At 36.1% G+C, this 72,089-nt stretch overlaps 2 protein-coding genes, 3 long non-coding RNA genes and 1 pseudogene across 8 annotated transcripts in view; 3 read left to right on the top strand and 3 right to left on the bottom strand.

The window, feature by feature from the left end:
- The window catches only part of LOC116288567 (uncharacterized), a 14,785-nt gene extending 2,381 nt beyond the window's left edge, over positions 1-12,404 (top strand). The window contains exons 2-3 of the long non-coding RNA XR_004196203.2: positions 3,721-3,801; positions 12,306-12,404. This is a non-coding gene — a long non-coding RNA (uncharacterized LOC116288567). The remainder of the gene's footprint in view (positions 1-3,720; positions 3,802-12,305) is intronic.
- On the bottom strand, positions 5,686-8,502 carry LOC116288565 (uncharacterized; annotated as a pseudogene).
- Positions 12,405-15,169: 2,765 nt separating the features above from the next.
- Positions 15,170-28,007, top strand: LOC116288568 (uncharacterized). 4 transcript variants are annotated; one of them, XR_016119169.1, is made up of 3 exons: positions 15,170-15,391; positions 19,879-19,935; positions 27,666-28,007. It is a non-coding gene; the product is annotated as an uncharacterized LOC116288568 (long non-coding RNA). The 4 variants fall into 4 exon arrangements; XR_016119168.1 differs by having other exon boundaries at positions 15,170-15,386; positions 27,666-28,006; XR_016119170.1 differs by lacking the exon at positions 27,666-28,007 and adding an exon at positions 24,668-26,503 and having other exon boundaries at positions 15,170-15,386.
- LOC116288569 (uncharacterized) lies at positions 23,081-26,996 on the bottom strand. The gene is made up of 2 exons (XR_004196205.2): positions 26,543-26,996; positions 23,081-25,593 (listed from the first exon to the last, which is right to left on the bottom strand). It is a non-coding gene; the product is annotated as an uncharacterized LOC116288569 (long non-coding RNA).
- Positions 28,008-28,588: 581 nt separating the features above from the next.
- LOC116292177 (uncharacterized) lies at positions 28,589-36,037 on the top strand. Its single transcript, XM_089026703.1, has 4 exons — positions 28,589-29,303; positions 29,414-29,550; positions 29,941-30,921; positions 31,057-36,037. The coding sequence occupies exons 1-4, from the start codon at positions 28,889-28,891 to the stop codon at positions 31,720-31,722; spliced, it is 2,199 nt and encodes a 732-aa protein (XP_088882829.1). The 5' UTR covers positions 28,589-28,888; the 3' UTR covers positions 31,723-36,037.
- Positions 36,038-38,640: 2,603 nt separating this feature from the next.
- On the bottom strand, positions 38,641-70,192 carry LOC116294792 (C2 domain-containing protein 5). Its single transcript, XM_031702451.2, has 33 exons — positions 69,997-70,192; positions 68,382-68,468; positions 68,213-68,253; positions 67,524-67,654; positions 67,239-67,334; positions 66,820-66,905; positions 66,064-66,133; positions 65,824-65,884; positions 65,238-65,399; positions 63,958-64,058; positions 63,352-63,488; positions 62,632-62,740; positions 58,768-58,882; positions 56,156-56,247; positions 55,684-55,786; positions 55,393-55,518; positions 53,878-53,967; positions 51,946-52,003; positions 51,279-51,332; positions 50,838-50,912; positions 49,657-49,719; positions 48,343-48,444; positions 47,109-47,228; positions 44,572-44,632; positions 44,252-44,313; positions 43,922-44,011; positions 43,526-43,615; positions 42,535-42,628; positions 41,853-41,939; positions 40,845-40,894; positions 40,635-40,760; positions 39,545-39,691; positions 38,641-39,210 (listed from the first exon to the last, which is right to left on the bottom strand). The coding sequence occupies exons 1-33, from the start codon at positions 70,084-70,086 to the stop codon at positions 39,007-39,009; spliced, it is 3,180 nt and encodes a 1,059-aa protein (XP_031558311.2). The 5' UTR covers positions 70,087-70,192; the 3' UTR covers positions 38,641-39,006.
- Between the last annotated feature and the right edge of the window lie 1,897 nt (positions 70,193-72,089).

Below are 72,089 nucleotides of genomic sequence, written 5' to 3'. Positions count from 1 at the left end.
TTGTGAGGGGGCATCAATAAATTTCAAAACGTCGTCACCATCAGTTTACTCATAAGAGCAGGATCTTAACAGTCCCAATAAAAGATGAATTCACACTGATTCTTGCTTTTCCAAAACTTAATTAATTTATAATTCCTTGTTCTGAAAGTTTGTAATTATTCCAATTTCAAGTAAAGGATCACAGAAAAATCTGAGAAAACTATTCAGAGCACAGGTATTTGGACTCAAGCAGTGATAGGGGAAGTAAGAAAGTGAAAGCATTTTAGTGTGCAAACAAAATTGTTATGGGATACATACTGATGAGTGTATGAAGTACGAAGGTTTGGAGGAAAGAGAGAAGCATATAATATATAAGGAGTTAAGGATAGTGGAGATTAAACTGTGCTCTTTATATATATATGGTGATGTCAACTAGATTTCCTAGTCAAAAAAATTTCCGTCTTCCAGGAACTTTTTTGAAAAAGAGCAGTAGGAAATTATAAAACTCGAACTCTTGAAAAACTGATAAGATTGTTCAAAAAATTATTCTCATGGTTGAAATCTGTGTTTATTTAACATTAAGAAAAGACAGTCAATGTCATTAACGTTGTCCACTGAATAAAGACATTTAGACATTTTACACATTTAGACATTTATAGACTAAAAGAAATATTACGTGTTTCATAATGTATTCTTTGCCTTGTGTGCATCAGCCTTAACTTTAAATGTAAAATTCAATATTGGTGAATCTGAAATCCAGAATGCCCTGAACATTTAGTGCAGATTTAAGATGGAGAATGGTATTTCACGTTTGTTTTATGCCAGAACGTCAGATGAAACACGCGGTATTTCTTTAAGTCCAAATGTGTAAATGTGTTTATGTCTTTTTTCGGAGGACAACGTTTAATAATGACATTGACTGTATATGCTTTCGTATCCATTAGAAGAATAGCTAGTGCGATATGACGTTTTTAGTGAACATCGGTTGTGAAGGTCTTCTGGTACCTTAAGTATAGTAACTATAGGCTTGTTGAAGAAACAATTTACTAAGGTTTAATTATATATATAAGGTGGCTCGGCATTTCCAAATGGCCGAATCACTGATGTCAATTTTGGACTCATAACTTTTGCGCCCTTTAAGCAATTGCCATGAAATTTCACCAACATCTAAAACAATCATTTAGTTATAATATGGTATATTCTGATTGTATTGTTAATAATCCGATGTAATTAAGCGTTTAAGCAGCACTGTTTTCACAAAAGCTCGTTTTATTTCAATGAAAAATTTGGGGTCCTTTTAGATAAACATAACACATAACCTGGCCAAGTTTAAAGAAATTCCATTCCTTGGCGCTGAAATACCGCTACAGAAAGCTCACCTAAATTCATCATTGTGATAATCTTTTAAAGTTGTGAACTAAAAAATAGTCTTTGACTAAACATGCTTGAAAGCCATAGTTTTTAAAAAGTAACCGCAATTTAACATATATATCCAAATGTCATACCGCAATATTGCCAATCTGTAGCGGTATTTCAGCGCCAAGGAATTTCTTTAAACCTGGCCAGGTTATGTAATAACCTAAGTATATATAATTGACAAAGAATCACAAGTTTTTTTGGGCACAAGTTTTGAAATAATGACAGACTCATAGTTCTAAAAAACCAAATCTTTTCAATAATAAAGCTTATTACCATTTCTCTAGATTTAATCCTATAAAACTTGAATAAAAACAAACAAGAAATACATATGAAATTGAAAATTTACCATTTATTAATATCTAGGTGTGTAATTATAGTTTTGAAAATCTTTTTTTGGTCGCTTAACACTTTATTCATCAAAGTCTTTTATTTTGGAGTTTTCAATCTAAAAAATGAACTTATTTTACCAAATATTTCAGAAATTCCTTTTTGCTGTTAAGTAAAAAGTTGATAATAACTTCACTTCAAACCGGCCCAATAGTCTTCCTGGAACTAGAAAGCTTTATAAAATGTCGAGTTTTTCTCTGTGTGTGCTTTTTTTTGTATCTCGTTAAATTCCTGGATTTTATATTCTCAATTGACTTGTGCCAACTATAATAATACATTAAACATGAGTCGGTAACTGTATTCTTAGTTGAGTGTCCTTATATAATTATATACACATGTGACTATTATGATGTAATCAAATAACTAATAAGTGAATTATTACAAAACAACATTCCTCCCTTTGTTTAGAAAGGTTTTACTAGCCTAATAACAATAACAATGTTATAGATATAAAATGTTTCTAATATTGAAAATGTTTAACTTTTCTGTTGCTAGTTGCTATGCATATAATCTTGTAAATATACTGGTTGTGATCTTGACCTTGTAAATCTTCAAGGGAAATTGATATTTCCTTGTGCAGGTTGTGAAGATAGTTGTTGATTGGTGCTGACTGGCTGATGTTGATGACGATTATTTTGACCTTGTGTGTTTGAAACAGTTATGTCATCTTCCTCATCATCGTTGTGCTGTGCTCTCCTGTCTGTCATGGTCCAATACTTCTTTACATGTGAGGCATTTCTTCTGTGTTTAATAATAATAATAATAATAGGCTTTATATCAAGAGAATAAACCCGTACGAAAATATGAGGCTGACAGTAGCGTGAATCTGGCGCAAGTCAGGCCATAATACATTTTAATTACCATGAATAGAGCGATACTGAGCCATACATCAAAAAATTCTCGTTCATCAGAAGTAGCGAAACATTTGTCTGGCTGTGTTAAGACTTTAATCAGGCCAGAATTCTTTTGTTATCGGGAATCTTTACCGGAAAGGCGATCGCATATTTTTGTAAGTATTTGTCGGACCGTTTTATCGCCCAGAATCAGGCCCGATTGGTACTTTAGCTTGGAATCCCGCGGGTGTATTACCCATAATGCACCTGATATAGTTATTGCTATATACTTGGTTGGATCAGAATTTCTGCATATCGCTGTATATATATATATATATATATATATGTATGTATGTATATACAGCTACATTTCACATTTTAATAAGCCTTGTTTACTTATTACTTAGTTACTTATTAAATGATGAGGTAGAAATGCATGGATCACTGGAAAAGTGAGGTATCATGATCAAACGTAAAAATTGACCAGAGTGACACATAAAAACATGCCTGCCATGCATTGCAATAAAGATACAAAAATCATTATATTTTTTATGCAATGTAATTCATTTATTAAATTGTTGCAATGTTTTTTAATTTGGTGGCCTAAAAATCCATAATTTAAGGAGGAAAATTGACATCTCAGGTTGGCAAGTTTTCTTGATTTATTAGCTGATTGGCTAACATTTACCCCTTCAGATAAGCTGGATATTCTGTTTCAAGGGACCATATTTTCTGACTACTCTTAACTCAATGACTTATTCAATTACTTGTTCAGTAAAATTATATGTATACATAAATATTCGTACAATCCATGATTATACGTGTGTTTTTCTTTGTACCAAAAGCACAAAGAGTTTTTTAGTTATGATATTTTGATATTTAATCGTCGTCGTTTTGCTAGTCTTAATCACTATAGATGTAAACAGATGATTTTTTTAAATAGAAAAAGACATGTATTTGATACATGTATAAGCAAGTGTACATTGCTTTTAGATATATGAAATGTTTTGAGACACATCAAACCCATGATTCTTTAGTGGGTTGCTTATAGGGTTGGTTTATAGTTGATTATATATGAATTGTCTTTTTATTATTACCGTAGGTGCAATATGCTTGGATGTAAACACAAGGGAGTTGAATGTATAAGATGAATCAAGATGAAGATGATTCTGGATTGGCTGAAGTATGTAGGTCCCCTCACAATCATATGTATGAAAGCAAAGGTTTTACATTGTCATCATGATTGACTTCTTTCATCAGTATTTAATCCATCAATGTGTTTACATTGAGCAATTAATTATTGGATGAGGTTGAGCATGATAATTAGGCTGCATGCAACATCATCATCATCATCATCATTATCTTTGAGGGTCTTCACACTTCTGGCTGAGAACATGTGAAAATCCTGTGAAAAACCTGTGAAAATCATGAGCTAATTTTTTGCATTTCACATGATTTTCACACAATTTAACAGGTTTTACAAAGAATTAGACCAGCTGTAAAAAGGAACACTTTCACAGGTTCCAATCCTGTGAAAAACCTATGAATAAATTTCACAGGTTTTGGTTCCAAATCCAGTGAAAAACCTGTTAAACATTAGCCTGTGAAAAATATTTTGTGGAAAATTTCACAGGCTTGGAAAAGAATGAAAACCTTCCAATTGGAATTCAGCTGATGAATAGCCACTCTGTGGAAAACACTACTGTTATCCTTAAGTAGGATTGTAAGAAGGATCGTGGATCCTATGCGATATCTTTTTAGAATTTTTTATTAAGAAACTTTTATAATGTCAAGTTAAATTTACTGTAGCTGTTGATTTAAGTGTCATAAGTATGATCATATGCCTTCAAAATACTTTGAGGAAAATTAGAATTATATAAAGGCACTTTCAGCTGTTTTTACAGGTTTTTCACAGGTTTCTCCACAGAAAATAAAATTCACAGGTTTTTCCCACACAGGTTTAAAATGTTCACAAGTTTCAAAAATTAAGATTTTTCCAAGAATGGACATGAAATCAGCTGTGTAAAATTCAAAAATTAAACGAGACTTACCTGTAAGTTGAAGTTTGATTGGAATTCTATCTGTCACCAGGCGCTGTGGGATTACGCGAGATAGCATTGCGCCTGCGCGAAGTCAGTTTTTAAAGGACTTACCATGTGTGCAGTGGAAAACTACTGTCAGTAATTATTATTACATGGGATGGGACATAAGGACGGGCACGTAATCCCTCAGCGCCTGGTGACAGATAGAATTCCAATCAAACTTCAACTTACAGGTAAGTCTCGTTTAATTTTTGAATTCTATTCTGTCACCGCACTGAGGGCTCACGTGAGACTTCAAAGCCCAATGCACACATGAACACAACATGTTAATAAACAACATGGATTATTGACTAACTGATGTCAAAATCTTATTAGCAAAACTGTTGTCTACATCTCCCTGAATTGGTTTATCATAAAACTTAGCAAATGTGTTTTCTGAACTCCACCCGGCTGTGGACAAATATCTGATCTAATGGCACAGAACATGCAGTAGCTTTAGAGGTAGCCGCTGATCTTGTACTATGTGGTTTAAATGTATCTGTATTAATTCCCGAACTGTTCATGACTACTTTAATCCATCGACTGATCGTGCTTCTGGATACTGGGTGGAATGGTTTCAAATAACTGATAAAAAGTTGCTTGTGGTCTCCACGCAATGACTCTGTGTGTGCTAGATAATTCCTCAAGGTAGTGACAACGCAAAGATTAGAGTCAAGTGGGTATGAATTAAACTTGACAGATAATGGCTTACTCCCTGGCTTAGTTTGCTTAATAGGGGTAGAAATTATGAAAGTAACTGATGTCTCTGTGGTTATCATATCTCCAATACTGAACATATGAATAGTTTGTCCTCTTTGAGCCGATACGAGAGCCATTAACATAACTGTTTTTAAAGTCAAATCCTTTAGTGTTGTCTTTTCTGAGTCACTGGGTATTGTCTTAAGGTAGCGCAGTACCTTTCCTACATCCCATGTTTCTGTGTATCTTGTTGCTGTTGGCCTGGATTCAAATACTCCTATAAGGAAACGTGTAACAGTAGGATGAGTACCAAAGGGAATACCATTAACAGGATTCAGAATACAAGAGAGAGCTGACTTTGCTGTATTTATACTGCTGTGACCAATGCCCTGTTCATATAACTCAACTAAAAAGTCTAATGCTTGGGCAATAGAGGGATTAACGAAGTCAATCTGTTTCCTATGACAATAGTTGTTCCACCTCTTGATATAGGAGTCATACTGTTTTTTGGTCCCTTTCCTCCAGGACTGCAGTATGATGTCTCCAGCTCTTTTAGAAATGCCCTGTGTTTCAAGGGATCTCCTGTTAGTCTGCAGGCCATCAGTATCATTTTCGTGATAAGTGGGTGTGTTATGTCCTTCTTTCCTAGCATTTGTAGAGTTTTTACTTGGTTTGGTAGAGTCCTTGGTACAGCTGTTAACATGTGTAACAGCTGAGAATACCATGGTTGGGTTGCCCACATGGGAACTATTAGAATGCCTTCGGACTCCTCCATCTGTATCTTCTGCAGGCAACGAGATATTTAACTAAATGGAGGGAAATCATAGAAAAATTGGTTATTCCAACTTATTGAGAAAGCATCCACAAAAGTTGCCTCTGGATCAGGTTTCCAAGACACAAAACAAGGAACTTGCTTGTTTAGTCTTGACGCAAATAAATCACTAGAAGGCTCTCCCCATATTTTGGTTATTTGTTGAAAAATGTTTGGGGACAGCATCCACTCCTTGTTATCATTAAATACTCTAGACTCTTTGTCTGCATGTATATTGTCTTTCCCTGGAATATGGGCACATGACAACCAAATTTGCCTTTCCATGCAAAACAGCCAAATGGCTTTTGTAACACCATTACAATCCATGGAGTGTGTCCCCCCCATTGCGTTTATATAGTTAACAGTAGTGGTATTATCAGAATAAATGAGAATATGCATGTGTTGAGTGTAGATTACTACAAAAAGATTTCAAACCATAGAGTACAGCTGTTAACTCGAGGCAATTAATGTGTTTGTTTGACTCACTCTCATTCCACCTGCCTCCTGTTCTGTTAGAACCCATTACTGCACCCCACCCTAAGTTGGATGCATCAGTGTACATGATGTTGTTACACTCAGAATTAGGTATACAAATGGGGTAATCCACATTTTTTATGTTGTCACACCACCACTGTAGTTCTAGCTTACTTTCATCTGATAACTTTAAATGACACAGGTAATTTCCATTGTTCTCCTTAAGGGCTTTAGTCTTATCAGATTCAAGGTTTCTATAAAAAAGAGGGCCATGCAAAACCCCAGGAAAACTAGATACCAACAGACAAATAACTACTGCTAGCTCTTGAATAGTGATGTTCTCACTTCTACGCAATCTGAGGCACTTATTCTCAATGTTGATTATCTTTTCAGGGGTTAAACTCACTGTCATTGTCACAGAGTTAAGGATAAATCCCAGAAATATCAAAACCTGTGTTGGTTCAAGTATTAACAGATTGAGGACCATCAATCTTTATTTCGATTTGTCCTGTCTGAATCTCTTCTGGTTTTGGTTGTACAGCTGTCGCTCGCCGTTTCGCCAGCCTAAAAAAGACCTCCTATTTCGACCTCCATGTCCCCTCGAACCGTAGTTGTTGTAGTTTTTGGAGTCTCTGGAGTAATAACGTGGCCTCGTAGAGGTAGAGGAGCCTGCAGTAGTGGTTGTAACTTTCTTACCAACACGATTCACTTCGGTCAGGTCTTTGACCTCCTTCGCTAAATCATCTCCAAATAGCTGGTCGGTTATATTGAGAGCTAAATTTGCTGAACAGAGATGTTTATAATCATTGTGTAGGTCGGGCTTAATTTGTTCTCTTCGCCTCTGATTAAGCTCTATATTTGCATTGGCAACGAGAGCAAAGACATCAGTAGCTCCTTGGAGTAATTCGTTTCCCGAGGGAATTGAAGACAGCTTGGTGAGCAGTTTATCTATCATGGTTGTCAAGGTGCACATGAATTTGAATAGAGACGTTTGCACTTTCTGCAATTTTACGTCTTGAGAGTGACAGTTGGGCTCAAATTATCCCAGACTGCCTGATTTACTCTTACTTTGGCCAAGTGTTGACAGTTAGCTGGGCGATAGTACTTGTTCATTTTTTCCTGGAGTTTTTCCTCTGTCAGCCCGTCTTTAATCAGAGAGTTTATTATGCTCGCGAGTTCAGTGTCCACATCAGGACCTGTTTCCTCTTTCTGAAGTTCTTGTTTGAGGCTATTAAGCACTTCACTCTTTTCCTCATTAGAGGCTGGTTTGTTTTTGGTGGATCTACCGATTAAATTACCCAAAGACGTATCAACGTCCATACTAGTATCGTCGCTGACCTTTTCACAGCGCTTCTTCGCGGGGGGTTCCTCCTCATTATCATCGTAGACGACTTCTAGCTCTCCTCTCAGTGTCTGAAAAGCCTCCGAAATGGCATTAGCCATTTTCGTGGAAAGCTGAGCAAACCCTTCATGCATTACATCTGAGAGGAGCTGTTTTTCTGAGTTGTCAACAGGATTTGTATTGACACCAATTTTGGCGCCATTTTCCTTCTCCACTACCTGGACTTCGATATGCTCTTTAACCGGGGAGTCCTCTTCAATTCTCTGCTTCCTTTTCTTCGTAGAAACCTCTTTGCTCCGCTTTTGGTCATTAGGGTCGATTTTTGTACTGTTATCGGGCATTTGAGAGGCAAATTATTCCCCCTCAAAAAACTCCTAACTGATCGCTTGTGAAGGCGGCAATACACTGACTTCATGCAGGCGCAATGCTATCTCAGGTGAGCCCTCAGTGCGGTGACGGAATAGAATTCACAGGTTTTTTCACAGGTCATTTTGATGTTACCTGTGTTTTCACAAGTTCTTCACAGGATTTTCGCAGGTTCTCAGCCAGTAGTGAATAGTTACATTGATTTTTTTATACATGCAGTGTACACAGTGTACACACAAAATATTGTAAGTAAACTTAGGTTTTTTTGGTGGGCTTGTAATTATTATTGTGGGGTCGGACACAATATCAACAAAGATAACTGAGTGTAATTAAATAAAGAATGTTAATAGAATAGAAATACACCTATTTGCAAGAACGTTGACATACGAAAATAGAACATTAGTGATTTAGTGGGATAGGAATTATATTAAAAAACAAAAGAAGATCACTGAAGCTGAACTTTTTCTTTTGTCTTTTAATCTATTCCTTTCTCGCTAAATTATTAATGTTCTAATATCGTATGACAACGTTTTTGCAAGTAGGTGTAGATACAGATTAGAAAATTTCTCTACCTCCAGCTCTTCAGATCTTGATTTCCCATTAGTCGTTACTAATGGGAGATCTACTTCCCCCAGTTGTGGATTTGTATGGGCAGTCTTTAATACAAGGCTGAAGAAAAGATCTTAAAAACAATATTTAAAACAAATACTGTTGCGTCTGAAGATAAATAAATAAATACATAAACTGAGGTTTGCATAAACATTGACCCTTTTGTGCATATTAATTCAACTATATCAAAAGTATATCAAAAATTATGGGACATGATGGACTGATATTTTTTTTGAGTTGTCCATCACTAGGGCTTTCTGAAAAAAATATCAGAGATGGTATCCCATAATTTCTAATATACTTTTGATACACTTTTGTGTATATACAAAGGATCATAATTTATGCATATTGCTGTATATACATATTAGGAAGCATTCACAAAAACTCGTTTGGGGGGGGGGGGGGGGGGGAGATGAGAAATTATCCTTTGTGAAAACAATTTGCAGGACCCCCCTTGTTCCATTATAAAAATTTCAGGCACCCCCCTCCCCTATAGAAACTTAATAATTTGAGACACCCCCCTATCCCCCAAACCTGGCATTTCTACACAGGGGGGTACTACCATCCCAACTTGGGTAGGGGTGTGCCGCCAGGACCTCAAAACTCTGACCCTATCCCAGACCTAAAATTTTGATTTTACATACCCTACCCCAGACTAAAACTAAGAGTTGAACACCCCTCCCACACTATACCTGGTTAGTCAATAGATCGCAATCAATATTTACTAACGTTTTTATTGTTTTTGTGCCAGCAGAAAGCTTAGTCTATTCACAAAAATGACCAAATCCTTAACCATATCCCAGACAAAAATGCTACCCTATCCCAGACAAAATGTCAAAAAATAATACCCTACCCCAGACCCAAAAGCCGAAAAACCATAACCTATAGGGCAGCACATATCTGTATAGCAAATATCAAATATAGGGGAGTAGCCCCCACGGGCATTTCTAGACCTCAAATTCACTCTTTATCAATTAAAATAATTATTTAGTATATTATAGTAGAGTGCTTCTCATATGATTCGAAAGCGAAGTCCATAACTTAGCTGTCAGTGCATATATATATCTATAGAAAAATTTCAATTGAACACTAGTCATATGAAAAACATCCGTCCCTTATGAGGACATTTAATTTCTAATTTCTTACTTTACCACAATCAGTTGTTAGCCTGACTACAGGCTCTACACAATCATTAGTACAGCCAGCCAGTCTCGAATCTTCTCACAGTCCTTCTTCCCGATCTTGTAGCTGTTACACTATCTTCTTCAATGACTTCATCACCCTCTTCCTCTTCACTTCCATATCTTCACCAACATTACTTTAATTTTCACTGCCATCTGTAGTCCACTCTTCTTCACTAGCACTACTGCTAAGGGGATTAACACTTTCTTCTTCTTGTCTTCTTGTCTTCTTGTCTTCTTGTCTTCTTGTCTTCTTGTCTTCTTGTCTTCTTGTCTTCTTGTCTTCTTGTCTTCTTGTCTTCTTGTCTTCTTGTCTTCTTGTCTTCTTGCATAGTAATGATGCCTTATGCATTTTAATTTTCCATCTTTGGAGAGGTATTTGCATGAAAGTTGTATTTTTTGAGTTATTTGACTCTTAGCTTCCAAATCCCCTGATTTAATGTGATAAGGCCAGTCATAGTCATCGTACAGTTTAGCTTTCCGATCTTCCTTGTTTTGCTTTCTCTTACAAGCCCTCATCTACCTCAAAATTTGCTCCTCGTAGTGTTTCACGGAATCTTGTAATAAATGTACAGGGACACACAATTCTTTACTGAGGTCTGTAAATGTTTGTTTGTCAGAACTCTGTAAGTAACCTGAAGCAAAACATTTCTTGACTCTTGCTCTTGGTAAGAAGTCATCAATTTCTTGAGGTGATCCATCTTCAGTTGCGGTTGGCGTAATGAAAACATCTAAGTAATGACCTTCTTTTGCCTTATCTGGGAAATGACGTGGAATACACTCCTTTATAGGTGCTTGCAATTGTGTAATTTATTTGGCAATATTCACATTTTGTAGCTGGATCACATGAATCTTGAATATACTCCAAAATACAATTCACCTAACTGAACGTGCATGCCTCTGCATAAAGACCTCAAGTTTCTGCATATAGTGGTATAACCAGGAACAGAAGGCTTGTTGTTAGCTGTTGCATGTTGGTACTCCCTTATGTAAATCAGGTTGAAAAAATGAGAATTTTCAAATGATGGGGTCAACTTTGAATCAATAAACTCTCCCAAAAAAGGTGCACCATCAATTCTTTCAGCAATTTCCTCTGCCACTCCATGCATCCTTTTGCATTCTAATCTCTTTGTTTCTAGTGTGCACTTCTACTGAAAGTTTCTTAATTTCTTCATCTGTGAAGCCATCAATAGTTGGGTAATATTCCCAGGTCAATGTTCCACCATCAACAAGTTTTCATAATATTGTTGAAATATAATTGAACATGTTATTCCGTGGCCTGCAGGTTTATCTTTTTAATTTCAGCTACTCCCCTTCAGAGCTTTCTTTTTTTTCCAGTACCCCCCTTTTATATCTTCATTTTTTTGGGGGACCCCCCACTTTCTCATCAGTCCCCCCCCGCTAACATGTTTTTGTGAATGCTCCCTTATACATATGTATGCATACCCCCCTCACGGAGGAATTTTTTAAAGACACCTCTCTACCCCCCCCCCCCCCCCCCCAGAAATTTCAATTTTCTTCCATGCAAACTCTGGAATTTTTGTTCTTTCTCTGACCCCCCTACTCTTCGGAAATTCCAAATTCCTCTGTGGGGTGGGTATGGATGATTTCTGGAACTACACAACCAAGAAAAATTCAAATATTTTTTCTAATGAAACATGCATTACATAGTATAGCATGCCCTACTACTCTACTATTAATGTCAGCATGCACCATCGGTTTTTGGATTTCTGTTTGCGTAGGCTAATTATTAACTAATCAGAGTGCCCCTTATTATATCATGGCTATGTTATAAATCATATATACATATATCCATATTTTTAATTATGCATATATATATATATATAATATATAAATAGCATCATTATGTGCAATTAAATTTATATGTTGCTCACGCAACCCATGCGTTCAATGTCTGTTGAAGTTAGTACACACATTATATTTTTCAACCACTATAACAATGCTTGAGCATTATCCAAAGCCAACTTTTAGTTGGTTTACTTAGATAATTATCAAGTATTGAAAGATATGACTTGCATCAGGAGTAGAGTATTTTCCTAGAGATTTTAAAGATAACATACCCCTTGTCATCTTCTTTATTGTCATTCTTTATTGTCTCTTTAGGCAGGACAAGCTTCTCTTTATTTACAATTCTATCACCACAATGATATGGCCTTTTTTCTATATTTAAAATTTGAAAACTAATTAAAAAATTAAAGCATACATGTGTTAGTATTGTATTCTATTGTTGTTCTATCTAAACTATTGGGATTCATTGATTTTTATAAATACATCAGCTAAAGGAGCATTCATTGTCATGTAGACAGAAGATTGATTGGTTGCATGCAAAATGATGCTCCATACATTAACTGCTCGTTATGAAGGCTCTCCCTAGGCAGGTATAAAAGCTGGATCGGATTGGTTCTGGATCGGATTGGATCGGATCGGATCGGAATATTTTAATTTTATTTGAATTATTGAAATGTTTTCAAATATTTGATTTGATAGCCTACATACCTTTCTCAAGACAGGTTCGTGCCCTTTTTTTAAGAGTGAAGAAAAAAACGAAAGAAAAATACAATTATTATTTTTTGATTTTTTTCTATTGAAATTTTTGATTGCTGATATTATATTAGGTATTGAAATGATGTAATTCAGTTTTTGTAAAGTGATGTTTTTTCATATATTGGGAATTTCAATCGAAACCAATCAAAAAATCATATAAAATGACAACAAAGCTTGTGGTTAAAGTTGAACATCCAATGTCGTAAGCCTACCCTGGTGGGAACCCAGCTTTCAGTATATGTATTTTTTTCTTTCATCATTATTTTTTCTTCTTTACCCTGTATTCCCTTTACTTTAAACCTTTATTTCCCAATTACTTTACTTTAAAAAAAACATAATTTGGAAACCTTTTCTTTTCCGACTTTTTTCCCTTTTAATTCCTTTTTTCCTGATAAATTATTCGAAAATGTATGGTATGGGAAGACTGGGACTCAAAAATCAAAATGGATAAAAACAATTCTTTGGGATGATTTTTGAACTTTTCACTGTTTTTAGTTAATAATATGGATTTTATTCTTCCTATTTTTTCTTAATTGGTTGATTGTGGGATGGGCATAGGGATTTTACAGAGTTGGAAATTGTTACAATGTTCCTTCAAGGTTACCCAGTGTCCTATATATTGTGCAGACCAGCCTGCGGGTAAAATCTCAAATTAATTCAAATAGATTCTGTCTTTTACAAGTTGTGCATGCATGTACTAGATAATAAGACTAAGTAAGTAAGATAATGAACTTGCATTGAGTGTGTTATGGGATATAGCTAGAGTCCCTGACATTAGATAGAAAGCCACACGGGCTCCACCCTTGTGGTATAGCTCATAAAACACTCAAGTTCATAATATCTAACTATCTTAGAATATGATCACACTTGTCGTTTGTTCCTCTCCCAAAAAGTATGAATCTAATAAGCTTTGGAATAAAAGTAAAGAAATGATATAAAATGAGGATTAACATAGTCAGTTGTACCATGACTAAAGAGATGCAAGGGCTAATTAAGATTTCTGTCAAGTTTAAATAAAATTTCAGGACAGAATAAATTATTGTAAGTTATCACTTTTTAATAATATATAAGTCTGATAAAATTTTAATATGGCTGCAATATTTTAAGCTCCAAGGTCTTTCAATCAAAGCAAAAAGATAGCAAGTCAAAAATTCGAATATAGTAGCACTTTCCCATCCCTCTCCCATGCATCAAGAACTCAAGCATTTCTCCTCGCATATCTCCTTCTGCTCCTGCTGAGAATATTTAGCAGGAAAAACAACGCAAGCTAGTCACAAAATAAAATTCTTATTACTGGGTTGCCTGTACCAGTGCACGCTCCAAGAGCCTCTGGTTCTTTCAATTGTTTTGTTTTGCATGTTTTTAAATTTTTGGACTAGTTGCTCTTTGAATTGAAATGAAAACAAATTGCACTGTGCATGACAGTGCAAGTTTTAGGGGGGGCTAATTGAGTTTCATCTGTCAACTCAACGGAAAACAATGAAAAAAGCATCTAATTCTTCAGTTTTGTTTTGGTTTTTTTACCTGCTGAAGGGGCCTTCAGCCCCCCTTTGCCCCCCCCCCCCCCCCCCAGGATCCGTCCTTGAGCACCTACCATGCAGAGTCTGGTAATTAAGCAGTAACTGTCGAGAATTCTCCCAACCCCCCGAGTGTTGCAATCAGGCTATTTAAATACAGAGAATGTTTTCTATTGCTTTTATAAAATAAATACTAAAGGAAAACATCTCCACTTGCAATAACATCTTTATTTGAATTTGATTCTCATATCAAAATACATATTCTCCATAAATCACGAACTATGATCGTTAGCCAATCAAATTTCGTGTAATAAATGCCAAACAAGGCAAATGTGAAGCGTGAAAGAATTGCTAGCTGACATTTATCAGGGGTGGTGCAGACGGGGGGAAACCCCTCCCCCCCCCCCCCCCCCCACCTCCTCAGGTTTTTCAAAAAGTTAGGATGTTTTGGTTGATATATATTTTAAAATAGACCTACGAGTCTTATGAGCCCCCTCCGTTAATAAAAAGCTGCGCCTTCCCTGTTTATCATTCTAAAACTTTCAAACAAACACCAAGAAATGTTCAAAGATTGAATAGAAATCTTAAGAAAAAAGCACGTGTGTTGTAGCTCCTGAGGGAATTCTCTGAATTCTCGGTGACCAGAGATTATCATGATATGACCTGCTGGAGACCATAGAATTATGCCTGTGGCCCTGACACAAGTCAAAATTTGGAACTTTGTCTTCAAAACATATTTTTTGCGGCATTTTTTTCATCGAAAGAAATTGTAATTTTTAAAGTTTTACCGGGAAAATACGAAAGTTGTGACGTCACAACTGTGTTTACATACCCTCGTGCAAATATGTCTATCAACCAATCACAGCGTGCGCACTATTTAATTTATTTTATGAATAGGTATATAAGTCACGTACTTCCAACACAAAAATCCGACGAAGTAAATAACTAAAGAGAAGAGACGACATTTCTCTTTTTCTCTGGGATGCATTCTCGTACTTTGGCAACTATTCCACAAAGATAATGTCGACCGATTAACCTTCTTGGGATGGAGATTAAGGAACACGAAACTGGGACGAACTGGTGTACACGCCGAAGAAATATTAAAGAAAAACACTCCCCACGTGTAAGGTTTGTGATAAGCTAAGTTTTACCTAACAGACGCAAATAGCCTAATATTCACCAAAATTGTTTAACTTACGAAACCTAATTTGCCAGACATATGGCTTTTAATTCGTATTAAAGTTTCGAATTGTCTTCAACCGCATACTTCGAAACATGACGGTCGAGCAAGAAATGCAGTCAAAAGTTTCACGAGCGATTCCTCTAGGTCATGACTTAAATTCTGTTTTAAAGGCACGTATAAAAATAGTTCATAAAAAAATCCCCGTCGTATTTGATTTTATGATCATTTCTCTAAGACACCAATAATTTTATCTTTATTTTATTGTGTTTCGCATCGTCTTGACTTTGCTTTGCCATTGCTTTTATTACTATGCAAAGAGATAGCAAAAAGAAAGTAGGGGCAATTTTTATAAGGGCTTTCAAATCAAGAAGGCATCCTGGATTTTAAGGCTTATGCATGAGCACTTTAAAAATCTGGTATATTCAAACTTTGTATGGTCTCAATCTTCCATTTGACAAAAAAGGAATTGCAAACCAATAGAGTGCAAACAATATAAATATATCCGTGAAACACTAATTACTAAATAGTACAAAATAGTGCTAATTAAACAATAGAAAACAATGGAATTTGCATGAAATTGTGCTATTTACTATTACTAAAGTTTCACGGTTATATTGTTTGCACTCTAACATTAAAAATGTTTTACTAAATTGTAGGAAAGCTTTATGAAAGCATTTCAGGGCTGGTCATTTTTTACCAGGGAGAGGGGGCTGGATAAATTTTTTTCAAAATATCAGCTCCCACAAAAACAGGACTCTGTGAATTTGACCCCACTCCAAGACTCTATTCCCTGCCAAAGTGGCCTCCACCCCACCCCCATAGATTTTCTCCAGATGTGACGTAACAGTATTTCACTAAAAAGCCAATTTAAACAACACTGTAATACAAATTGTAAGCTTATATATTTATGCTGTGTTCTTGCTTGTATTATCCTTGTATTACTGAATTGAACTACTATGGGTATTGATAACTCATTATTTATATAGTATTTATACGAGACACTTACGGTAACAACAACAGAAAAACATTGAAATATAGCATTCATATAAACATATATTAACAAATATATCTATGAAAATTGAATATCACTGAGTGCTCAAAGAAGAGAAAATTGATTCAATTCTAAATTCCACTTGAAAATTGAAAGATTATTGAAAATGACCCCCCAATAAAAGATTTTAACTGATTTAGCAAAATTTTCAATGCACTGTACTGGAAGTGTTCAGTGGTGATCGAGACTCGAACTTTGTTTGATCGGTCATTTTTTAAAAAAAAATTTAAATATTATTTTATTTATTAAAAAACATAAATCATGATTACACATAACAAACAATACAAATAATTACAAATAGTGGTTACAGATGGTGCTACGGGCTTACTTGTCTTAATTCAGATAATAGTTCTTGAAGATTTTGATATTTATTTACATGAGTGTAACTTGCCTTTTTTTCTGGCAATTCTTCTTTCTATTTTTTCATATTCTAAAAGTTTCATTTGAAATACAATAATATTGGGCCTTGATCGGTCATATCTCATGTCATGAGTGCCCAAAAATGATTTAAAACTGCTTTACAAATGTTTTCATAAAGCTTTTACTACAAGAAAGTACCAAATATGCATGATTGGTAATGAAAGTAATGACAGCGAAAGCATTATGTACTAAGTAACGAAAGTAGTCCGGATACCTTATTACTGCCGTTTGTATTGCTACGCGGCCACCCCAGACAAAAATCGCAAGGTGCACTTTGCAATAGGCTGCCATCAATCAAACAGGTTGACGTCATTTACACGCGTTTAGATCGGCCTGGATAGGCTGGGTGAGTGTGGCTCATCATAAGCAATCGACAAGTTTTGGCACCTTTTGAATCACACCTGCGTGTAAATGATGTCTACGTGTTTAATTGACGGCATTCTATTGCAAAGTGCAAGTCGCGATTTTTGTCTGGGGTGGCCATGTAGCACTGCAAACGGCTGTCAGGACTAGCTAGCCCACAAAGAGCTATCTAATTTGGACACTAATGTATTAGAATATTGTAGATGAATTTGAGCAAAGTTTAAATTCAATGGAAAACTATCAAAAAGTTATTGGTCATATTTTTGGATGGGTTGAAAAGTTGTACGTGAATATTATTTGCAGCAATTAACACATACCATACTTCGCTTCTGACCTAAAGACTCATATGGCCAACATGCAGGGGCAGTAGAACCGGGGGACCAGGGGGGCATGTGCCCCCCCCCCCCCCCACCAAATTTTTTGGGGGGCCTGGCCTCCCCCAAAATTATTGGTTCTTAGTCATTGTTTTAACAAAACATTGTCATTATCACATAGCGTTAAATATAATCTTCAGTGCCCCCCCCCCCCACCAAAGATTTTTGCAGTGCCCCCCCCCCCACCAAAGATTTTTGCAGTGCCCCCCCCCCCCCCACCAAAGATTTTTGCAGTACCCCCCGAAAGATTTTCAGCTTCCGCCGCCCCTGACATGGTATAATTGTAATAGTTAATAGAATGACTCCGATCAGGTCTAGCTCAATTAGTTGCAAATAAATATTTTTACATGAATTGCATTGAGTATGATGCTTCTTGGAGAAATCAAGGTTTATCATCATATAAACCAGCATTTCATGATTGTCATCATTTGTAAATTGAATCACTGGTTGCAATCTACTAGAAAACAAATTTACAATAACATTTAATCTCTAAACCGTGATTAAGACAATGATATTTTATACAGTAATTTTTACTGCCCCTGAAAAGTTTTGTATATTTTTATAAAAATTGTCTGCCTATGATATATATCACACTCATTAACATTTTGGAAGTATAATAAACCTTGAGATCTCCAAGATGCAATGACTCAAATAAAATATTTAATCATTCAGCTATTCTCTTTATGTAGAATCGATCAATGCTGAACATATTGATTTATGTGTCATTAAGGCACTTTAAACACCCAAGCTAGAAGGTACATGTATTTATCAAAATGTATCATTTTTTCCTTGCAAGAATATACAAAGAAGTATTTGGTCTTGAATTTTTCCCACTCAAGCTAATTAGCATTTCAGGATAATAACATTGGTTATGATCATTGGAACAATGTTTGTGTGGCTGGGATAAAGTTCTTGAAAGATTTAACTAACTTTGAGAAGATATAGAAATATAGATAAGTTATAGTGCTTGGGACTAACTTTGAGAAGATTAATTATCATAGTCTGAGTATGTCTGCATTATACACATACTGTGGGAAATTCTTCCAAGGCATTTTTTCAATATGACCCGAATGCCTTGACTGGTAACAATTGTATGAAGGCAATAGAGGTTTTTCACCACCATGTGACAGCAACCATTATATGTTAGATGGCAAGAACAATACAGTTGCTTTGCATAAGAAAGGATTCAATTCAGAAGCCTAGGGGGTGTACTCGTTGGGTAACGTGATGGGGAGGTCAGACATATTTTTTCGGGTTGACAATTTTCATTCCCGGTATTTTTTTGGGTCAAGAGTCCAGCCACGTATTTTTTTAGGTCTCGAAATGAAACCCATATTTTTTTGGGTCGTCACATCTCCGAGTTCAATTTTTGTATCAGAAAAATATTTGAAGAGCCTGTTAAATTCAATAAATCAGTTTTGAAGTAATAATTTAATTCTTGCATTTTTTTGGTTCAGAAATTTGGATGCCATGTATTTTTTTGGGTGTAAAATTTCAGGTTTGAGTATTTTTTTGGGTTGCAATATATATGAAGCTCCGTCGGACACTCCTGTCATGTTACCCACCCGAGTACACCCCCTGGGTTCCCAAGAGCAGAGAGATTGTTCTGCCATGAGACCACAGGAAGCCCAAGAAGTATTATGTGATGGGCATGTGATGGTGCAAAACCTCTACAGAGTGTAATAGTTCTAATATCTGCTATTGAAGATTCTTGTCTTAATGCATCTTGAAAATATCTAGCTGGGTCTGAGGGTGTTTCATAAAGGTAAAAAAAATCATGCAAACACAAGTAAAAGTTATCCCTAATTTCAGGAATTGAAAATGTGATTACCAACTGCACTGCAGTGATATAAAGGACAAATTACAGCAGAGAATTCTGGCGGTCATAAATATATTAATTTCCTTTGATTATGTACCACGGCACATTCGGACCGTGTCAGTTTTGATAGTCTTTTTGATTGGAGGCAAGAGCAGACAATTAGATTATTTCAAGAATTTGCAAAAAATTAGACTTTTGAAGTTCGCTGTGTTTCCCAACCAGTCCCCTCTATTAACTATGTTCTGAGGTAAGGCTTTCTCTAGCTTGTAGTTTGTCTGGATTTTCTGACAGTTTTCATTGCCACACCAGTTTTGAAATACTCCATTAATTATGGATGTGTTTTGGGGGTATTTAAATTCTTTGCCAACTTGGTGATTGAAATAATTGTTTTCTTTGTCTTCCCAGTCTCAACAATCTAGACGCCATCTCGTTTTGAAAAAGAAGAAACTACGCCACAAATTTGTGAGTAATTTATCCTCTATGGTATTAGGCATGAAATTTCAGCTTTACATTTTGGGGATAACTTGTTGTCCTCTATATAGAATTACATGGTGAACATCGTCGAACATTCACCATGCGTTTCAGACATGCATTTCGGGTGAATTTTCACAAATGTATTTTTTGTTTGATTTTTCACTTTTTAATTGGTCCCTGTGATGACGCCATCATTTTGTAAATTCTATATTGATGACTACAACATGAATTATTCAGTATGTGGTCATCTATCGCTGTGCCAATTTTCATGCTTGTATCTGTAAACTGAACAATTTGTGCATTATACTCTTAAGGTGGCATCATGGCTCAACCCCATTTTTTAGAGTGCACAGGTACTTGGATTTAAATGGCTATAACTCCTGTTACAGACCTAATTAAGTTAAACACGATTTTTAGTACACTTAATACGCATGGACAAAAGTTTACACTGATGCTAGTTTGGTTGAAATCGAAGTTTTCTTAGCACCATCCATCATTAGGATGTCCTTGACTTTACATTTTGCGAATTATCTCGAAATCCAGACCTAGCTTTAAAAGCAGTTTGCATGCTTTTCCCATTGGTTTCTCATGCAGAAATTTGCAAATATTAAATAAAATTATGAGTCACACTGCAGGTAAGAGACAGGATAATCACTGAGTTAGCGGTTGAGTTGAGTTTGAGTTGAGTTTGAGTTGAGTTTCCTAAATGATCTTTTCACATGTTTTTTTTTGTATTTGTTTATTTATCCTTTTTGTCTTTATTTACTTTGATATTTTTTAAACAAATTTAGTCGTTTATTGCTTCCAGTTAATTTTTCTCTAGTTCGAATGAAGTGAAAACCACTTCCGGCAGCCCGAAATAACTCACCCATATGCATTATAATAAAGCAAAAGCAATACTTCGTGTTTATCAACAAACTCCATCTGACGATGATACACATTAAGAGGGTATGTTTTTTCAATAATAAGCAAAAATATGGCAAAAAGCCCTAAAAGCTAGACTTTCGTATGAGTTTTTATCCCAATTTTCGTTTTGGGTTAACACTCAAAACCTTTTTTAAGCACTTATTAGCTGATGTACTATGATAAAATGCCTGTTTGAAGCAATATTTTTAATTGTACAAAGATGTTTTGTTGCATTTGTGTTAGAATGTTGCTTTGTCAGGCTTTTTTTATAGGAAATATACGGGAAATAAGCAATTATGAAGGCCTATAAACCTCATTTTCGAATAAATATTTTGCTTTGGGTTAACACTTTCGATTCGACTTTCATCAGTCATCTCCATGTGTGGGATCCCTGTATTTTTAGCATTGGGCTATCTGTGCCAACCAAGATGGCGCATTGTTTAAGATGTCTTTCTGCAAATTATAACTGCAAGTTTTCATGATTTTAAGCTTTAAATTCTGTAAAAAACTCCGAAAACCACCTCACACTTACTTCAAAATAAGATGAGATTACCATAATAATAAAGATGTGGGGTGATGGCCAAACGAACCACAATTTTTGTAAGGTACGTAATTGCTTGATCAAGTGAAAGACTTAAGTGAAGTGGAATGGTAAACATTCGGCGATTTTGCAATTTGAAGCATATTTTCAAAGAAAAATGGAATTAGAAGTATTTTCTAGACCAGGTAAAAGCCTCCCATCGCGCAACTCAAACTCAACTCATACTCAACTCAACTGCTAACTCAATTCCCTGGTAAAAGAGTGATGTTTTCCAACATTGTTCTTTGTTCAACCATGGTTTTCACTTTGTACTGGTTAATAATAAAATAAATGCCTAGTATGCGGTCTTAAAAACTCTCAGTGTTGAACAAACAGCATCACTCTTTTACAAATTTGACTATAATTGTAGTAAACCAAACTAGCATCAGTGTAAAGCCTGCACATGGTTAGGTTTATGTGTATTGTGTGTGAAAAATCATTTTCAATGTAAGTCTGCAGCAGCCTAGCTGAGTTGTATATCCTATGACAGGAGGCAGCAACAATTGAATCTGGTCTAATCTGATTAACATGAGATAGAATGTAGTTTCCAGAGGAAAAAGTTTATTTTGATTTGCGTTCTGTCAAGGCTGCCATCACGTGATGGTGCAAATCAAAGCCTCTATATAGATGTTTCAATTCAAGTACCTCTGCAATCTAAAAACTGGGTTGAACCACCTTAAACTATGTGGCCTAAGATGGCTCAATAGGTTTTTCTAGCTGGTTGCACTACCTTTCAACTTCAAATCACAAATACGCAAACAATTCAACCTTTTAGAGGTTTTAAGGGAAAGATGAAATTATCAAATTAGCATATATGTTTTTACTTTAATTGGAAATGAGGTAAAACTGCTGTTAAAGTGTTGGTGCATTTTCATTGATTACCGATTTTCTCCATTTTTTGATTGCTCATTTCAAGGCTCAAGATTGAAAGCCTTATATAATGTTTCGATAATTAAAATAAACTTTGACATTATTAATTTTTAGTGCTTCTAAACTTTAACATCAAATTTTCTGAACCTTTAGCAAAGTACTCATCGTCCAAGATTTAGAAACATAGATAAAAAATGGAGAAAATGGGTAATCAAGCAAAGGCACCTACATGTACACTTAACAGCAGTTTTATAAGCATGCATGCTCATTCAAAAATTTCACTTTTTGCTTAAAGCCTCTAAAAGATTCCCCCCCCCCCCCCCAAATGAATTGTTTGCATCTGCATAGTTGTGATTTGAAGTTGAAAGGTAGCTCACCAAGAAAATCCCAATTTTCTACACACTCTCCCTTCCAGTGGGAAAGGTTTTCCACACATGGTGTTGGACATTTAACAAAAATTCCGAAGTTGGATTGATTTGAAATTCATGCCAGACCGGTTTCAATGCGATTTCATTTAGCAGCTCCAAGCCAAAGTGAGTGAAAAATAATTTTGCAATTTACTCAAAATCAAACACAGAAAAGTTTGGTTCTTTCATATTTTGTTTGCCCAGCTTTTGTAATTTTTCATGGTGCCATATTTGCTTTTCACGGTGTTATTGGGATTGCTTAGAATTCATTTGCAAGTCCAACTGATTTCTGGTATGAATTCAACCATTGTTATTGCCAGTTTTAACCTTTTTTTTCTTCAAATGAAAAACAATCAAGCTCATTTATACATTGTTTATGGAACAGTTTATTTGTCTGTAGTTATTATCCTGAAAAATAATCAACTTAGCCTGTCCCTCTAATGTGTACTGTTAAGTATTCTAATTATACAGCTTCTCATTAATCCCATATAGGTAACTGTCCAATTATTTTCTTAATTGGACAGGTCTTGTTGATATGGGATTAATTAGGCAGCAATATAATTAATAGGTAATGGGATTTCATGCTCCCCAATCAAGAAATAATTAGACTTGAAAAATTCCTCTGACTGCCAAATTGGGCTCGGCCTACGGCCTCATCCAATTTTGGAAGTGCTCGCAATTTTCCTCGTCCAATTATTTCTTAATTGGACAGCATGGAGTCCTATTACATATACAAATTTCAGCCATTGAGAATTAAAACATAGTATAGCTGTCCTTGCTGTTGGCCCAGTTGTTCAAAGCCTGATTAGTGCTAATCCTGGGTTAACTCTTTATAAGACCTATAGAGTTAATCCTTGATTAGCGCTAATCCAGCTTTGAACACCTGACCCTGTTTTGTGCAGAATATTCATGTGTTCCAGTGAAGGTCTGGTAAATTTCAAAGTTTTTGTATTGTTGAAGTTGTGCATTGTTTACTTTATTGTTGGTAGAAATTGAGTGTCTAACCCTGAGTGTCTGTAATCAAGGAACACAGTGGTAATTTGGAACTTGATATTGGCCTATTTCATCCATCTTAGAATTGTTAGAAAAAATTGCACACTCGGATATTTATGAGACAATTAATCAATTTGATGAAATCAATCAAAATTTTGAATCCCATCTTTCAATTTCAATAGACCCTCCTCCAAAAAAGCCGCAACAAATTCAAATGATTTAAAATTGACCCTTTTCCACCACTAGTAAGAGCACCTTTACTTTAGTAACCTTACACAGATTCATCATGTACACCTCCTATACCTGCCACTTGTACTTATCAAAGGAAAAAATACTTCTAGAAAATACAGCCCATTTCATGTATCTACAATGTAACCGACTCCAGACATTTGGAGCCACTTGGTGTTTTGGCTATCACCAATCGAATTTACCCATGGGAAAATAATTATTGCTTGCAATCGGAATGCCGTTGGACTGTGGTAAGTTTGATTGGCAGCGGCCAAAATGCCAACACCTCCAAATGTCTGGAGTTGGTAAGGTCGCAGATGGTACAAAAAGGGGCTGTACCTAGTGTGTGTAAAATGTTGATAACCAAATCCATGTGTTATTTATAGAATTAATGTAAATGTGGAAGCTGGCAAAGATGGCTAAATATGACTGGAAAAAATATATTATAGGCTCACAAAAATATTGAAAAAAGGAACATGGAATTTATTAATGAAGAAGGGTCAAACAGAAGCATTTTTATAGCCCTCTGCACATAAGTAATATGCTATATGACAGTATCCCCAATGTTAAATAGGTGTTCATAACATCTTTTAAAACATGCCAATGTATTTATGTGCTTGTAACATATGTATAGTAATTATTTCTTCTCATTGCTAGCTTCAACAGGAATTTAATGAGGTACTAGCTGGGAAACTAGAGGGAAAACCAAAATTATTTCAATATTCCTAATCAACAGGTAGAAATTATGTGACTTTCCAGTAATGTGGATTTGGTCATGGAGTGCAAGCCATATACATGTATCTGGGAAACAAAACCAAAGATATGTATTGTCTACCTAATTGCTGGTATTTTGCTGCAAATTTTCATGAAATAGTAGACATTACTGTAGCAGAACATTGGGAACAAAAGCAAATACCTCTACTTTTTTGGTTTGGTTCATGCCTGAGGAAATAGACTTAATTGGCTAACGTGTTGCTATGTACGTTACCACCCAATTCAAACCTTCTGGGAATAGAAGCGTTTGTCTCTACAGATTCAACTGTGAAACCAAAAAATAAGGAACAATGAAACTTAGTCTCATGTGGTTTGAATTGGGTTGAAACATTTATAGCAACACGTTAGCCGATTAGGTCTATTCTTAGCTAGTTTACAAAAAATTGGTTGATGACTAAAAATATTTTGAATCGTCAGAGCACAATAAGTTTATTTAGCCTTCAATGAGCTCCCACACATGTACCACACTTCAATAAAACAAACCATCAAACTGGCCATGAAAATTCCAACGTATAAAGTGCTCAGAAATTTCAAACCTCCCATCCTAAATTAAATACGAGTGTTGCACATGAAGTAAGTAAACTCATTCCAAATCTCAGTAACTGTTCAAAGAAATGGGTACATAAATATTTCAGTCATTTATAGCCCTTTTAAATTCCAAAGCCTTCTATCTTCATTCAATAATCTCACATAATCCAACCAGCTAATAGCTGCCATTATAGAACAAGGAGGGAGACCAATCACTTTTTCAAAACAGCAAAGCAGCAAATCGTCTAGCTTCAAGTCATCCTAATACCATAAATCAAAAGATGCATTTGATTTGACCTTCTTATTTGAGAATCCACAAGTTCCTGACAGTAGTCTTCACCATCCTTTATCTTGAGGGGCCTAGTGATCATATAATATGTAAGAAAAGTTATAGAGTGCACGCACTAAAACCGTGATTATTAAATAGTACTAATTAGTACTATTTCATACAGAATCCTTTGTTTTCTATTTTTTAATTATCACTTTTTAGTGCTAAAAATTAGTATTTGTTTCACAGATTTAGTGTGAGCACTCTAGTTCAATACGGTTATAGCAATATGGTCAATATGGAGCAATAATTGGCAAGTGTGTAGTAAATGACATATTTGAAGAGACTTTACAACAGGAAAGACAATTGAAGAGTCAAAATTTATTCGTCTGAACCCCAATATGTGTTCCATAACATTTGCAAAATTTCGTTAGTTTTTCTATGTTAATTCTCATTAATCCCATATAGGTAACTGTCCAATTATTTTCTTAATTGGGCAGTCCTTGTTGATATGGGATTAATTAGGCAGCTATATAATTAATAGGTAATGGGATTTCATGCTCTCCAATCAAGAAATAATTAGACTCGAAAAATTCCTCTGACTACCAAATTGGACTCGGCCTCATCCAATTTTGGAAGTGCTCGGAATTTTCCTCATCCAATTATTTCTTAATTGGACAGCATGGAGTCCTATTGCATATACTAATAAGCTTCAATAGATTTAGAACATTTGTAAAGTAAGCTTAGTAATTGATATATACAGTGTTATGTGCAGAATATGTAGAATATATAATGTAGAACTTGAATTGTTGTCAAGAAACATGGATCCGGCCGGGTAAGTCAGAACAAATCACAATTACAAAGTTCACAGCAGATAAATCTCCCATTCTAAACTGAAAGAAACCTCGGGCTTTTTAAAGCCAGATTTTCACAAATAAAAGGAACTGTACGTAGGCAATGGGATGTAAACAGGTTGAGAAACAATTACAAGAGGTTACTTAATATGCTTTTTGGATTTACATGCAATTGTTTATTACTCACCTCTTATTTTATTGATATTACGTAGTGCTACATATTAATTGTAAGCTCCAGTCATAGAACTTTTCAATCCAGAATGACAATTAGTAGCATTATACGCTATCATAACTTTAGTTTCCCCAGTCATCTATTTTGCAAGGCTTACAACTAAGAGTTGTTCATGGTACTTCTCTTTGGCCCTGAGCCTGGCCCTGGCCCTGCATGCATGCATATGTTATCGATCTGTTTTAAATCTTCGCTTTTCAAGAACATAAGCAACCACTCACGGTCATCGAAGAAGGTAAGCTTTATATATGAAAAATATCATCTCCCACAAGACAAAGTCCAAATATTTAACTGCTGCTTGACAAAGCGAACCTCCTTTCAACAGTAGTTTCGATTGAATTGGCCTTCACATTGTAAAACGATGAGTTTTCAGGGTTTTTGTGGAGGAACAAAAACATATATTTAGCATAAACTGTCACGAATCCTGCAATCTGATTGGCTTAAACGTACTCATTATCTATCCTGTAATAGATAAGCGGTAGCGAAAAATAAACAAGTTCATGATCAAGTTTCGTCGAAATCTCTGCTTGTTTTCTAAAAAATCGAATGTAGAAGAGACAAGATTGTATCAAGGAAAGGAATTGGGGTTTTGAACAGTACAGATAAATAAAAACTTAAGCATTATGGCAATTTTAACACGAAAAAGCGGCCGCCAGATTTCGGTGTGCAAACTTTACGACGGACAAACAACTGACTACTGAAATGATGGCATTTTAAAAGTTTTCCCTCAAAGAACAGAAAAAATCCAAGACAACTTATTCACATGTCTTCAAGAAGAAATTTAAAGGAACAGACGAAACAATAAATAAAGTGCAAGTTAACTGACAAAGATCTAGCAAATAGGAATTGGAATTGCAAACATGGCACGGCTTTGAGAGATCTGATAACAAAGTAATTTGTCAATAGCGCCGAATCCACTGTTTGAATAATAGAAAACGAGAACGAGTAGTCAATTGTTTTTAGCATAAACCTACTTGCTAATATTATAGTAATGAAAACAAAAAATGACACTGAAAACTTTACTGTACAAAACTACGGTCAAATGGCAGCACTTTTTTCATTCATATTTTTTATTCTACAGGCTACCCAAGAAAGCCTCAAGGTAGCCAAACCTATTACATACCACAGGACACCCAAAATAAAAGATAACTTTGATTTTAAACGCAGGAAACCCAGAACCAAATAAGAGGGGATGTCTGCAAAAATCGAACAATTTTGAAATTTTGTGGCAACGGTCGAAAAATCGATTTCGCTCATATTCTAACCTTAGGTAGGCCTTATTCTAACTAGAACCACTATGTAGTTTGTTTTTAAAAATATCGCTTATTTTACGAGAAAAACGAGAAAATTGATTTTTGCGGATTTCAGCCTTTTGACGGCGGAAAGAAATCGACTACTTCAGAGCCTTCACGTCGCAAAGAAAAGTAATTTAGACATATAAAACCATTATAATCTTATCAATTGGTATCTAAACTTGTATTAGGAAAATGTTCAGCTATCTCAGTTTCCTTTTTCAAGACGAAAAAGAATTGTTTTTGACCCATACATTTTTGCAATACCAAGAGTATAGAAAGTTTAAAAAAATATTTTGGTATGTGCTATATAAAATAATTGGCTAAAATTTGGGCTAGTTAAAGTTAAGATGCTATATTATCTTATTCCACTGAAATTTGGTTGGGTAAATTATTTATCGCGTAAATAAAAAGCTTGAAATTCTTAAAAAATTCAGCGATTTCTCTGTCGGCAAAGATCAGTCGATTTCAATAGTTCTGCACAAACAACGCAATAAATCCGAGTTTGTTCGTTTTTCGAGCAATAATCTAAAGTAAAAATACTTTAAAAGCCCTAAGTTATTATTTTTAAGATAACGAAGAATCTTTTGAGGCTCAGATTCAAACACGCTTTGCTATTCGCGACTGAGAAGTGGACTGAGTATTGTAAGCAAACTTGAATAACTAACAAATTGTTGAACGATTACAGTAGGGAATGCTCACCATATTTTCGGATTACTTCAGACTATTCTGCTTTAACTGTTGAATATTATTTATAGTTAGGTGAAGAATAAGTAGTCGTTCTATTTTTCTTGCTCCTACCATGATAAATTGGGAAAGGACGGTAATCTGAGATGTAAACATGTAATCCACAATGCATGCCGCTTAAAACAATACACGTCACCAAAAAACTGACAGTGACATCTGATTCTAGTTATGCATGTTGTTTTCCACTGCTAGATAAAATAGAAATACAATAAGAAAAATTCAGATGCGAGTTGGTGTTGTTGCTTAAGGTGCTTGTAATCATAAAATGGAAGCTAGTTGCTCTTTCAAATCTTTGGTTGGAGGAAGCTGTGGGTTCGATCCAAAGGACAGGAAACGAGATACTACCATAATCCCTTTATTGGCCTGCAGAAAGGAGATTTTCGACCACAAGACCGCCTTTGCGTTCTCTGGCCCTGAAAATGAAGTTGACTTGATCTTGAGTCGGGCAGCCATATTTGTTTGTCCAAATGATGTTGATACGTGGTCAATATGTCCATTCCATCGTTCAAAATTAGGATTGGGATGGACAAGAGGTTGCAATACAAGGTGCAGAGTACCTGTTGAAATATCTAAGCATCAAAAGACCAAAGGAAAATGGCCGAGATTTGAAAGAGGAATAGGAAAATCCGATTCGTCTATGATATTAAATAAGACTGGCGTATTCCTACAAGTAGGTTCAGGTCAGTAACAAGTTTGCATTCTTAATGATCCTCGAGGTTTGATTTGCGCATTTTTTCTTTCTATGAAGTACTTTTATAGTAATAAAAATGTTTCTTTCATTTACTTGTAGGAATGTGCATAAATTGCAGAAAAACTCTTAAACAACTCGAAGACTCCGATTTACAGACTCCGGTCACCACCAGCGCCTCCCAAAAACAAGAACTGGATGAACAGAGGATTGTTGAGCAAATAAGTAATTTGTCGCTGGTAAATATCTTTTCTCCTTGAAAACTGAAGGAATGCTTTTATTACTAAAATAAATGATTTTTGTGCGTTAGTGCTGTTTTCAAAACCCTTGGTTATTTTATTTGTTTATTTGTTAGTCGGTTTGCTAATCAGATTAAATTAGTAAAGGCGGCGCGAGTGGCGGCGGATTGGTATAATATGAAAAAGTGTGGAGCGGGAAATGGGAAGGGGAGTGGGAAGGGAAGGGAGAGGAAGTGGAAAACTCTGAAAATCAACGAAACGTTAATGCGTATTTTACATGTTTTTGTGGGTCGGGAATTTACGTATTCTACCGATAAATGAAATCAGAATTAGAAGTGCGTTCATTTTCTTATATTTTTTATAATTATTTTTTTTGTTAAATAATTTTAGGACGAAAAGGAGGAGGTGACGTTTAATCCAAAGTTCTCCACGCCCACAAGTCTGTATCAACCAAGCGAATCTTCTTACTTATCCGTCACTGTGGAAGAAACGGAGGTTGTTCCTTCCCCAAAAGAAAAATTGAATGTCTTCCTTTGTTCACGGGACATTAGCCCTATTCGTCATTCTCTTTCGTTGCCATGGGAACAAACATCAGAGCGCACAAAGCGTTTTCATATCCGGAAAACGCAACAGGTTGTAGATGCATGCCTGAAGGAGATTGCTCCTGAAGATTCTGAAATGCTATTTTCTGCATTGAAAGAAACGAAGTCTAATAAATGTAGTGTTGATAACTCCCTTATGGAGGCTTTATCTGAATGCTACAACAACAGCAGTTCTTGGAGCACCCGCAGACGGATATTATCCATCATGGCGGACAAATTGAGTTTTAAAGAGCTTCGCAGGTGGATGCCTAGTTTGACAAGATATCGCTTCAATCTTGCAAGACACCACCTTTTACTTTACGGCAGAGGGGCAGTTTTACCTTCCACTAAGAACACGCGAATGTACGTTCAACCAGAAAAGCTTGAGCACTTCATTATATTCATTACCAGCTCACATATTGTACAAGATTTGCCATTTGGCGAGAAAACGCTAAAGTTATCGTCACAAACAGAAATCAGGATCCCAAATGTTATACGATCTTTGATACCTGAGCAAATTATTTGTCAGTACCAAAGCTATTGTCAAGAGACAGGTTTCAAACCAATGAGTCGTAGTTCGTTATGCAGAGTTCTCAGCGTATGTTCAGCTTCAATACGCAAATCTTTACAGGGCTTAGACAACTTTTCAGCACTTGGAGCAAAAGCCTTTGATGATCTTGAAGAGTTGGTTGAAAAGCTTGGAGACACTTACGGGAATGGGCTTACTTGGGCGAAGGAAATAAAGCAGAATCTCAAACTAGCAAAGCGTTACTTCAAAGGCGACTATAAGGTAAACTAAATGTTCACTTTCAGTTATTCTGCAACAATTCATTATTGAAAGCGCACGCTGCAGTAAAGTCCCAAGCTCCAAACCAATGAGCATCATGAAATACATGCATAATATCGTTATAATGTTTTGTTGAAGGTTCACGTTACCAAAAGCTCAAAGGTTGCAGATCATTGCAGAACGCACGCCCTAAGTTATCCAAGTGAAGATGACCACATGGTTGACTGTGACCACGAGCATGACCTGAAATGCGATAGATGTAACTTATTTCCTGTAACTCTGAAAGAAATAAAATGCGTAGTAGAAAGCACTAGATGCACCTTGGAAGATAAAGGAGAAATGGAGTTCTTGATCTCCCAGTCCGCGCAGAACATCGAGGCCTGGAAGTCCCATCTTTTACGATCAATTAATCAAGATCAAGCAAGGCAAGGAATTATTAAAGATTTAAGAAAGGAGGCAGTGCTTTTAGTTTCCGACTGGGCAATGAAGTTTTTGCCAAGAAAGTTCCGAGAAAGCCAGCAAGACTGGTTTGGTAAGCGCGGGATCCCCTGGCACATAACTGTTGCCATGACCAAAACAGATGAAGGAGAAATGAAAATGTTGACGTTTGTACATATATTGAAAGCTGCATTCAGGACAGTCCTGCTGTTCTGGCTATTTTTGACGACGTTCTACAACAACTTAAGAGCATCACTTCTGATATTACCTCTCTTTACCTCAGACAAGATAATGCCGGATGTTATCATTCTGCATCGACAATCCTTGGCATTTATCAGGTTGCATCACAAAATGACTTTAATCTAGTGCGCATTGATTTCTCAGACCCGCAGGGCGGCAAAGGCGCATGCGATAGAAAGGCTGCAACTATCAAGAATCATATGAAGAAGTATTTAAACTCAGGACATGATATAGATACTGCTCAACAAATGAAGTGTGCTATGGAGTCATTTGGAGGAATCCCTGGGGTAAGGGTAACACTGTGCGGCGCTCAAGCTTCTCCAGACTTATCAGAAAATTGGGAAGGTGTGACCTTTATTAACAACATCGCTTACAGCAATGAAGGAATTACAGTTTGGAGGGCTTATATATGAAATTGGTGCTGGCAAATTTATGCCTTGGAGTAGCTTTAATCTGCCCAACAAATTGCCAAAGCTCAACAAGATTCCAGATTATGAAGTATCAAAGGTTACCTTTGTTTCCATCAAAGCAAGAAAAATGCCGACAAAAAAAACCCGCTCTTAAAGCTGAGTCACTGCAGAAGGTAAAAAAAGTTAAGGATAATGATGATGATGACGATGATGATAATGATGATGATGTCAACTTAACAGAAGATAACCAAGACGAAGATAGTGAGGGCGCGAAAATTGGTCGAGATGACGAAAATGCGTTATTCTTTTGCCCCGAAGAAGGCTGTATTATGTCTTTTCAGAGATATTCTTCTCTCGAAAAGCATATTGATTATGGAAGGCACAAATATGTTCTTGAGCATGAAACTCTGTATGACAGAGCTATGATTATGTACGCTACAAAGCTAGAGCATGGTGCTACTGACGTTCCTCAGATAGATGGGGACACTACCGTCAATCTAGATCATGATCAAGTGCTTCCTAAAGGATGGGCACTAAAATCAGCAGCAAAACGAAAAAGATTTAATGAAGCACAGAAAAACTATCTAACCGATATTTTTGAAAACGGAGAATCAACTGGAAGGAAGGCCAATCCTGCAGCTGTGGCCCAGACCATGAGAAGGGCCAAAAACAAAGATGGCTCAAGTATGTTCAATAAGAATGAATATCTTACGTCGCAACAAATTGCAGGCTTTTTCTCGCGTTTGGCAAGAAAAAAGAAGCTAGGCTCAGCTGATGACGAAAACAACGATGAAATGAAGAAAAATGAGGAAAACAAAGAAAAAAAATTGTTTGATGTAATGAATGAAGTAATGGAACTGGTTTCTGCACAACATCCAATCATGTTTGATCATTAAAATATCTGCGAAATGGCATCCAAATCCAAGCTATCATCTTTTTCAATCCAAATGCTTCAGGAAATCTGTGGCTCCTTCGAACTTGAGACGTCTCACATTAGAGCGAATTCGTATATCACACTTTAGCATGCTAATGAGGTCTGCTAATATTCAAATACAAAAACAATAATTAAAAAAGACACGAATTGGAAACACTGCACAACTGTTTGACGTTATAGGGAAATTAGAGCATTTTATATCCATTATTTTATTAACAAAACATGAAAGTTTCAATTCATTCAAATAAATCATTCTACATTTCTTCGACGAATTTCTACAGTTTTTACTTGAAAAGTCTCTCTGTTTAGGGTTTTGTTCCGTTCTGATCACTGATGTATTTGTCTACTTTCAGCAAAAGCTGATTAACATTCTCCATCGTGCTCATAGCTTTTTCGCACTTCTTTGCAGGTGCGAGGTTAGCCTCTTTCGCTGTGTCTAGCTTCCTCTTCTTCTTAGCAGAAGAAGGTTCGATACTCTCGTCTTCGCTAGGAGATGAATCAGCAAAATTCTGATCCAGCTTTACCTTGAGGGCTTCAGCCCTTCTCTCATCTGGTTGCATTTTTCTTGAATATCTTGTTTGATTTGAAACTAGAAGTTGTTTCTCCGTTCCAATCTCTCCTGACTCGGGGGCATAGGGCTGCTGCATAGCACTTTTTATTATGTTTTGCATACGTCTGGTCAGAGACTCGTCTGTTTGGGTTAAATACAGGTTAACTACGTGTTGTGGCATGCTTGCTGCTATCTCTCCAATCTTCTGTCGTGCTGTCAAGACAACCTCTTTCCATCCTTTGCTGTTAAGAGTGTTGTAACATTCGAGAACAACACTTTTTTCTTTCTCTCCAATTCCGACCCGACTTTTCTTGGAGGGACCTAAAATTCGTAATAAACAACAAACTAAGTATGGTTGAGGGTTGATATCGAAAGTACCAACACAAAAGTTATATGTTTAGATACTGACCTGACACGTTTGCTGAACAATCCATTTATTAGAAATTCGAAAGTAGTCAGCTGAGTGTAAATATGAATCCTCTCGCTCCGTACACAGCAAGTGCAATATGCAAATTTTTAGTGCACTCATGATGATTCACGTGCGAATGGCATGAAAAATGCCGTGTTTTATGTTGGAATGCGCATCTTCGCTCAGCAGTTCATGCAACATGGATGCGCAGCAAGTCCGAGTAGTTCTTTTAAATATAGTCGCCTGGATATTGCTGTTTGTCGCCTTTATTAGGCCACCACCTCAACAAAATCTGTCTCCCTTACGACATCGTCTTTTTGAGAATTTTCACGGGGAAATATTTCGTGGTAGAGATGTGTTTTCTCTTATATCAAGGCAAGCGCACCTCTTCTGGCGGAACACTGGCGAAACTCCTGTGTCGTTTCTCAAACTTGCGAACGATATCCTCCCAACCTTGCAGAACTTAAGATTAGACGGGCAACCCCGTGTACGCCAGAGGAGACTGAAAATAAACGTAGTTAACCAAGTTCTGCTTGTGATGATGTGGTTACGTAAATATTCTCATATAGACACTTTAGCACTGTGGTTTGATATAGACCCTACGTCCGTTATCCGCATTATTTACAGGACGTTACCAGTAATGTGGAGATATTTTCAAAATCAAATCACCTGGCCGAACCTCGCGGAGTGGAGAAATCTAATGGGCAGCTGGCCAGAGTTACCAAATGCCGTCGGTGCTATAGATGCAATCCCGCATGAGACTTATTGCCCTCTGGCGGAACCTCAGCGACCATTTTACGGTGGACATAGGCACGGCTATCACCGCCTAAACACTCAATTGGTAATGGATAATGAGGGCCATATTCGGTTTCTTCAGGCTGGCTTCTTGGGTAGCACACATGATGCGACTGCTTATAGGTTAATGCAGCCTATAGGGCCCGGTTTAGTCCTAGATTTACCGCCAGGTGTTAAACTGTTGGGCGACAGAGGTTATCCTGATGGAGGAGCTCTACTAATACCTGTTCGTGCAGGTCAGATGCCTCTGTTAAACCAAAGAAGGAGGAGACGTGCCAGAAAGTTCAACCGAGCTCTATCGAAAAGAAGAGTCAAAATAGAGCATGTGTTTAAAGAGATAAAAACTTTTAAAGCGGTATCTCAGATATGGAGACACCCACGTTGGTTGCTGCCTATCTGTGTTGAATTAACAACATTTTTGGCTGAAAGACGCATACGGTTGTTCCAAAGACTGCACTGAGAACTGCCCATATCCTCTGCACGGTAAAAGTGAAACAAAAGTGTTGATGATAGTGAAAGGAAACTTGAATCGTTGCAGCAAACTTTGGTCTACTCAACAAGCACGTAGTTTAAAAACGGGTTGACTTTAATTTGCTTAGTAAATGTTTGAAGGACAAACGACGCCTGTTATGTTTCTATTGTACTGAGCTGAAGTTCAGCACAGAGATTGTGTTCATTTGAAAATATCTAAAGAGATTATTTAACAAATCGATAATTAAAACACTTATTTGGTTAGCATACATTTATATGATGTTTGGGGTTTGGAATGGTTAAGTTTTGTGGGAGTATTTGCAAAGATATATTTCGTTCGAAAACAGCTCATTTGAATATTAGCAAAATTCATTAGCATGTAAAAGTGCGATATACGAATTCGCTCTATTAAGACAAGACGCAAGAAGCCATACTTACATCTCCTGCAAGAATTAGTCAACGCCTGTATTTGCAGTGCGAGAACCTGAACATCTCTTATGGAAAATACAGCGATTTCCACGTTTATTTTGAAACCTTCGCTAATTAGCGCGTTTGAAGTGTCAGACAGTCTGTCTCTCTTGAAGGTAAAGTTTGTTAGTTTATCCTCAATTACCTAGGAAATTCATCTCAAAAATATGAAACACACGACGATATTTTATAATCAGATGTCACTGTCAGTTTGGTGTCAATGATGACGTGTATTGTTTTAAGCGGCATGCATTGTGGATTACATGTTTACATCTCAGATTACCGTCCTTTCCCAATTTATCATGGTAGGAGCAAGAAAAATAGAACGACTACTTATTCTTCACCTAACTATAAATAATATTCAACGGTTAAAGCAGAATAGTCTGAAGTAATCCGAAAATATGGTGAGCAATTCCCTACTGTAATCGTTCAACACTTTGTTAGTTATTCAAGTTTGCTTACAATACTCAGTCCACTTCTCAGTCGCGAATAGCAAAGCGTGTTTGAATCTGAGCCTCAAAAGATTCTTCGTTATCTTAAAAATAATAACTTAGGCCTTTTAAAGTATTTTTACTTTAGATTATTGCTCGAAAAACGAACAAACTCGGATTTATTGCGTTGTTTGTGCAGAACTATTGAAATCGACTGATCTTTGCCGACAGAGAAATCGCTGAATTTTTTAAGAATTTCAAGCTTTTTATTTACGCGATAAATAATTTACCCAACCAAATTTCAGTGGAATAAGATAATATAGCATCTTAACTTTAACTAGCCCAAATTCTAGCCAATTATTTTATATAGCACATACCAAAATATTTTTTTAAACTTTCTATACTCTTGGTATTGTAAAATGTATGGGTCAAAAAAACATTTTTTTCGTCTTGAAAAAGGAAACTGAGATAGCTGAACATTTTCCTAATACAAGTTTAGATACCAATTGATAAGATTATAATGGTTTTATATGTCTGAATTACTTTTCTTTGCGACGTGAAGGCTCTGAAGTAGTCGATTTCTTTCCGCCGTCAAAAGGCTGAAATCCGCAAAAATCAATTTTCTCGTTTTTCTCGTAAAATAAGCGATATTTTAAAAAACAAACTACATAGTGGTTCTAGTTAGAATAAGGCCTACCCAAGGTTAGAATATGAGCGAAATCGATTTTGCGATTTTTGCTGACATCCCCTCTTAATAATTTGAAAATTTGATAGATGTAATTCCAGAGAGTTCATCAGATATTTCAAACTACTCATTATCACGATGCATATTAATTTGTTTAAGGTTTTAAATTAAGTGGGCATTGACCTGCAAAGTGCTGTGATCATGAAGTATGATCAAAATTTTTCAATACTTCACAGCTAAGTCCTTATTGGTTAACCATTAAGTTTATGGTTCTTGATTAATTTAATGGTGCCATAATAAATGTTGAAAGATCTTGAACATTTTACAGACTCAGTGAGTCACCACTTTCATGGTGAGATCTTGAAACTGAGGTGTAGAGTGGAGTGGCAGCAGCATTTATGAATGTGCACTATTAAGTAAATGAAAACTGCAATGCACAGTAAACATTGTTTGTCAAAAGGAGAATGATGAAGTAGCCATTGAAAATGCCTCTGGCTTGAGCAACTTTTGTTATATAAATTAAATTAATCAACAGATTATTTTGAGTTCAAAAAGATATAATCGAGGACTAAGTTAAGTGTATTCTGGTATTCTGTGATGCATATCAGTTATAAAATCAGCCAGATAACAAGCTTTTGGCCATATTTAGCCATCTTTCATTAATTTTAGTCCCTCATGTACAAATAGTTGCCTCATGCAATCTGGCCAAAAGCTTAGCAAGTAAATTTAACAGTTAAAACGTAGTGGAAACAATTTTATAATTGAAACACTTAGAATGGTTTTCATACCGTGCCTTAAACAATAAAAAAAAAACAGAAGACTTTGAGCGTAAGACGCTAGTGTATGTTTCACGGGTTTATGAAAACCACTCTATCAAGTGCAAAGGGGTTTAAGGTTTGTGTGCTTTTGTGAATAAAATGAAGGAAATGTTTGTCTATAGTAATTGTTGGTTAACATTATGGCCGTTACAACAGCACAGTACAGTACAACATCACGTTTCGTAGTCAATAGTATTCGACTTGAATATTCGATACAAAAATTGTGTTAATCACACACTGGTTTACATTTATCTTCGTTAATATTCAAGAAGTTACAAATGTTGTACGTATACCTGTATATTTAAACGATATGTGCCATCACAAGTATACAATCTGAATACTACCGAAACACTTCTAATGTATGTGACTGGCATACTCAAGAATATTTAATGTTGAGTATACTAGTACGCAAACTCCAGTGATACCAAGACGTAAAGTTGTACGTACGTTTTCAATCTGAATACGACAGAAATACTTAGAGTGTGTGCGAGTTGCATACTCAAGAATACTAAATGTTGAGTATACTAATACGTATACTCTTGCCGTACTCGAAACGTTAGATATGTGTGAGTATTCAACTTGTATACTAAAGGCATACTTCAAGTATGATAATACTTTTTGAATACCCCAGAACACGTGAAGTACTGAAGGAATATGTCACTCTTGGATACTCTTGAATATTCGGTCTTTGGCACAGTGAGTTCTGGCCACTCGGGGCTGCACAACCCCGAGGTCCCCAGGGCATTTGGAAGGTGAGAAATGGGCGTCCAAAGTCTTGGCGGGAAAAAGTCGTGCACGGGCGAACTCCGCCTTTCCGGTCGAAAGGTGTCAATTCGGAAAGCCCGAGTCCTGGCGACTCGGGGCTGCCCAACCCTGAGGTCCCCAGGGCATTTGGAAGGTGAGAAATCATGGGTCCGCGTAGACTGCAATGGGATTGCAATGCACATCGGGGCAATACAAGATTTTTTTTCAAATTTCTACAATACCGCTGTCTGTGCCAATGTACAAAACTCGTTCTCTTACTAGTAGGCGGATCTCAAGATCTCCATTATTGTACCGACCATGGAAGAAAGTTTTTAAAAAATTTTTTTAATGATATACATATTATATGTTTTACTACACCTCTTTGCAAAGTTGGATGAGCGCACACGGGCGTTGTCACTAACTGCGCACCTTCACCTATACAGCACAGGTCTCGACCAATCAGAGCGCGCGAACTGCCTAAACTATAAAAATAAAACCAAGTGGAGAAAAAGCTGTTGTCAGCAAACTGTTCCAAGGCAGCATTTGGAATACGAAGTTAAAGCAACAATAGCTTGTGTTAAACAAGTTTCAATTTTTAAAATATTTGATTTTAAAGGGGCGGTTCCTGTTCAATGGTTAACTTACTTAATCTCGTATGATTTTTTAAAATTCATATCTCAGTTCCATAAGAATGTTCATAAAGTTATATTTCCTGCACAATAACCCTCTGTAGCAGATCTTTGTCGGTGCAGTTTAATAGGTGAATGTGGAATGGATTCCGTGACAGAAGTCGTTCGACATTTTCTCGGGGACGTACGGCCAAAACTGTCGGCCAGTTTACTTTCTTCATCGTAGAATACTTCTACAGCATCTCCACTGACATTCAGGAGACATTGGCCCTAAAAAAGGAAATGAGAGATTTTTAGCGAGAGAATACTTACTGAGATGAAATACCAAAGGATCGTCGTGCAAAAGATACAGAAAATCACGACACAACAAAGATATAAGAGATCAAACAAACGGAAAAATATCAGTTTGATTGACTGTAATTAAAAGTAGATCTAAATAAAAACTAAAGCCACAGTATACACCGGACAGGAAAAAAAAAACTTTTGGGATTGAAAAGTCTAAATCATCGAAGCTAACACAGATGTGTGTTCTGGGTAGTCGGAGCGGATTTTTGTTGCAGCATTATAAATATGCGTGTAAATAAATTGAGATTGGACACCATACCTGGTGTTTGTGTGGATTGTCTAATAAGACTATTTCATTCAACTGATACGACACAAGAGCGTTCCCTCCCAGAGCCTGGACGTGTGCCCTGAGAATGGCCTGGGCCTCCGCTAAAAACACTTGCATGAAGACATTTAGTCCTCCGTCCTGTTGAAAATATTTAAAAAAATTAAATAGCATTACAAGTAAGAATAAACCCAATAAAGTAAACATAAATTCACGGGGGCCATCCAACGTGCTATAAGCCTCCCCACAGTGCGCACGGAGAAACCACTACGAAATCGAGCCCATCTTCCCAACGGCCCTCGAAGTAGTTAAGTCGCTTAAGCAGAACACCGTTACCAATCGTTCACAAGCACCTCATTTTGCACTTATATTCTTTTGCCTATATATCCCAAAAAAGCTAACCATTACTTTCTATAATCTGGGATGATGATGATGATAATAATAATAATATTATTAATAATAATAATATTAATAATAATAATAATAATAATATCAATAATATTAATATTGATAATATTAATAATACATCTTTGTAAAACCAGTCATGCAGATATTTGCTTAGACTATTCATGCCCGCAATATTCTGTATTCATGTAGCAAAAATGTACGAAGTTGAAATAAACATATAATAATAATCTGGGGAGGGGGGAGATGGAAGAAGCTGCGCCTATAAAAGGTCTGCAGTTGCTTTATGACGGTATGTACAAACCAAGCATAAGCCGGCAAACGATTATAATCGCTACAAGTTTTTATCAATAATATTAATGCAATATCTGAAAAGAATACAGCTACAAGAAAACATCGTTGGTAAGTATTTTGTTGCATGTTGCCTATGCATGTTACTTCTAAGCTTGAACTACATTATATTCATACGTAAATGATGTCAGCACAAAAGACGCTATGCCCCAAAAACGTGCAGACAAAATTCAGGAAAATTACATGATGCCGAGGTAACCCAAGCTGTATTATGGGCGTGAGCACGTGATGGTGCAAAAACATATATACCAAATAAATGGAGGTGGAAACATTTGATCTTAGTTTAGAGGTCAAGAGAAACATACATAAGACGCGAGTAATCACCAACCTCTCTAATGGACAGACTTTCTCGTATGAAGAAGAGGTTGACATTGCCGAGGTAACGCTCTATTTGTGCATTAGGTAAATAAGACATGGGAGTGACTTCTACGGCAGGGCGGTGCGCTGGTGGAACCTGTCAGAGTATTAAAGATTAAAATTTTAGAATACGGGTGGAACGAGCCGAAGACTGAGAAACCCAAACCCCTAGCACCAATACCTTTGGGATGGTCAACTTGTTTTCTAACGCTAGTACTGGCTGCTTTGATGCTGAAATAACCGAAGAAAAAAACATCTGTAAATGTATGTGGGTTCACGCCCCACATGTTAGATGACCTAGAGAACAGTTTCGCTCATCAGCTCATTTGTCATACCAACAAACATAGCAGCTACGTCATTTATGATTATATTCCGATGGAAAAAGATGCTCACCACGTTGGCAAGCAACGGTAAAAGAAATTAAAAGTAAATCTTTTTTTTCTGTCTGAGACAACCGCCACGCCGCCATAGAAACCGACTACCGTCAATCAAAAAAATTGTGCGGTACCTTTACATACTCTGATTGACAGCAGAGTATTGCCCGATTTCCATGGCGTGACGGTTGTCTCGCTCAGCGCGTAGCAATGAAAACAAAGCATAGTAATTCTAAAGGAAGTGTAAAAATATATATTTAATGAAAATATTGCTAGCTAAGGAAGCAGGAATCTAAAACACGTCTCTCCGACGTGCTATTAACTATTCATTTCAATTGCTCTCTATTTCGTTATAACGTCACATGAAAACAGTCTTTCAATCAGCAACTACACGAAGAAAACTGTGAGAAATTGTATTTTTTGCAACTCATAAGATCAATAATACCCACCAAATACCGTATATAACGTATAATGTTAATTAGTTGAATTTGTAATTAGTTACGCGCGCTAGGACACTTGGTCTCTCGTGACAGTAAAAGAAATAAGGCATTAACATTCTTTTTTGAGTCTATTGGGTTGATTTTCATTTCTTTGAGGAGCAATGTTCTTATTTTACATTGCTTATAAACAACGGTTTATAAAATGTTTGGAAACCAGCCATATCATAGCTTTCAATTCAGCTGCAGAGTATAATTAGTCCAAATTCTTGTTGTTCGCTCTTATGTTCCCCCTATAAACAAGCTGTGACGTCATATTCTATTCCAAATTAGGCAATTTAGCAATTTAGGAATATAAAAGCAGCCTCATAAACATACCTGGCGAGGTCTTTCTCGGTTGAGATTTTGTATCTTCAAATTCTTCGATTGGAAAAAGAAGATCTTCAGAACTTGTCTTCTTTGATGCTGTATAATAAATAAAAATAAAAATAAAATAATTATTAAATAATCATAGAAAAGACAACTTGTCAGTTCTCAATATCGAGTTTTAGAATGTTCAGGAGAAACTCGCTAGGGAGAACTGATCCTGGAACAACCGGGACACTTTGCTTTTCGACTGCGCATGCGGAAACGTTTTTCACTTGTGTCCTCTATAGTAAATAAAGTATAGCCATTAGCAGAAATGAATGGGGGGATTGTATATTTTAATGTTTATCAAACGGTGACTGGGCAATGCGCAGTAACATATAAACAAAAAACACGGAAATAGGCAAGGAAAACATGCTGAGAAAGAGAAACAAGTGTAGCAAAAGGCCTAGCATGTCACTAGCATGTCAAACACGAGTTATTTATATTATTATAAAATATGTATAATTTTAGACTTGAATATAGAGTTTCGTGTGCGCTGTGATTGGTCGAGCGCCTGAACAGTTATTCTGAGACAATATTCACTGGTACTGAGTAGAAATACCTGAATTTCGTCTTTTCTCTGATATTCAAGTCTAAAATTATACTAAAATAACTATTCAACTCAGGCTCAGTGATTATCGATAATAACTACCTGAATTTCTATCCTTCACAAGAGTTTCCCTTCTGATTTCTTTTCGTTCTTCGACATTTTCTTCCATACCAACTACCACCCCTGAAACAGCGAACTGGGGAAAAAAAAGATAGATGTTACAGTGGCTCTGCGTATAGAGACAATTGCATGAATCAAATGAATGTTCGAGAGCTACAATACTGCAATATGACTCACTGTGTACCCAAGATACCCTTCGGTCTCTGCTTCGATTATTGCAAATTATCAATTAATAGTCACTTACAATCCTTTTTTATCTCTCATTGACTTGATAGTGAAGCTTTGCAAAGTCGAAACGTCGTCTTTATTTTATGGCAATATTTTTAGCATGTTTTATATTTTATTGCAGAATGTTATCATCAAATGTATTTCCAATCCGAAATTGAAGAGCTGCAAATAATTCCATTCATTGCTTATGCTTATGCTTGTGAAGAAAGTATGAACTAGTCTTGATTAGACTCCAGAAGCATAATAGACATTGGATTAGAGAGTCTTGATCCTGCATACTTTTCCACGATTCCATATCTTGGATCTTGGAATGCGGAACTTTGATACCGCTTAATATCTAAAAAGAGCATGCTTTTGTTGCATATTGCATGTTGCATATCATTATCGAACTACTATGAGCATTGTGACTGAAATCAGCGAAAGGACACAACGATATATAACTTTTTTAGACTTCTTCTGGACGTTCTTCCGACGTAATTTCTTTTATTTGTGCTGACACTTGTTTACATAAGCAACATACAAGATGCAACAAAACCTTCACCAAACGTTGATCAAATAATTGTATTCAGTTTAGCATGTGCATTCTCATTCTCAATTCGGTATTTTGGATTTCCGGGTTCAGCCTCTTGGATTGCGGTTTTCCTCTTTTCAATCTAAGATTCCAAGAACCAAATTTTCTATTTCGATCTTCCTCTAAATGGTTCAACAAACAGCCCACCCAATTTCAATAATGACTGGGACTTACCTGTATGTTATCGTCTTCAGGTATTTCAACGTCGAAGCGAACGTTTGTCAAACTACACGGGTTAAAGTGACGAAGTTTGAACCAGAAGCTCTGCGAAAAAACATCACCCATAAGAATGCGTGACAAATCACGGCGAAAGAGAACCATTAAGGACATAAAGAAACCCTGGCAGTGACCAACATCCTCAGTTCCTACAACTCTTACTAACAACCTCTCGTATTTGTAAATTGTATAAAAAGTAATCTGAAATTAACAATTCGATGTAAAGCGCCTTATATAAATGAACATATACAAATAAATTATTTATATTAGATACAAATACTTATATTAGAAATAAATCCTAAATCATAATTATTTTAAGGAGAATGTTCTAAATTTCTGTTTATTCGTTGTTACCTTCATGGTATCATCAAACATCTTCGCAAACTGTTGATTGGTTCTTATGTCTTCGTCACTGATTTCATGTCTCTGCACAGCGGTTATCATCTGAAGAGAATAAAATATGAAGTTACAACACAAGCCGAACAAGACCGACAGTCTGACTACACCAACAGTGAAGGCTACCCAAACAAAGTTTCATACAAATTGGCCAATTACGATTGAGTATGACAAAACTTTCATTTGAAAAAGCTCAATTCAAATCCTTCACTTCAATTTTCCTGATTTGCCGGATTTTGTCAAATGGTAATGTTATGCGAATGAGCATGATATCCGACATAAATATACCTTAACACCAGACTGAACTCGAGTGACTCCAGGCAAAGTCTCAGTGTTGCAACAATAGAAACCTAACGGTAAAACACAATCAAGAACTAAGAAAGTAATTCACAACACTTTACATAGCAAACGATTTTACTTGCTTTCGGCCTTATCCTTGGCCTTTCAAGCAAACACCGTTCAATCCAGCCCATAAACCACTTCATTACATGTGCAAAACCAAGTATTGTCTTTGACGTTTTGTCTGTAAATTAGTATATTGTTCAGTTCACTGTTACCGTTTTTTTTTTTTTTTTTTTAACGCTGGTCTTAACTGAATCAGCGCTTACCTTCAGGTGTCGGGGGATCGAGTAAAACTGTAATGATATCTTCGTCTTTTTTATCGTCGACCTGGAAAATAATCCTCACACGATGTTTTAACGGATTTACATGACGTGTAACATGATAAAGAGGAAGGATGAAGTAAACAAAGAAAGGTGGATACAGAATAATATATATTTAAGAGCTGTCTCGGTAAGGACCTCATAACCATTTTGGGTGAAAAAACAGATTTTTTTTCAAACTTTGTGTGTGAGTGTGCCCTTCCAAGGTTATTTCCAAAACACATTTTGTTTTGTGTCTCAGCGCTTTTTTGCAAAGTTTCAGGGGGGGTCCCCTTGGGGGCCAAATTAGTGATTTTGACTACTTCTCATTCATGAAATTTGGGCGATGTTTAAAAATTCGTAATTCCATAACAAATCATCACAACACTAAATCCTTCCATATTATAGTAGACATATATCTTATGCAAATATGAGTAGCCTTAAAGTTAAATATGAACTTACTTATATCTAGATATTTTAATTTTATCGACCATCGATAATCGACTTTGGCCAGTTGGCTAAAATATGGCTTAGGAAAAAAAATCAAAACTCAAAAGTTAGACTTCGTAGGACTATAATATTTGAGTACTGCAGAGATAAAAGTTAGTTCTTACCGAAATTAAAATAATATTTTGCGGCCAGCAGGTTTTGAGAAGTGAACAGGTCGACAAACTTTCAGTATTTTTGAGATTTAATGTATTACGTCAAAAAGTTGCAAATAGTTTTGAATGCGATTTATCTTTAAATGTTTATAAATTCACTGTTTAAACTGGCCTAATATATTTTAAAAACATTTCAACCACACAAATTGTAAAAAAACGGTTTTAGAAAACAGTATTGGAATCGAAAGACTGATATCACAACATGCCTTAACTGTAAGGTAAAATGCTGTATACTGTCATAAAATACAACGATAAGTTCACTCGAAATAAATAATTGTAAATTATTTGCACGATGCACAAACATCAATCGATGAACAAATCACAAGATTATTTGTTCATATTAAATTTTGCCTACAACCAAAAAGAAATCCAAATAATCCAGATAAACATGCCTTTGAAAACGAGTAATCATCTGCAGTTCGATACAACTGTCATGTTGACACATTTAGGCCCAGAAGTATCCACTTTTAGTCTTCAATTTCGTCCTCAGAGAAGTCTTTCAATATAGTAACATACTAAAACATTATTCTTGTAACTTTATCGAGGATAATAGTTTTAAAAAAACTGCCTCGTTATTTTCCTGAGTTCATCTTGTAGTTACTCTTTTCTAGTAATCTAGTAGTGAATGCCGCTGACCAGCAAAATAGATTCAGCTGTCAAACCAATGCGGAAGAGTAAAAGTTTGAATATGTTGATTTTTTTTTTTTCTTTTCACGCGGATAAAAGTTTTGAAGAGTCTAGAGGGAAGGTAAATCTTGTAAAACTACTGGAATGGAAAGATGATATTCAAGGTCATATTCTAATGAAGAAATAGAAGAATTCATTCTCATTCAAAAAACAATGCATAGTACGTTTGCATAATGATATCATTTGACTCCTAATAACATACTCCCTTGCAGACTTTCTTTTGTTCAGTTAATTAGCACCAATGCATCATGCAAACGTCCTATCTTTCATGCCATCTAACATGGATATATATATATATATATAACCAGTTCCAAAGTATTTTGGGCTTTTCCATTTTAGAAAATTAGAAGTGATTTGTTAGCATCATTGCAGGTCGAAGTTAACAACCATGGCAATCGAATTGATTTTTTGTTGATTTTTACAAGTCCTATCTTTTTGCACTTCATTTTGAAACGAAAACTTTAGGTATTACCTACACCATGTCATTTGGAATTTCAGTTGCGTAGCTTTTATTGAAAATCTATAAACTGTTTGGAGCTTTGAAATAGGCTTTTCTGCATATTTGTTAGTATTATTGATGTGACAAAGTGACCCTTCCACGGCTTTTTCAACACGGGGACTCCAGTTTCTCTCTCTCCGCAAAATCAACTTCTAAATTGCAATTGGATTTCAGTGGACGAAGAGCTAATCTGTAGAAATGCCGCGGTTAAATGCCATTAACTTGATTTTTAAGTAATTAGTATATGCAATAGGACTCCATGCTGTTCAATTAAGAAATAATTGGACGAGAAAAATTCCGAAGACAAAATTGGATGAGGCCGTAGGCCGAGTCCAATTTGGCATTCAGAGGAATTTTTCGAGTGTAAATATTTCTTGATTGGGGAGCATGAAATCCCAATACCAATTAATTATATAGCTGCCTAATTAATCCCATATCGACAAGACCTGTCCAATTAAGAAGATAATTGGACAGTTACCTATATGGATTAATGAAAAGTTGTATAATTAAATATATAAACAAAATAATTGATTTCTATTTGTTGAATCCCGTTTTTGTGCCCAAAAGATTTTGATTTCCGTCAAACTTGTCATAGTAGTTAAATCAGTGAAACAATAAAAAGTATACTTAACATTCAAGTTACTAGCGTAAAATACCTCAACGACAAAAGCATCTTTTCCTCCAGTTACAAAGTCAAGACTTGCACGACCCTCCTCCTCGTGTTCACCAGAATTCATGGCCTCTATCTGAGACGGGCTTGGAGGAGGGGTGAGTTCCTGGAAAAAAATGATGAATTTTTATTTGCCTGGGAAATGTGAAATGTACTTGGAGGGAATTTCCTCACACTGTCAAATAGTAGACTAATACAAATTAGTAGATCTTATACTTTTCCACACTCTGAGGAAAATAACTGACTCTATTCATGACCTGAAGATATAGCAATGGCAACGAAACGTTGCCTTCATTCGCTTTGGTTGTTGTTGTCGTTGCAGTTGTTGTTGCTGTTATTGTTGTTGTTGTTCGTATTAAATTACATACGAAAAGTTGATTTGATTACGATACTTCATAATGATGCGGAAGATACTTCTAATCTTCTCAGGGCTTTGGTTGGCCAAGAAAAGAAACTATTAGTTTGTTTCTGTTCGGTGCTGCTGCACTAGGAAGTTTTCCCTGCATCTCGTCTCGTAATTTTGTTACGAATTTTGTTGCACGATAAAATACCTAGTGTAACATACCAAAAGTGTCTTGCTATTTTGTTACCGCAGACGTTGCGGGATGTAGAACCGAGTTCTACTTTTCGCAACAACATTGCAAGAAATTGTCTAGTGGAACTAGTGAAAATTCTTGCAAGTTGTCTCACAACGATTTGTTATGACAGCCAATAGTATTTTATAGGGGCTAATATATTTCTCACCGCAGCCCCAGTCCACTACGGTCGAATGTGAAACAAGTTGCATGAAGCCCTACTTAGTGTAAAATCGTGCAACGGCAACGTACTTATTATATCGCGCAACGAAATTGCAAGACAAGTTGCAAGGGAAATTGCTTAATGTAACAGCACCTTTACCCAGATCCCTCTCTAGCAAGGCTCTACTTCTAATGCTAGTAATTAGTGAGATCCTGAGGACTGCAACGACTGTCGCCAGCTTAGAGACATTAATTCGATATAGTGCATTCGTATATTATGCCTCCAATCAGCAATGATGCACATAGGTGGATATGTTTTGGGGACATACCATTGTTTCGTGGACATTGTTTCGCGAATTCGAGAAAGGACTATTAAGTTTTCTATTTTTCTAAGTTTTTTCTTTTTTTTTTTTTTTTTTTTTTTTGCTACGTTCAAATCAAAGGTAACATAGATGGGAATATATATTACTAAACGATACTTACTAATGACTCGGATATTTTGAATCTCAGTCTGTTTTTATTGGTGGTTTCTATGATCTGTTTCTGTATTTCCGTCAAACGTTTGTCTTCATCTGTTGAGGTTCTCTGTAATGAATTTATTCTTTTGCCATTAACCATTTTCAATTGTTTTTAACTGCTTTGAAGCAGTTGAGTACATAATTTTATCTGATAAAATATGCCGCTGGAGAGCTGGCAGTGTTGAAGGAGATGTTTTTTAATATCCTCGAAATTGGGAATCATTAGTAGTTCGCTTTTCTTTTGCTAAACCCAAAGACACATTTAATGGGTTGCTGCTTGTCATTATTATCATATTACTTACGGGAACATTAATCATAACGAATATTTAACCGTTTGAGTAATTTTTACCCCTATTCCTTTTAGCCTCCGTTGCAGACGACCTGCGGGGTTCGGTTCGGATCCCTCCCCCAAAAACGTCTGCGCACTCGGGCAAGGTTTTGTGTTCCACCAATCAAAAATCAGCTCGGAAATCCTGGAGCTAATTATATATGCATAAAGTTCATTATCCAAAATGGAGGACGATAATCAAGACATGTTTCAAACATCGTGCTCTCATGTCGCCAATATTTTCAAAATCAGTCAACTAAATGACTTTCAAAAGCAAACACTGAGTGCGACAATATTACGGAGACAAGATCCCTTTTTTGTAAATCTGCCAACTGGGTTTTGAAAATCCTTGATTTATCAGGCTCTACCGTTGTTCGGCGCCACTCGTAAGCTTAATAAAAGATCAGGTCAGCTATTTGAACGCACTGGGGATTAAAGCAACCAGTTTATCGCTGATTGAAAATGAAAGCGATAAACAAGACATTGAGAAAGGAGCATTTTAAATAGTTTAAGGATCGACGTTATCAATGAAGCAATATTCAACTTTTATAGGCAACTTTTACCGTATATATATTTTGATTCTTTTTTTTTTTTTTTTGTTCCGATGTTGTTGTTTTTTGTTTTGTTTTTGGTTTTGTTTTGTGCTTTGTGTTTTACATATAAAACAAATATCATCCACAAGTTTTTTTGACCCGAGTCTTTTGACCCGCACAACAGACCAATAGACTTTTTTCGAAAATGTAAAGTACCGCTGTGTTCCTTAACTGCAGATTTATTTACGCAGGGTTAGCCTCATGCTGTAGTCAAGGAACACAGCGGGATTTTACTCATTCGAAAAAGGCCTATACTTAACCAACTGATCCAACCGGGTGTTCTGATTTTAGAATGTCAAAGAGCATAATAATAATTCTGCTTATGAAATCGCGAAACAAGAGATCGAATCACACTTACCTTTCCAGAGATTTTCAGTAATGGCGGCGGAGGTAAGGCAGACAGGAACACGGCCGTGGCAGACTGAGAAAAATCAATAAGCTGAATATTAGATAAACAATGTACCTTCAATTAAAATTGAAAAAAAAACCCGAAATACAAAACAAGATGCTTTCGATAACACGTTATACAAGTGCACCGGATTTGATTCAAGAGGGTAAGGTGAGATCGAACTTCTCATTTGATTTCTAATCAATATATTCAGCTTGGAATTGCACAGCTCATACATTTCGTGCGGGGAATGAAGAAAGAATGACATCATGTTGAAGGAAAATGTCTTGTGAAGCAAGTCAGATGAGATCAAGGTATAGGTATATATATATATGTATATATATATATACACCTAACCAAAAAAATTCTGCAACTTTACATATATATATATATATATCTTTTGTTTTTCTATTGTTTCGTCTCTCGAGAACAAAAGACATATATATATCTGAAGTTACAGAATGTTTTTGGTTAGGTATATATATATAAAGGAACAAGAGACTAGCGCGAATTTCATTTGATAAAGTATCTCAATATTATTAAGTCTGTGAAATTTGAAAGCGTTTCATTAAAAAGAACCAGATTAACAAGCCTTCAAAAGTGTAACAATATTTCAAAGAATGCACGGTTGCGGGAGCAAGTGTTTAAGGGGCACTTGGATGAAAACGCCCCCATTTTTGAAAGTCCGAATAATTGAAATATTTGATAACATATGACTCAATCATAGTTATGGAAATCTGATTAGTGAAAATTTTAGCCTGGCAGCCACTTGCTATTGAGATATTTTGGGTTAAAAACGAAAAGAACGATAGGGTTGAGTAAATGACGTCATTTACTCACAATTTAGATGCTTAATAAAATCGATGATTTTTTCCCGCACTTTTGACTGTGAAGGAAACATGTTGTTTGGCTACTATCTGGGCCATATAGATAAGTTTAAACAAGTTTCAAGTCATTCCCAATTTCTATTGATTTTCATCCCAGTGCCCCTTTAATAATTTTTAAGATTAAATTTCAAAACTTGTCCCCAGTCTCTTGCCTTTTTGATTTCAAAGTGAATATATTTTACCTACCCAATATCAAAAATATCTGAAAAAATATTTGACGAAACGAACGGATTGCGTTTCGAGTTTATATTCATTACTACTTACAGCAATTCCAATTATCATTGTTTCCCCTACACAAATCTGTAAGTGAATCCCGAATAAGGCATTCATCCCTTTAACCTACGAACAGACACATGCACAAACAAACACATCAATTGTAATAAAAATAAATAAAATTGATTTGGGATTACTGAGCGAGGGACAAATTTCCACTCTATACTTGGAGACATTTTTGTTCCTTCTCTAAATCGTAAAGAAACGAAAAGCTATCAATGTTCGTGCATATCGCTCAGTGATTTGTGATTCGTACTGAAACCTTTGTTCGTAACAAGATTAGGTTTTGTTTAATTAATTGGAAAACCATCTATTGTCATTTTAATCCTATGCACTATTGACCAATCATGAAACTGGTTGCAAACGTTGAATAACGCCCCACCCACATGTATGCAGTTCTTTTTATCGTTATCAAACTTGGTAAAAGTATACCTTGAGTTTGTTCATCAGCTGTTGATGGAGTTCGTATTCCAAGAATGGCAATATCTGAAAAGGATTATCAAAAAAACTTGAAGACCCTTCGTATTTCCAATTAAAGTTTTCAAACTTTTTACGTTGACACTGCATAAACATCGTCTCCTAAACACGGGTGGACCCAGGAACCTGAGAAAGCGGGGAGCCGGAAAAATTCTACGTTAGACGAACTTTACTGCTGAGACTTAAAAAGACAAAATAGCGGTCTGGGGTCTATAATTCTTAAAATGGTTTCCAGAAAGAGTTAAGAGTTAATCCTGGATTAGCACTAAAATGGCTTTGAACAACTGAGACCAGGGTTTGATCTCTGAGTTAGCCATACCCTGGGCCCAGTTGTTCAAAGCCCGATTAGTGCTAATCCTGGGTTAACTCTAATAAGACTTATACAGTTAGTCCTGGATTAGCGCTAATCCAGCTTTGAACAACCCGGCCCTGACTTTTTCATCAGCTAATGGCCAGAGGTTGTTTCAGGGTTCGATCTGTGAGTTAACATTGCCCTGACTTAGATTAGCTCAGAGGTTATCGGTTTCAGGGTTCGATCTGTAAGTTACCCTTGCCCTGACGTTGATCAGCCCAGAGGTTATTTCAGGGTATCGATAAAAAAATTAAGGAAACACACACTTACATTGCTAACGATCTCTGCATTAGTTTCGCCTTTCTCTTTCTTCTTTGTTCTGCACACTCTGCTCACAATGGTACAAAGACAACATGTTCAATTCAATATTAATATAGCTATAGTTTTAAAAATCTTGACAAAATAATACCAGGTTATTATTAGCTATTATCATTAATATCAAAAAATTAACGGCCGTGTACATTATCAATCTTGTCGTGATTTCAATGGCCAGTGTGCTTACCAGGCCGCGCCACTTGCGGGAATCGCGCATAAAAAAAACAGAAATGGCGCACAAATTTCCACTTTATGCGCCCCCAAGGGCGCATGAATTTTCCAAAGAATGCTTCCTTATACTTTTAAAAGATTTAGATTACTTTTGAAATAATAAAAGTCGCATTATATTGTCAATAAACAAGGTGAAAGTCCACATGAAACGCCAGGAATCGAACATAGCCGCCATCTTGTATTTCACTCGCCAAGAGGTCTGGGACTAGTCTGTATTAACTGACCTTGTTTATTGAAGGCTGAAGTATGGCTGCCCAGCGAAAGTTTATTAAGTTGTCATTACTAATAAAACTGTCTTACATTGTTGTTGATTTGCAACAGAGTTACTGGCAAAAAACATTATATTTAACTTTGCTTTAAGATTTTGGAAATGGCCCATCCAGTTTTCTAAATGGCCCCTAAATTTTGGATTGGTGGGCCCTTCCTGGTCAGAACACTGTCAATGGCGATGTTATGGCGATTTAATGACGAAAAATCGCAGTCAAGTCGCCGCAAATAGATATTTTAAGAGACAAAATTTTATGTGCATTATGGAAAACTTTGAATGGAATTTCTGTAATTGAAGGAATACTTTTAAAGTTTCTTTTAGTTCAGGAGCAAGATTATGACTTTTTGAAAATATATAGTTCACTTCAGACAAAATAATTTCTTCAAGGGATTTAGCAGTCGTCTTTATGCAGCGCAACGCGCTAAAGTATGACCACATTTAATGTATTAGCATACTTCTATGCACGGGCTTTTACAAACGATATTTTACGCGCCTTATTTGGTGAAACGAGCCAGCCTATCGAAATGTGTTGGTAACACTCAATTGAAGAATCGTTGTCGGGTTCAGAAACATAGAACATAGAAGCTGAGACCGAAATGGCACATGGGAAATGACATAATCAGCTTCTATGTTCTATGTTTCTGAACCCGACAACGATTCTTCAATTGAGTGTATACTGTGCTACACGCCTTACCGTGAACACCTTCTTTTTGAATTTTTTTGTTTGCAAGTTTTTTAACAATCTTTATTCGTACTCTTTCCCGCCAACCAATTAGGATTTGGCGCTTCACTTTGTCCGCCTATCGAAACATCAAGATGAAGCGTCGATGTCTAATTGATTAGCGATAAATAGTACAAGTAAAACTTGTCAAAAAGTTGTAAAAAACAAATCAAAAACTTGTACAAGTATTTACGGTACGGCGCGTAGCACAGTAACGTACAAAAGCCTAATACATTACTGTAAATGTGGTAATAATTTTGCGCGTTGCGCTGTAACTCTATATGGTTTCCAAAGGTTTCTTACTGCCCATAAATCCCTCGTTTTCATGTCTGTGCCTGCAATATTTATTCAGGCATTTTGAGCTAATTTTCACAAATATATTCTCTATTTGATGATTGACTTTTTACGAAGATCCTGGGTAGACGTCGTCAATTCGTGATTTCTATATTGAATATATTGCCAACGAAAAGAGATATCGAAAAGAAAGTAGGGGCCATTCTTATTTATTTGAAATTAGGGCTTTGAAATCAGGAAGACATCCTGTAGACTTTATAGGCACTTTAAAACGTTCGAAGTGGCCGCAATCTGTCGCCTTTAAATCGCCATAAAATAGCTATTGCCATTGTGAACGGACCTTTAATTGCGCCTAGAATAAAGAAAGTTATACCTTGCTTGTATTAAACAACCTTTTCCTGTTATAGATGTTTCTATTGGAGGATCTATTGTGCAAAATAAAAGATCCGGTACTTTATGAAACCTGTTAACAAAGAAACATAGAGAAAAACGATAGTTAGAATGAGGAAGTGAAAAAGGCCGTGGCGAGGAATACTAAAAAAAAAATATGTCAAAACATCTATTAATCTTCGTGACAGTCGAGAAAAACTCAAGACAAGGCTATTTTGGAGCGTGCACTGGGTTGTCCAATGTGCGCGTATTCTGGAGCTTATTTAACACCTAATCTTTGTGAAGTACCACTATTTGGGGGAAGGGGCTACTTTGGAACATTTTAGGAACACTACAGATGCGGTTTCGTAGACGGAATAAACAACGTTGCATTACTGACGTCACTAAGTTTACATATACTCTCCATCTTGAATTGAACAACTCTTAACCTGAGTCTCATATGATGCCGACTCCAGTAACTGGCGATTGGATTAGGATTGGCCATATAATTTTTTACGGGGCGGTGGTATTTGTTAGTATGTGAACTACGTCAATTTTTCGCGACACTTTAGCTTCGCGATTTTCGCGTTTCTTAAAAAATTGTGAAATTAAAGTGACGCGAAGAATAAGTGTGGCGAATATTAAGTGACCACCCAAAATGCACATGTAAATAAATATTGAATTTAATAATCAGACACGAAAAAACACGAACCATTTCTCGTTCTTGGGTTGTTTTTTTTTTTTTTTGTTTGTTTGTTTTTTTTTTTTTTTATACGGTTACTAATAAGGCAATAATCTGAGTGATCAAAACCTGAACTGAACATTTCCAATTAACGCGATCTTTCGAGTCTCGTCGTTGTTACTGGTTACGATTACTGTTACTTAAAAAAGTCGTTTTGTTCAAGAAAACTGTGTGTTTGAATTAAAAAGAGGAATAAATAACTCTTTCATGAAAATGCGAAATTAAAATGACAAAAAATTGACTTTTTTCGCAAAATCGCAAAATTAACAGTGTCGCAAATACGGGACCTCCAAAATCACAAAATTAAAGTGTTGCGAAAATTTGATTTAATAAGGTAAGTAATTAAAGCTAATACCCCATTCACATCAAATCGTAAACATCTTTTAAAGTGGTTTAACTAAACAGGTTTGAAAAACTATCTACGAACACTGCACAATCTTTCGTAAAAAAAATTCATGCAAGCTATCCTTTGTCTTGCTCTGATACGATTTTAGAAAGTTTCATTATATTGTAGGTTTCTAGTTTCTCTTTTTTTTTTTTTTCCTCATGAAAACACAGTTTAGTTAAACACGTTTAGGTGTGAATAGGGTATAAGATTATTAAAGTATTCATCTTTGACGTAGATCAATCAATCGTAAATCACACCGCCAGCCATGTAAACTTAAACACCTAAGTATAAAATGTATTAGCGTTTTTTTTTTTTATTGACAGGCAAGCAAAAAAAAAACGAAGTTACTAAGCAATTATTTATCAATAATTACGATCCTCAATACTTACCTACAGACATGGCATTTTGCTAGTGTGATGGGAAACGGTAAATCTGTGTCAGAGTAAGGAATGTGACATAACGAGCATCCCGTCGGGGGAGGGGAGGTGGACGTTAAATCTTCTACGGGTGAAATGCTTATTTAAAGAAAAGGAAAAAATAGTGTTATTAAAAAGGGAAGAAACTTATATTCATTTCTACGTCGTTGCAGGTTACTGCAGCAACAAAATATATATACAGAGGTTAATAGTTTGTAAGTGCTGATGGCTGGGTGTTTATGTTACTATAGCAACAAGTCTCACCCTTCAGTTACAGGACTTTCATAGTTGGTCTGTACTGTTAATGCCTGGTCTACATCAGTGGGTGTTTGGGTACTGGACGGTAATCCTATGATCGGTTTAGTGGCTATCAGAAATAAAAAGGATAAACAAGGCTCAAAATAATTGATATTTTGTTTGAAATGATGTTTTATCATTTTCAAGACTAGTACACTCAATTATTGCCGGGTTCAAAACAGAACATAGAAGCTGAGAACGAAATGTTACATGGGAAATATGTTAATTAGAAGTATCTAGTGATACAACTCCTCGAATGTTCATCAATTGGTGCAATGACAAAAAGCATGGAGGCTTTTAACACGTTTTATATCGACCGCTTATCTCAACTGAACGCATTAGAGGGCAATTATGTCATTTCCAGAAGACCTTTCGGTCTCAGCTTTTATGTTCTATGTTTTAAACCCTACATTGATTTTACAATGGAGTGTTTACTTACCGAGTAATCCTGCAGTAGCTGATGGTAGTTCGAATAAATTAGAGTCAATACAAGCAGCAGTACCAGTAGCTGATAAAACTATTAATTCCTCGCTAATAATAAAAAATGAATAAACAGCTTTTAGTTTGTTTGTTGTTATGGTTGCTATCTTTGCCGTAGCTGTTGTGGGTGGGTGGGTGGGTTGGTGGATGGACGGACGGACGGACGGATGGATGGGTGGGCGGGTGGATGGATGGATGGATTGATGGATGGGATAGATGGATGGATGGATGGGATGGATGGACGGACGGACGGACGGATGGATGGATGAATGGATGGATGGATGGAATGATATGATATATCAACTTTATTTAGACACGAAAGCTCTATCAAACTTAAGTACAATGATATAAAAAGTCTCATACAAAAGAACTTAACTTTGGTCTACCTAGAGGCCGTGTAGAATATAACAGTAAAAATATAAATACTATTTACACATTATATTGTAATATGCTAAACTATCAATACGAAAGAGAAAAAACAGATTTTAAATAATTAATTAGATAAAATCAATCCTTATAGCTATTGATGCAGAGATCATACTGTTTAATTCTCTTTTTAAATTTTGAGAGGGAGCGCTCCTCTTTCAAGGAATCAGGTATGGAGTTCCATAATTTTGCACCAGTGTACGCAAAACTTTTCTTATAGATATCGGTTCTGACCTTGGGAAGTTGGAAATTGTTTGCAGAACAGCGTAAAAAGTAAGAATCGGTTCCGAGGTGATTTTGGAACATATCTTTCATATAGGGTGGGGCTAAGCCATTAACAATTTTAAACATCATTACAGCTTTCTGCTGTAATCTGCATTCAGCTAATGGCACCCAACCAAGGTCTTTAAATATATCGTTTGTCCGTACACTGGTGTATGGTGCTCCAGTAATTATGCGCGCAGCACGATTTTGTAATTTCTGTAATTTTTCTGCTAATATTTCATCAAAACCATCCCAAACAAGACAGCAGTAGTTGAAATATGTTTCAACTATTGCCTTGCACAATTTGTTAAGGCAGTCTTTGCTTAGGAAGGGCTTAATTTTCTTAATGATGGATAGATTGCATGAAATTTTCTTCTTGATATTTTCGATATGACGGCACCAAGTCAGATTATTATCTATCTGTACTCCAAGACATTTTGTTTCGTTGTTTTTTTTTTCAAGTTGAGGCCATTTATAGACAGAGTTACATCCTCCTCGCGGAAAGCAGATAATCTCTGTCTAGAGCCTATTAACATGAATTCTGACTTAATGACGTTTAAAGTTAGTTTGTTTGCACAAAGCTAAGATGATACATGATCTACATCTATGTCCATTTGCTTTTTTAGGTCAATTGCGTTACCATCAGAGAAGGTCAGACTCGTATCGTCAGCATACAATCTTGCTTTACTAACTGTTAAGCACTTCGGTAAATCATTGATGTACACAAGAGGATCGGACCTAGGATCGTAACTTGTGGAACACCATACGCTATTGATTTCATATCTGATAAAACACCATTAACAGAACACTGTTGGGATCTATCAGTCAAATACGACCTGAAACATTCTCTGGCACATGAATCAAAACCGTAGTAATATAACTTTGTAAGCAGAACATCGTGGTCAACGGTGTCAAATGCTTTTTTTAAATCAAGGAAGATGACACCGTTGACCAATTTTCGATTAATATTAAAAGACCAATGATTGGTGAGATCTAGAAGAGCGGTCAAAGTAGAATGTAATGGTCTAAATCCTGATTGAAGAGAATAGATTAAGTTATTTTCCTTAAGATAAGATTTTAATTGACTACAGATCAATTTTTCAAAAACACGAGAAATTGTCGCTGTCACAGAAATAGGTCTATAGTTGTTTGAGTCATTATGATCTCCAGACTTAAAAATGGGAGTTACCTTAGCAATTTTCCATTCGTTTGGATACACACCGGAATGAACAGAAAGATTAAACAATTCGGATAATGATTCACAAATATATGATGCAGATAACTTAAGAATGTTGTTTGTAATTCCATCGAGACCTGTAGCTTTATCGGTTTTGATGTTTTTGAGTATCTTTTCAACTTCAGTTGAGGTAACTGAGTGACGAGGTAACACAGTCTTAACCTTGGAAATGTAATCAGCAGCACTGATATTGCATTGATCAGCATCAATATCTGAAGCAAGCTTTGCTGCAATACCCGTGAAATGCGAGTTTAAGATGTTAGATATACTTTTGGAATCAGTAACCGCTTCAGATGATGGTGATTTGATTTCATTAATCACAGTATTATTTGATTTCTTACCTCGTAATTCATTGATTATTTTCCAAGTTGATTTTGGATCTCCCGAGGATTTATCTATTTTGTCTCGATAGATGGATAGATGGATAGATGGATGGGATGGATGGATCGATGGGATGGACGGATGGATGGGTGGATGGATGGGTGGATGGATGGGTGGAGAGGGATGGATGGAGGGAGGGAGGGAGGGAGGGATGGATGGATGGATACTTCCTATACCTCTCGTATGTAAAACCAAGAAAACAAGACATTTCACCAATTATGATTCATTGTCATATGGTAACGATTGTTTATATTATATTGTACCATATGCTGGTCGACTCATAGTATCCGACGACAGCGTTACATCCCATTGATCTTGCGTGACTACGGATTTCAGTTCTTACTTCTAGCCACCAGGCGTCTCTAGTTTCAGGCTCATCTAAAAACATTTTAATGTTTTTAATTAAAAATACAATCCTACTTTTATTTGTCCCAAGCGTCATGTTTATGTAGAACACACGCGATTCCCTTAAGATAAGTTGTGTTGACCAGTAACGCCTGATTTGTAACCATTATTTGCTCAAGGTTGTTCAAGGTTTATTTGTACGTAGGTGTCATTAAATATTCAGTTGTTGTTCCATCTACATATATTTGTTTTCCAAACATTCGGATCTCAGATCCATCATCAAGGAATATCAATAAGAATACTAAATTGATTACATGCGAAGCCAGCATAACCATAGAGGAAGATTACAGAGCGAGCTAAATGGAGCCAGAGAAACCAACGATGCGCGCGCTATCATTTATTATTATATAGATATCGATGAAATACCAGGTTTTCTCTAGTGTCGAAAACTTGATATCTTTCACCAGTGGAAGATACCATATCCTTCACACGTGAAGATATCGCTGTTGACAATAAAGAATAAAGAAATAAATAATTTTTGAGCTTTTGTTTTATTTAAGTTTCATCGATATCTATATAATAAACAGAACATTACATGGCCGCTTGGAGATACGAATTTTATCTTCTCGTGTTCAATTTAGATATCTCACGAGTGAGCGTAGCGAACGAGTGAGATATCAATTGAACACGAGAAGATAAAATTCGTATCTCCGCGCGCCCATGTAATATCCTCTATTTATTTGTCATTTATCATTTGTGAATCAAACATTGTCATTCCCGAGGTAATGACACGTCGATAATGCAATACCTCTATAAAAATACACATTAAACGATACTTCGACAACCAAATTAAAGCTGAGGTGTCTTGTCGCACAAAAGTTGTTGCTAATATGGCAAAAACATAGGGCCTCTTATTTCTTTTTTGATGAACAAACAAGGCAACAACGGTTTTCTTTAAAGGCCCACTTGGACGAAAATCGCTCCAAAATTAAAACTCTTTCATTCGAGCTGGAACTTTGCTGAAATAATCTTGAATACATTAAGAACCACCCACTGGTGGTTATATATTCGAAAGGAAAGGGCCAAAATTTTACGATTTATTTTCGTCCGCCATTAATTTCTTTGAATCACAGAATTCGACTCAAGAAGACTGGCACGAGTACTTATGACGTCATTTACTCAACCCAAACCAAAACTTTGCACAGGGAACCCGGCTATATATTTTTTGCTTCTTTTAGAAAATTAACTTCGCTCTTTGTGGGTTTCCTGTGTTGTAATCAGTTTCCTTTTACATAAGCTGTAATCAGATCTGCGCGCTGTAATCAGATCGGCGCTGTAAACTGATAGCCAATTAAATTCAAATCAATAACCGTTGGTAACGCACTCTCTAGTAAACACTCAAAGGAGGAGAAGGGCTGCAACAAAGCAAGTTTTATCATATGATCATCACCTCCAGTTGCTCGGACCAGCTACTTTAGTACAACCAGCAGGAAGTCTTGATGATTTTCATGTTTCGATTGCGTCATGTTGTTCGAAAATGTTCAAAATGTAAAACCCTGTAAACAAGGGAATTCAAATTTTGTGTTTTGTTGAGTAACGTTTATTTCCAATTTTTTTAGAATAATAATATCAGATTTGCGGCACACGCTTTCGCGGGAAAATTTGAACGATACCGGAAATGTCCAGAAATTATATGGAAATTAAGATGTCTCTGTCAAATTCTTTTGTTTCAAATCGGACGTACACCAGATACATACTGTTTCATAAGCTAAGCGGTCCGAGCAACTGGAGGTGAACATATAACTAAAACTTAGCTTTTAAATATCACTTTCTAGGATCGTTGCTTTTACGAGCTCAACAAAATAAAACATCCCGACCCAAAGTTCATTTATTGAGCAAACATTTCGTGGGTTTTTTATTAATAAATTACCTTCATGAATAATTTGAACAGGGGTTTTAAAATCGGACACTTGCTTTGTTGCAGCCCTTCTCCTCTTTTGAGTGTTTACTAGAAAGTGCGTTACACACCACAGGCAACCCGTAAGAAACAAAACACCAACGGGCTGTCAGTTTACAGCGCCGATCTGATTACAGCTTATGTAAAAGGAACCGTGTCACAACACATGAAACCCACAAAGAGCAAATTTAATTTTCTAAAAGAAGAAAAATATATAGAGACGGGTTCCCTGTGAACATTGGTGGGTAATGTATGTGCCATGTTCGTAAAACTCGGTTTATTTGGTTTATTCAGAAAATATATAATGTTTCATTCGGTTTCCTAACTACTATATGACCAAACAATGTCTAGGCGCTGAAATTTTTCAGTTTCAATAATACTGACGATCATAATTCGAAAATTTCAATACATCTCGGCACGCCAAGAATCACAACAAAGTAGGACGCATGGACGAGATTCTAGCGGTTCCATCGCGCGAAGTGACTGAGATATTCGGGATTTATTCGAATCATTTTAAGGATAACAATTTTTCAAGGTATATTTACATACAAGGGCAAAGAGCAACCCCACAATTTGGGTCCGCGAGACATCCGACACAATGAAAGAAAAATCTACGAGCTGAGTGACAGACGCCGCTGTCGCGCGAGTAATAAATAAGAAACCTTTGACATGTTCTAATACAAAGATGATATTAGATAATCGTATGTTTGTACCTATTCAATGCATAATAAACATTTTGAAGCAAATAATAACCGTTCTGTAGTAAATCAGCTAAGAGAATTACGAGCTCACATTCTAAATTATTCGGCACATAGATCTAAGTATATTGTCACAAATCTTTATATCACAACGCAGAATTCAAAAGGCAATCGGTTGTTTTCATAACATCAATCACTATTAGATTACATTGAAACTTCAAATTTAAGATCTTTATATCATGGACAGTACGTAGCAAATACAAATAATGAAATGAACGTAAGGAATTTTTATGAAAACCTCTTTCCAAGCATTGCTTCTTCTTGTAGTTCGGCTTCATCTTCATACATTATAACTTATGGTTCTAACTCTTCAGGATTGACGAAGCGAGCGTCCAAAGGAGTTTCCATCATATTTGAAGAGGTATCAAAGGTTTAAAAAAAGTCTGTTTAGAGACTCTTTTCACGATAACGCGTTTAAAACATCAAATAAACTTCAGGTAATCTAACAAGAAATGTATAGTCAAAACGACGCTAACATGACGGTGTTGAGTAAATGACGTCACAGCGTAAAACTGCTGTACATATTGACTCGTTGGCCGTGAGTCAAAAAATTAATGGCGGACGAAAATAAATCGTAAAATTTTGGCCCTTTCCTTTCGAATATCAGAAAGATATTTCAGTGAGAGGTTCTTAATGTGTTCAAGATTATTTCAACGAAGTTCCAGCTCGAATGAAAGAGTTTTAATTTTGGAACGATTTTCGTCCAAGTGGCCCTTTAAATAGACAAAGTAAAAATGAGGAGGAAGAGAGAGAAATACAGTCACTAGTTGACCAGTAAAAAAAATTCTAAATTACTGAGAAGAAATCGCAAAAAAGATAAAAAAGAATATTTGACTTTGTTGAGGTTTGCAAAAGGTTAATGGCATGCAGGGAAACAATGAAAACGTGGTCATGTTTGCTGTTAGAAGAAAGACAATAGTCAATATAAAACTATTTACTAGGTTTCACCAGAGCCCTCACTGTCTGTCGATAACTTGTCAAATCTGAATTTGCAGAGTCTAAACGTGAGTGGGAAATTTGTGCCTCAGTAAAAGCCATTCGATCGAAACAAAATCAGAGTACTGTACCTGAGTGGTTGATCTTGTCAAGAAGTTTCACAGATCTTGCAGACACAACGCCTCCCAAATGACGTAGAAATTTAGGCGGGAAACGAGTGATGGTAAAAAAAGGGAGATCCTGAGAGAAAAATGTGTTTCATTCAAATACTTACATTTGCTCCAAATCATTGGGTCTTCCATTACATACGAAAAAAGACTACAGTATCCTTTAAACTAAACTATCGCTCAAACACTGATCACAGCTTCATGCCTCCTTATTAGCCGATGCGGAAACGAGCAAGAAACTGGAACGAGTTTTGAATTTTAATTTAATAGAACGTTTGCATGATGGCGTCATTTGCCTCTCTCTACCATAATGCTTCGCGAATATTCTTTCTTATTTAAATTTGTATTCCCTCATGAGAATAGTAGTACAATAGTGCTAATTAACTGAACAAAAGAAAGTGTGAAAGGGAGTGTGGTTGTAGAGGTCAGTGACGCCATCATGCAAACGTCCTATTAGCAAAATGGTTTGTTATAAGAGAACGCGACTCAATATTAGTAAGTCTGGCAAATTTGAACGTGATTCGTAAACAAAAAACCTGAGTTACAAGCCTTCAAAAGTGTCAAATAGATACAGAGATATACTCGTCCCAGTCCCTTGCTCGTTTCCACACTGGCCAACGCCTATTGTTCCTTTACATCTGGGAAAACAATAAAGTGAAGCATGGATCATACATCAATCCTTACCATGTGCTCAATGTTCTTCTGTTTTTGTGTGGTTATCTGCCAAACACCCTTTGCTATGCTGTAAGGCGTAGTACAACCAGAGCTAGCACCACTCCCCTCCAGTCCACTGGCTAATACACACTGCACGGTAAGACCATCTTAAAATAAAAAGAGAAAACTAATGGGTTGGGGTATTACGATCCAGGATGTTACCTCCAGACCTAACCCCATACTATATTCACTGACTCGGGGGATCCAAAACGATTTCAAGGGGGGGAGGGGGGGAGGATGGGGTGACTGTTACCTAGAAAGGCATCACATAGCTCCATTAAGTCTTTCCCCTTCCTCGGCGTTGGAATTTCCGTTCTCAGATCCCACTCATCTGGTCCAAGATGGCGGACAAGAACGAGATCGCCAACGTTGGACTTTCAAAGAATGTATTTATGATGAAAACCTTTCTAAACGATTAGTTTTAAACATAATATACGAAAGATCTTTCTGCGTCCCTTTGGTGGCAGTCTATTTTTCGTCATATTCGAATTAATTGTCATTCGCATATAAGAAGAAGAATTTCGGCAAAACCCTGACGCTCCAACCATGTATAACAACTCATTCTCTGATACGTACCCTTTGGTGGAGTGTTGGTCAACTCTGGTTCTGACTCACTTGAAGACTTATGTTGTCTTGCCCTCGCAACGTTCGTTCTGACCACTTCAGGAAACGTAAACCTAAGGAAATTATCAAAAATTTTATAAGTCTACATAGACATCGACTTTTTTAAGCCTCCGTTCAAATAGAGTAATAGAAGTGGTGTAGTTGGTGATTAATCTATCTCAAAGCCACAGGATGTGATGCTGAGACGTTCCCTAGCTCTCTAGAGATTAGCCAACTTCAGATTCGACTAAGAGTAAGAACAACGAGCTAACACTGAATCGTTGTCGGTTTCCGATTTTTACAAAGTTTCAATTATGTACGCGACCACGACTACGATATGATTGTGCCCATGTTCGACATGGATCTGAAGTTCGCTAATATCACATTGAGGCAGAGAATTCAACATCATGAAAAAAATACTAGAAAAAAGGTTTGGAGTCTCGTCCATCGGAAACTGCGGCCTCTCTCAAAAAATCAATTTCAATTTCCCTCCCGCTGGGTGCTTTCCCCAAACAAGTCACTAGGTGCCCCATCCCCGACCCGACCCCCCTCCCTGGGCTTAAAATTGACATGTTTATAACGTTTAGCGCTTGGTCTTTAAACTTCCTCTCTTTACTTTGAATTTGCTTAAAATACGTCATAGAGATCGACGGTCACGTGAAGGCCAAGCCTACTAGCAAAACGATGAAACTTTAACCAGTGATTATTAGACCTTTAAGAGTTATTCCAGTAAAGTTTAAGCTGAATTAAAATTCGGACAATTTATGTGTTAGTCCCCGTTTAAGCTATGACGTATTTCCAGGTCAAGCTGCTCAATCACAACAATCACAACTTTGGACAACAGTACAATGTATGACTTTTCCCTGACTAAAGAACAGTTTTCACTTACCTTGTTGAGCCGCATTGGCAAGCATGCATAAATGATACTAAATACTTGAAAAGATTTATCAGTCTATTCGAAAATTGCAAACAGTATGAGTATCACACGGATACTCATGGTTAACTTTAAACAAAATTCCCTGATTTTTCCCTGACTTTAGGTGAAAATCACAATTTCCCTGACTAAATAAAAAATTCCCTGACTTTTCCCTGACCCCTGGGAACCCTGAACACTGTCATGAAGAAATGGTAAGAAAAGTCTTTATAGAACTGCTCTTTGTTTTGTAGGGGGGAGTCGTTTTCCCAAACGATTGACGTCACACTTAAAAGCTAATTGATTAATATCACATGATCATAAAGATCTTCATGCCTACCCAGTCTCGCCAATAGGTCCTGCAGAGATCAGTTCCACTGATGAGCTCAAAAGACGAGGAGTGGACGGAGCGGAGCTTGGTAACCATGCCAAAGTAACAGCAGTCCCAATCCCTCTAACAACAATACCATATTCACCTTCCAGATCAAAGCACTGTCGGTAGCTACGGACAAACACAACCATGTACAAAAAAGCTTTCATTAAGGTTATTATTCTAGCACGTTTTTTTCTTGTCAAAAATTAATTTTAGTATTTCCCGTGAGGACAGGAACCCGATAACATCTTTCGCCAAATACTGTAAACATGGTCGTCACCCACGTTCGCCTTACTAAGTACAGGGTTATGATGAATACTACGGTCTTAAATCCTTGTCCAAGAAGACATGAAGGTCCAGCCATTTGCAAGTGTAATTACAAAGGCAGCAATTTCTCCTCATGACCCTATGCACTGGTCCGGCTGGGACTCAAACTACAACCTTTCGAATAACAGACCAACGCCCTAACCAACTAAGCTAGACTGCGGCAGTTATAGCTACCATCCTAACCTAATGAACTGGTTCAATAAAAAATATAAAAAAATATTCTTACCCAACTACAGCATTGCCTCCGAGTTCCAATACTTTCAGTCCAATTTTTCTCTGTAGTTCTCCTGATCATAGTACATAAACGAGTCACATTAAACATTAAACATTCAGAATACAGCTGGGATGCACTTGAAAGGCTTCCAGTCACGTATTCACACACTATTGGATGGTGTTATGCTGGTTCAGAGTACATGAGCATTGCGGATTCGCACACTAATGCAAAAACTTAAATCTGATGGCTTACCAGAGAGTTTTGTAAAGATCCTTTGTCGTGCTTCGTTTGAGGATCGAGGTGTTCTAATCTTGTCAATCCACTGATAACAAATTAAAATGTTCAGCATGAAATCTAATTTAATAAGCATGTAATCTGGTAGGCATATTTGTATTTTTTGCTAGTTTATAACTTCGTAATAGCATAATTGTTATATTATCATATCGTTATCATCTTCATTATAGCTATCACCAGCATCATCAATATCAAGCAATCACATCATCATCATCATCATAATTATTATCATCATCATCACCATTATCATCGTCATCCTCATCATCCTTGCCCTCATCATCATTGTAACCATCACCACCACCACCCCAACCCCAACTATACTACCATCACCATCACCAATCCCACCTTCATCATCTTCACTATCACCACCAGCATCATCATCATCATCATCATCATTATAGAGTACTAAAGTGTTATGTCACGAAAAAACAAATGTTGGCTTCAACAATTTTCGATATCTTATTTTGATAAACAATCGGAAAAGACGTTTCCACGCCAAATTTGACAAGAATCGATCAAATATCAGCTCAAATATGGCCATTTAAATATATAATTTTCCCATACAAATCTTTGTATTTTTGGCTGTGTTCCAAAAGTTTAGAACAGAGTGGAAAATGCAGTGATTTGTATGGGGAAATTATATATCATATACAAACAATATATCACCAGAGTTCTTTCTATCATCCCCATCATCTTCATTGTCACATTCTATACCTGGTACTCTGGATCATCATTGACAACAAGTTCTTCCACAAATCCTTGAATGGCAGTCGCTTTGAATCCATAAGGAATACAGCAAGCTAACATCAAAAGAACAAGAAATGTCAGTAAGTTCTGTTTAAATGTGGCTAAATGAAATTTAGGCGAAGTTAAAATCGAGACAATGCATGCTGCTCAGCGGTCTTCCCAACAATGTGCGGGAGGGACCCAGGGCATTATCAGGGGCTTACTTGCCGTGTTTGCAGTGCTGGTGGATTTGCATCAAGAGTTTTTCTCCCACGGTTGCCATGGTTACCTTCCAGCGGGCATGCGATCTGTCGCAACCCGAGCTAGCCCTGGTACCTAACCCCAACTCATTTGTCGATGAGTTTAAATAAAAGTATGATAATAGCACTAATAAAATATTATCTTACTGTAGAAAAACTGAACTCCACATGATGTGTGCCTGAACTTGTTTGAGTCAACAAAGAAGTCCAACTTCACCATAACCAGCAATTCACCTCTTATTCCTGTGAATACAATATAAATACAAAGCAACTCATTATATCCAGACTATACATATATAACTATAGTTATTAAACTATGAATAATAAAGAAGAAAAACACACAAAAAAAGTCACCCTCTAGAAGTGTGTAAACCAGATACATAATTGTCAAACTCAATCCAATTTTGAAAATTTTAGTAATCACTGACTTACCATGCATGGTATCATAAATGGGGAACCACCCTGATATTGACCCAGGAGGGTCCTGTGTTAGCAAAGAACTTAGGCTAATATTGACCTTCCCTATCGCATCATGAGCAGTGACTGTATCATAATCCATTATTCTAAAGAAAAAAATACACAAGTGTTTGTTATAAATTTCTGTTCATGTCGTGTATAAATCTCAAGAGCAAGTCAACAGACCTCAAGTAACACTGAGAGTTTTAACCTCAGGGCAAAAAATATCATCATATCAGTCATGGTCGAGACGACTGGCCAAATTAATTTTAGCTCAATGACCATACTTGTTTCTGGCTCAACTTTACTGGTCAAAATGACAAGCAAGGCAAATATTTTACTTGGATAAATTCCAATTCTGGGTGGTCATTGTCCAATGACTGCCGTTATTTTTTAGCTTAACCTCTCATTGGTAATTTGAACCAATCAGAAAGCAGCCGTAAACAATAACCTTTCAACCAATCTTTTTATAAATTAATACAAGAAAATGACAATGGCTATGTTCATGTTGTTTACATGTAACATCATTTTCGTGCAGTCTATGTGTATTGTTCTTATTTTACAATTTGATAGACTACCGTAGTTCTCGCTGTCTAAGTGGCCCCAGTTATAGTAGGAGTACTGTCATGAAGCTTCGAGCCTGATTTATTTGAAAACAAACTTACCTTATTTGAAGTGGTTCATCTTGGAGCTCTTCATCATCAACCTGAAAACAACCATGCAAGTAATCTAAGCTATTATTAAGTTCATTTTTTTCATTGACAGCAAATCACTGCCACTCATTTATAACAATTCAACTTTTTATATAGCTATACTGGTATCAAAAAAGCTCACCTCAAATCTGAACCATTCAGAATCCCATTGAGGATTTAGAGTTTTTTTACACACATCAGTTTTGTACATCATATTTCCAAGACGCACCTGAATAAAGAAAAAAAACATAATAGGTTGGTATAGGTGGCGTATGCTGCTAATGCGTTGCCTTTCACCGTTGTCAGTCCAACTGGTTGGGTAGCTGGTTAGAGCCCTGCAGTTGACACGTGAATTGAGTTTGTTTGATGTTTTGTTTTCTCCCTTGCCACAAGGGTTTTTCTGTGGATTCTCCAGTTTTCCTCCCTTCCTAAAAATCAGCATGTGAGTTGAGCTTTGTGTGCATAAAATACTAAATGTGGAGGTAGTGAGTGTGAGAGGAGCAGGCCCACATCAGTGCATGAAAGCTGCAAAAATAATCAGCCTGCTCTAACAAATAAAAGATTAAGATTATTATTATTCTTATCTAGTACTGTATGTTACTTTTTAATTTAAACCCAGCTTAGTGGAGGCGTAGACATTAAGGATTTGAGGCCATGCCTGCATGTATGTATACACACTTTGTTCTAGGTATGACAAAAAAGTAGATAATAATATTCAGCATGTGATTTGGCAACATGCTTGCATGCAAATTGACCTATAACATTATGACGTCACAGCTCCTTTACATGGGCAAGAATGATAGGAATTTAGGCGAAATTTTCTTTCGTTCGGGATATTTAGTACAACATTAAACTGTTATCACCTTTTCCCGTCTAATTAACCATTTTTATTGTGATTTAATTCGTTTTGCTGCTATTTTGCCCCCTCTGGCGACCATGATCCTTAGCGTTAAAACAATAGATTATTTTGATGTGAGGTCATAGTGTTATAGGGTAATTGGACAAAGTTATTTAGATATTTTTCCAATGTCTTAGTAGTTCTCAGTAGTATTTAGTACTGGAGAACCACCAGTTAATCAGTAATTTTATTATCATACTAATTCTATCTTTCTCAGATTTTGTCAGCTGCTTACAAATATTATTTCTCCATTACCACAAAGTGGTAAACAATTTTTTTTTTTTTTTTTTTTTTCATGTGTGAAATAATGTTTGGAATTTCTAGAGCATGATGTAACTACTTTTGCAAGACTGTGAAAAGCTAGACAAGGAGCACTGCGATCCCGATAGTACTCAGGCAAGGTTTTTTTTCCCATTTCAATAGTGATCTCATATTTCATGACTGTGTGGTTAAGAGGTATACTCGAATTCACCACTGTTATGATGTGTATATGTGTGTGGTTTACTCAATGCCATGCTGCTAGTTATTTAAAAATTTTATAAACTTCCCATAAAGAACCTTATAACGTAAGTTTACATAAGCTTAGAACGTAAGTTTACATAAGCTTAGCAAAGCCAGCTTTTTATGGGTTTTAGTATTAGTTTTTGTTTCAAAGACAAAAAACATTTCTGATAAAATGAGTAGCTTATACTAAGCCATTATCAAGTAAGCTTGAAATAGTAAGCATATACATATATAATATAAGTTTTAAGGTTAAAAAACTGAATTAAGCTTGAAATAAAAACTGTAGGAGGGAAAAGAAAATGGCTATTCAAAAATAAATTCAACAAATCAACATGTAAGATGAAATAAAGCTTACCTCAACAAACGCGTCTGCAAGGTCACTAGTACGATCCATAACAGGTAAATCCCTTGCAGACACAATCCTCACTTTCACTTTTCCAGGCATTTTCAGTGTTTTAAAAAATTGGAAATGAATGATACGAGAGCTGGAGTTGGAGATTCTTGATCCGGGAAGAATTTTTCTATCCAATTCTGTCCTCCATCTTGGAATACTGAAACCGCAACTACTTGTGTCAGCGGGTGTTGTAATCGAATGTCGGCAATGTCGGTAAAACACAGACACGGATGGACAAAAGGACGGACGGAACGCGATAATACGAAGTGTACTATTGTCGTTTTGAGCTTAGTTATAAATAATGTATACCGTAAACATCCGAGAACCAAACGTGTGCCTATTAGTTGGGCTTATTCTTGATCAATAGAGCTTATATTCGGAGAAAAGGGGAGCTAATTTTTGGTAGAGCTTATAGTCACTGGAGGGAAAGGGGGGGGGGGGGGGGGGGGGGGGGGCATATTTTAGGCAGAAGATCTTATGTTCGGAGAAGAGGGGGGGCTTATTTTTGGGAAGGCATTAAAATTTTTAAGAAGTTTCAATTTCGTTTTGGTAAACACCTCAACACCTCACTAGAGTATGATATATTTTTGAATCTTTAAAAGTGCCAGTCTGACGCAATTATTTTTATATATTTATATTGAGCAGGTCATTTAATTCTCGACCCGGCATCAAATGTAGGAAAATTACCACGTTTAAAATAAGAATTTTCCCAAGAAATCAAGAGCGTTTTAGTAAGTCATTGACAAATTGCTTTCTCCGAACATACCATACTGAACAACACGATAAGAAAATAAGAAATAATTATCTTTATTTAAAAGTGTCTAGTACTGATGAGTTTTAGGGCTTTCGCACTCTCACAAACACATACAAGCAAACTACCACAACATTCAATATGTTATGCACACAAACACAAGTTCATTAATTAAGACGCACGTTGGTATTTTTTTTTAATCCATTTATTAGGCAATTTTGAAAAAAAAAATCATAGTTCTGCAGTTCTGTAATACGAAGACGTTTGCGTCTAGTTTTCCACTAGAGTCCTCGACATCACTACTTGCATTGATTGTTATATTTTACAATGAAAAATCTAGATATTCTTATTCAGGTAACATCTTCGAATTGAAGAAGACGGACAAACGATTTATAAAAATGTAATGGACAGAAAATTCATGAATGATTCTAAAGTTTTGAGGTCGAAAAATATCCATATTTTTCATCGTAAAATACAATGAGTTTAATGCAGAAACCCTGTTGGGGGTGGGGCTAAATCTTTGGTAATTTTTGCAGTTTGGGAAATATTCCATATCCAAATTGTGCGAACACATATATCACTAAAATAATACCGATGTAATTATATAAATCCGTAATTTTAAAATTCAACAGAAATAACCTTTACCTTTGAATTTAGAGGCAATAATTTAAAACCCTAACAGGTTTAATTATCAATATTTCTAGAGCGCTTCCCACGTGATGACGTCATTTACACTTCTAAAAGTTAATTGAAAAATATATACTATTCATCATGGTAAAAAACTTTAACAAGTTTTGATAAAAGAACGTTTGACTTTTCATAAAAATCAAATAAATTCTAAAAATTATCCGGCTCAAGTAGGTCACATGAGAGCTTGTGTTTGTTTAATTGTTCTCTTCTATGCTATGAGGACGGTTTATTTCTGGTTTCTCTGGTTTTCATCATTTCGCGGTAAAAGTTTGAGTTGATAGTTGTATGCATAGAATATTCAATGCAGCGTAATTTGAATATGAGTGACTGTATGCTACGTTTATATCAGTAAACTTGTATCCCAATATATAAAAGTTATTTATTATTTATTTCAATTACTTCATTTTTAATTATTTATTCATTTCATTATTTTATTTTATTTTATTTTATTTTATTTTATTTTATTTTATTTTATTTTATTTTATTTTATTTTATTTTATTTTATTTTATTTTATTTTATTTTATTTTCAATTCGTGTTTGGAGCCAAATTGATGTCTGAGTATGGTTTGAATAAAAATAAATTGAATTCGAGGTTTTTGTTAAGCTAAACAT

Source organism: Actinia tenebrosa, unplaced genomic scaffold (assembly GCF_029948245.1).
Source record: "Actinia tenebrosa isolate PJP-AT-01 unplaced genomic scaffold, QUT_ActTen_1.0 PGA_scaffold10__47_contigs__length_13832649, whole genome shotgun sequence".
Classification (NCBI taxonomy): domain Eukaryota; kingdom Metazoa; phylum Cnidaria; class Anthozoa; order Actiniaria; family Actiniidae; genus Actinia; species Actinia tenebrosa.
This window is presented reverse-complemented; position numbering and strand designations above follow the sequence as displayed.

What these genes read in the sequence shown, in the direction of transcription:
- LOC116292177 (XM_089026703.1), top strand. Translation starts at nt 28,889, where the DNA reads ATGGAAGCTAGTTGCTCTTTCAAATCTTTGGTTGGAGGAAGCTGTGGG. An exon ending in ATTCCTACAAGTAGGTTCAG is followed by an intron (nt 29,304 to 29,413) that starts GTCAGTAACAAG and finishes ATTTACTTGTAG; the next exon opens with GAATGTGCATAAATTGCAGA. An exon ending in AAATAAGTAATTTGTCGCTG is followed by an intron (nt 29,551 to 29,940) that starts GTAAATATCTTT and finishes AAATAATTTTAG; the next exon opens with GACGAAAAGGAGGAGGTGAC.
- LOC116294792 (XM_031702451.2), bottom strand. Translation starts at nt 70,086, where the DNA reads ATGCCTGGAAAAGTGAAAGTGAGGATTGTGTCTGCAAGGGATTTACCT. An exon ending in TACTGAAAATCTCTGGAAAG is followed by an intron (nt 48,445 to 49,656) that starts GTAAGTGTGATT and finishes AATTCATTACAG; the next exon opens with AGAACCTCAACAGATGAAGA. An exon ending in ACAAGTTGACCATCCCAAAG is followed by an intron (nt 40,761 to 40,844) that starts GTATTGGTGCTA and finishes ATACTCTGACAG; the next exon opens with GTTCCACCAGCGCACCGCCC.